Source organism: Pelodiscus sinensis, chromosome 1 (genome assembly GCF_049634645.1).
Source record: "Pelodiscus sinensis isolate JC-2024 chromosome 1, ASM4963464v1, whole genome shotgun sequence".
NCBI lineage: Eukaryota > Metazoa > Chordata > Testudines > Trionychidae > Pelodiscus > Pelodiscus sinensis.
Genome location: NC_134711.1, coordinates 318,912,425 through 318,984,513, shown reverse-complemented (window position 1 = coordinate 318,984,513; position 72,089 = coordinate 318,912,425).

Sequence of the window (72,089 nt, the reverse complement as noted above, 5' to 3'; positions counted from 1 at the left end):
AACTGAGACTAGGATAGAGGTCTTCTGACTCTCAATCCATACTGCCATAAGCACTGGAACATGTTGCCTCCCTAAAACTAAATACAGAACAGATTTATCTTCCTGATGATATTTCCTTCTACAGCACTCAGAATATATTTGCTGCAGGTTATTCGAAAGGATATACAAAAATGTGGAATCCATTCTGTGAAGAGTCTGTTCTGCTGGGATTGTATCAGTATGGCATCATGTGCTGTAACTAACAATAGGACCACACCTATTAGAGTTGCATCATATTTAACAGTATGCCTGAAATCAAGGACATTGAACATAATGAAGATGAGGTCATCTTTCAACAAGTGGGAGATGCAGAAACAAAGTCTGAGCCATCTGAATCCAGTTTGGTCTTTCTTCTCCAGCAGAGACTTGTTCTCCTGCTCCAAACAAGATGACTAGCCTGAACTGTTGGTGAAAGAGCATATGTGGGAAGAAACATTTTTGCATTAGTCTTGCTATTCAACCAATAAACCAGCATATTAGTATACATAGCAGTAAATTTTAGTCTCATGATGTTTTTATTAAAAGCTTCAGTGAATGCATTTTCTAACACTCTGATCTAAAATGCCAGCTGCTTCTTTCTGCCTTGAAACTCTTCTGTTTGATTTTTTCCCATCAACTCTATTATAGAACTATTTGTCATGTCTATTATAGTAGTGCCTAAACACCCCAGTCATGGATCAGGGCCGCATTATGCTAAGTCCTGTACAAACACAGACCATAGAGACACTCCCTGCTAACAATCTCACTGCTTTGAAATGATCTTTCTTTTTAATGTCTTAATTCTGAAAAGTTCAGTGGTATTGTGAACTAAATAACTTTAAAAAAATAAAGACTGGTGGAATGACTTTCCAGTTCTCTTGTTCTGGTTTGCAGACTCTCAAGGCCTTATCTAATGCCCATTGATCTGAATCGGAATCTTTCCATTGACTGCCACAAGCTTTGGATTAAACCTCAAGAGTTACATTTTCAGCCTAGCCTCTCCTTTGGCACGTGCTCCCTTTTCATGTACAAATGCTGTGTGTGTGTGTGTGTGTGTGTGTGTGTGTGTGTGTGTGTGTGTGTGTGTAAATGCTGTGTGTGTGTGTGTGTGTGTGTGTGTGTGTGTGTGTGTGTGTGTGTGTGTAAATCCAGCTGGTAGCCAAGCATAAAACATTACTTTTGAACTCCTGGCCCCCAAGTCTATGCAGCAAACTCACTGGGATTAAGCCAGTGTTCTAATAATGTGCATACATTTAACACCCTAAATCAGGGGTGACCTACTTTACTGACCCTCCATGCTCCATATGGTAGCGTTCAAGTTTGAGAGCGTTCATGTTTAAGACACAATCTTTACACAAGCATTTAAAAAAATTAACATCCTATTTATGGTATCATGCAAAGGCACCAATTTTCTGATTTCCCAGGGGTGCTTGACCCCAGCTCTGTCCCAAGCCCCTCTCCCACAGCACCCTTTCCCCAAAAGCCCATCCTCACCCTGCCTCTTCTCACCCCTGCTGTGCCTCTTCCTGACCTGTTCCACCCTCCCCCAGAGCACATTCTGCTGTACTCCACCTTTTTTTGCCCTCACTTCTCCCCTTCCCCCGGTTCCTCTTCCCGCTGGAGGGGGAAAGGGAAGCAGCTGATTGGTGGGGTGCCAGTAGATGCTAACTACCCACTATTTCCCCCCCCAAAAAACCCAACAAATGGTCTGGTAGCACTTTATAGACTAACAAAACATGTAGATGGTATTATGAGCTTTTGTGTACACAGCCCACTTCTTCAGATGACCGGAGTATGAGTAGGGGATATGAAAAGTCGAAAGAAAGAAAGAAAGAAAGAAAGAAAGAAAGAAAGAAAGAAAGAAAGAAAGAAAGAAAGAAAGAAAGAAAGAAAGAAAGAAAGAAAGAAAGAAAGAAAGAAAGAAAGAAAGAAAGGGGTGTGTGAGACAGAGCATCATTAAGTATCTGAAGAATGGGTACTTAAACCTAAGCAGATCAAAGTAAATAGATGCTGAGAGTCAGTGCCTATGATATCAGAGGTAATTACGGCCATATCTACAGGCCTTCCAGGTCTCCATCCTGGTCTTAAGTCTTTGGAAATCCGCTTGATATGCTGTCAAGGCAATATGGAGGAACTCAGTCAGATGCTGATTTGTAAGGACTGCTCAATGTTTTGATTTCACAGACTTCATCATGGAGCACAGCAATTCACAGCAGCGTGTTGTGCTGAACATTGAAATGAGTTACATGATACTGTTCTGCAGTTGAGGACATTTTGTTCCTGGCACCTGATTTCAAGACCTGGATTGTAGACTGTGATCACCAGCCATCTCTAAAGCCTGTTGTTCCTGGAGTTCCAACAGGTCCATTTCTACAATAGACATTTCTGTCACCGTGGGTTTGGGAATTGGACAGCTGTTGTCAATTGCACAACTATGAATGGGTTTATAAGAAAAGCAAAGTAGAGTCTAAACTTCTGCAGGACTTCAAGCCTGTCCTGAAAGGCATCAAGTAGTCCTTACAATTTACCTCTGTATTTGTTGAGTTTGTGGACTTGTTCTTTGATTTCAGGAACTGTGTTTATCCTACTCTTGAGTAGGGATGTAATAGTGTACTCAATTAACCAATTACAGGCAGTCCCCGGGTTACATGGATCCGACTTACATCGGATCCCTACTTACAAATAGGGTGAGGCAACCCCGCACTAGCTGCTTCCCCCCAGCAGACCAGGGAGACGCGAAGCTAGCGCCCCCCCCAGCAGACCGGGGAGACACGGAACGGCTTTTCTCAGCAGACACCTCAGCTTGAGAATAAAGGACTGAGGGAAGTGAGGTGTGGGAGAATAAAACTGAGCTCTGGAGAAATGTTTGGCTAGAGTTTCCCCTACAATATGTACCAGTTCCGACTTACATACAAATTCAACTTAAGAACAAACCTACAGTCCCTATCTTGTACGTAACCCGGGGACTGCCTGTAATTGATTCGCAAAAGCTTATTGGTTAATGCTAGAAACTACATGCATTCTCCCCCCCACACACCTACGTGGGGTGACAGACAGACAGTCCATGAGGGGAGCTGTTTTTTAAAATTGCTTTCCTTGCAGACCAGCTCCTGCCTGGCACCCTATTCTGCTGCCTCTGATACAGAGGCAGCAGCACGGAGCGGCAGGGGGCTCCTCAGGAGTGGGGCTGGAGTGCACTGACTGCAGCCTTACTCCCAGGGACTATAGACTAGTCGAGTAACCAATAAGAATTCATGAGGTTAATGGACTATTCAATTAACCGATACTTAACATCCCTACCCTTGAGATGAAGAAAGCGATTGAAGTCTCTTGACATGTCTCTTTGCAGAAGCTTTAACTTGTTCTGTAAGCTGAAGACTGAGTAAGATCAGAAATAATCTTATCCTTCCATTGGAGTTTCAAGCTGAGAATTTGTTGGTGTTGCATAATATTAGAGAAAAACACCAGACCCTGCATTCAATGCTTGTCTTCCAGTGGTGGATAGGCCTTTTTCTTTTCTTCAAGGAAAGCATTGGTAGGGTCCAATGGTTCCACAAATCTATTTAAGACGCTGCGAGTTGGTAACTATCTCACAATACAGTAGAAAGAGACATTATGTTGGTCTTCAAAATTCAGCTCCTTGATGATATTTTTGACCTGTCAATGAGTCTGAAACTGACTGGTTTTGTAACATTTTCATACTTGGGAAATATCTGCCTGAGAGATGTACTTGATGGATGATACAATGAACACACAGCAACTCCAGAATTTTGGGACTGATTTGCAAGAGTCTAGTAAGGTCTGAAAAGTCCAACATTTGAGCTACTTTATCTGTTGCAATATGGACAAGTTTATCCAGTGGCATTTATCAATGCTTTGTCTAGCGCATTCTTTACGTCAACAACATGGGCTGTTTCTTTTAGCCCTTCTTTCATAATTATATCTGCAGAAACATAGCAAACAATATTGCTAGTTATAGCTTATCTGGTATATCTGTGGATTAATTGAGTGATAGACTGAATGCTAGGGAATTCTTTAGACCATTTTGCATCTTGCAACTTCAGCACTGGCCTGGGAGATAGGCCTCGCCATAGTGAGGTAGAAAATTGGAATTTGCTTTATTAGTCATTGACATTTTGTGTTACTTGGTTATGAACAGTAAACATAGCCTGTATTCTGCAGAATGCAGGCAGATGGTGAGCACTAGAGGTTCACATAGCATAATGTCTGCATACAGAATGATTTAATGTCCTGATCTCATGTGCATGTGCAAACTTGTATTTCTATTGTTCCCACACTCAGAATATCAGGTTCACTCAAGAGTGAAAACTAGTTTTGAAATTCTTTCAACAAGTTGTGTAGTTTTTTTTTTCTAATTGTCGTGCTATTAATTCTAGCTTCATAGGGTGTAGGGCTGTGATTTCTCGGCAAGCCACACTTTAACTGTAAAAGAGCTGCATGTCCCTTGCGATCCGTGATTTGGTTTCTACAACCCTAAATCGCACCACCCTAAATCACACTTCTGCTGGATCTACTGATGTCAGAGCAGCAGAAAGATGCTGTTCAAGCTTGTCTTTTGCACTATTCATTCTGTTCTGATTGTAGAAAGGGCAGTTTGATAATTCTCATTCCTAACTCAAGGGGGCCCTTTCAAATTCAGATACCTCTTGTTAAAAGTTTGTTTGCAGTGTTGTCGCCCTGCTGGTCCAGGACATTAGAGAGACCAGGTAGGTGAGACAATACTTTTTATTTGACTGACTTCTGTTGATGAAAGAGACAGGCTTCGAGCATAGGCAGAGTCCTTCTTTAGGTCATGCTTGTTAAAGACACAATAAAAGAACATTAAAAAGACTATGAAGTGTGTAGACATACAAATACCAGCACCCTTTGAGATGATGTACAGTAACTGTGCAATACTTACACAGTACTGTAGACTAGAATACCTCACTGAATAACACCATGGCTGTGTCTAGACTGGCCAGTTTTTCCAGAAAATCAGCCGTTTTTCCGGAAAAACTTGCCAGCTGTCTACACTGGCCACTTGAATTTCCGCAAAAGCACTGACGATCTCATGTAAGATTGTCAGTGTTCTTGCGAAAATACTATGCTGCTCCCATTCGGGCAAAAGTCCTTTTGCGCAAAACTTTTGCACAAAAGGGCCAGTGTAGACAGCTCAGATTTGTTTTCCGCAAAAAAGCCCCGATCGCGAAAATGGCGATCGGGGCTTTTTTGCAGAAAAGCGCGTCTAGATTGGCACAGACGCTTTTCCACAAAAAGTGCTTTTCCGAAAAACTTTAACGGAAAACTTTTCCGTTAAAAGCATTTCCAAAAAATCATGCCAGTCTAAACGTAGCCCATATGACTTGTGACATATACACTAAGAGCTCCATTCAGTAGCTGTTCTTTGACTTTCCATTCTGCCCCGAAAGCAGAACCTCTTTTCTTCCTTTGAGGATTGTCTCTGCAGCTCCTAACAGGGAGGGAGCAGGTTCTTTGTGATGATAAGTCATAGATCCATTAGGGAGGTGTATTCTCAAAGGAGAAAGGAAAGTTACTGACCCTCAGCTGGAGTTTTCTAGGTCTATGCCTCTGCAGCTCCACCCTCACCCACCCTCCATCCCTGCTTCTTTAGTAGATTTTGAGCAGTGGCACAAGAGGTCTTAATGTGATGAGTGCTTTAAAAATGGTCCCCCACTCACAGCATCAAGTCATGCACTGCCAAGAATGGGGATCGGCACAGGTAACATGCTCTAAGAAGTCCAGCTACAGGGTTGGTTCCTTTCTTATTGTCTTATCAGTACAGATGGGGTGGCAGGGGAGAAGGGCTCTCCTGAGCACCAGATCTGTGACCATATGGCATCACTGTGGGTGCCTGCTGTTAGCATCTGTATTTGACTCCCACCAGGAGGAAATTAGGTTATAAGAGTCTCTGCCTTCTTACTAGGCCAGTGCTGAATCCTCCAGCTGTGGAAGGTTTCATGCCCAACATTCCCATTGATTCTGCTGTGACGAGTCTCAGAACTCAGGTCAACTGACCTAGGCTCACAGGGCTTGCTGATCCTGATTAATGTTAATGAAGTGTCTCAGAATTTGGCCCATTCTATCAGAACTATTGTATGTTTCTCCCCTGCATATGAGACAAGCAAAGTGTTTTAACAATGGCAGCTCTTTTTCCACGGCTCAGCATCTGGTATGTGATCTGTTATACCTCCAGGTCATTATGCTTGTAATGCTTATTGGAAAAATCAATCTTTAACTTTAAGACTTTGCACAGGAAATATTAAAGTAAATTAGGACCTATATTTCCATTTTCAAATTTCCTTTTAACCTCAGAATGCTTAGTTCTTTTATAAAAAAAAATACAGATTAAAAACATTGTCTCATTTTCATATCTCACCAAAAAAAGCTCTCTGGAAATATGATTCTCCTAGCCATCTCCTTTATTATCTCAAATGTGTATAAGTAGTAAAGTGGTTGTTGACATGCCTTTCAATAGTGCTACTAAAACTCCATGAAGCTTACATAGAATTTTTATAAAAATACCAACTCATTTTAAAAATATGCAATATATAATGGGGAAAGGCCAACTAATGCCTTTCTGGCCACCTACATTTCAGAAGGTATTGGCTGGTATTAAAATAATATATACATATGTATTTTAAGAAACCACACATTTTCTGGGCCAGGATTCAAAGACATATAAAATAGTTTAGTCAGTTATGACTGGATGAAAAAGTAGAGCGAAAACAGAATATTCTTGGAACATTGAATTTCCTTCCAAACCTAATATGAGTGGGGGCAATTAATTTTATTTTTTATTTTCATGAGGGAAATTTAGTGCTTATGAAATGAAGGACTCATGGCCCACTCACATCCATATGTCATTCAGGCAGCAGTCTTCTGTGGCAGCCACCAATGCCCTTCAGTGCTAAGTAGAAATACTCACTTTTATTCAAGTCCTCTGTCATTCTTCAGCACAGACTGACATTCAGTGACAAAAAAATGTGAGGATAGTATTCCCCTTTAGGATTAGGGGAAAGCCACACAAACATTTCCTGCTCTCACCTACAAGAGTCAGCCCCCATCCTTCAAAAAACCTCATTCCTCACAGCTGTATCTATCCGTCAAATCCCACATATTCATTAATGTCAATGGGAAATTCTCTCTTCTGATAAGTCTCTCCATGTCCATTCTTTACATTGCTCCTAGTTAGACTCATAGTCAATGGTCAAATTCTGCCCTGTCACACCCAGAAAACCCCTTCCATGTGAGTTGGCTTGTCGAAGGTGAGGAGTTGTTGCCAGGATGTTTTCTATCCATCGAATCCCACACCTCTAAATTGAATGCAGGTTTTATTACTAATTGTATGGTACAACCACATTCAAGACTTAAGTAATTTTACTTTTCCCAGACTCAGTTTACACTTCTGTAAAATGGGAATGGTAATTTGACAGTTCCAGTGAGGTAAGTTTAACTAATGTTTGCAAAGCACGCTGAAGCCTTGGATGAAAAGTGCTATTTAAGTGAAAGATAATAATAATTAATAATTTATTATTGCTATTAATAATAATAATCCCTCCTTTAATGTCATTAGAAGTGACATGCCCTTAACAATAATTCCATGGAGTGGGGTCCTCAAGGTCACCTGACTTATTTCTGTGTTTAAAACACATTGTGGTACCTATCTCTACCATTGCCAAAGAGGCAAGCATATGATGTTAAAATGCAGAGTTACAAAATACTAAGATTTCTTTTAAAGAGAGATTTTTTTTCTTGTATTTTGGGACCATGGTCAGAAGCAATAGTCCTACCTCTCTTTCATAACAGAATACTCAAGATGTCATAATAAATGCCCCAAAATAAAACCATACGCTACATTGAAACATGGCAACCAGTGCAGAAATCTACCAATGGGGAAGGGCTCTGTGTTGTAGGTCAGACCTGCTGATATGACTTCCTACTCACATGGTCTAATCTTTAACTTGTATCATGAAATCTATGGGGACTTGTCAGCCCTAGACAGTGAAGTTCTCTGTGGCTGTGTCTAGACTACATGCCTCTGTCGGCAGAGGCATGTAGACTTGTTTGTTCAGCAAAGGCAAATGAAGCCGCGATTTAAATGATCGCAGCTTCATTTACATTTACATGGCTGCCGTGCTGAGCCGACAAACAGCTGATCAGCTGTTTTTCGGCTCGCGCGCTAGTCTGGACGCTCCCCTGCCGACATCAAAGCCTTTTGTCGGCAGCCCCGTTATTCCTCGTGGAATGAGGTTTACCAGGGCTGCCGACAAAGGGCTTTGATGTCGACAGGGGGAACGTCCAGACTAGCGCGAGAGCTGACAAACAGCTGATCAGCTGTTTGTCGGCTCAGCGCGGCAGCCATGTAAATGTAAATGAAGCCACGATCATTTAAATCGCAGCTTCATTTGCCTTTGCTGAACAAACAAATCTACATGCCTTTGCCGACAGAGGCATGTAGTTTAGACGTACCCTGTCTGCCTACAGAAGACACGCTGACAGCATGAGCAGTAGTAACTCAAGCTTCCCCCTTACTCTCTGCCAAGACTTCTCTGCCTCTGTTTCTTAATTCTGAGCCGTAAGGCCATGGTGGTTCATTGTGTGTGCACCTGTTCAACCCAAGGCCTCTTTGCAGGAACAACCAACCAGGCTGCCAGTTTTTGAATTACAGGGGGCCTTTTTCACTGGGAATCAGTCTGAAGTCCCGCAGTTCATTTTACAGCCACCTTCAGATGTTCCGTTTTTTTGTCACTGGACTTGAGCTGTAGATCGAAGGTGATTGGCTTGCTTGCTTATTACCAGTTCTCTGAGCTCTTCTATGCTAGTCACTTTTTTGACTTAAATGTTTCTTGCTCAAATGGATGGTTCTAAGTAAAAAGTGCACAGCTCAATGAGTTGATACAAATGCTGTCCCTCACCAAAGAAGCCGACAGTTTCTCACAACAGAAATACGGTTTGTTGAGCTGCAGAGAGGAAAGTCCTGTATGATGGAGTTGCTAAGCAGGGGCCTATAATTCCCAGCAGCCCTTTCCCTCCTGCTCTTCTCTTTCCCCAGCTGGGGAAAAGGACAGGTCCTTGTGGTGGGGCTCAGTCCCCTTTGGAGCATCTTCTTGCAGTAATGCAGGATTATGCTGCTATCTTCAGCTCCTGCACTTCCTGCAGGACACCTCCCTCTGATTCCAGGTCTTCTGTAACTCAGAACTCCGGCCTCGTCACCTTAAGTTCTAACCCCTTCCAGGGCATTGTAAACAAGTCTAAATGAAACTGAATAATTACTGAAGTCATCTCTTTCCACAGACAAACACTAGCTTAGGGCTCCCTTCCCCAGGAACCTACGCTGCTCTCTGTAGGTTTCTAAGAACATAAGAATGGCTATTCTGGGTTAAATCAATGGCCCATCTAGCCCAATATCCTGTCTTCCGACAGTGGCCAATGCCTGGTGCCACAGTGGGAATGAACAGAACAGAACAGATAATCATCAAGCCTCCAACACAGTGTCTCCTCATCTATTGTCTCCTGTCCAGGGTCCATCACTTGGACCAATCCCATCCCTGTGGCCTTCCATGACTGCTGCATATTATAACCAGGTGAAAGTCTTAATGGGACTTACGGGGGAGCAGCAGCTGCTGGGCAGTGCAGGCGGGCCCCAACAAGCAATGCTAACTGAGCATTGCTGGAAACCCACAAGCTCCTATTTGTCTGAATAGAGACTGGACCTGAGTGATTGTTGGGGTCCACCAAGGCTAGGCGTATAGTACTTCCTTAGAGTCACAGTACTGGCACCTATGGAATGGGGTGCAGAATAATCCCCATAAACTTGCCATCTCACTATGTATCCAAAAAGACAAGAGGTGGAGTGTGATATTACAATCACATATAGGCTGTGTCTACACTGGGCCACTTATTCCGGAAAATCAGCCGCTTTTCCGGAATAAGCTGCGAGCTGTCTACACTGGCCCTTGAATTTCCGGAAAAGCAATGATGCTCTACTGTACAAAATCAACCGCTATTCCGGAAAAACTATTCTGCTCCCGCTCGGGCATAAGTCCTTATTCTGGAACACTGTTCCGGAAAAGAGCCATTGTAGACAGCCCAGTAGTCTTTTCCGGAAAAAAGCCCCGATCGCGAAAATGGCGATCGGGGCTCTTTTCCGGAAAAGCGCGTCTACATTGGCCACAGACGCTTTTCTGGAAAAACTGAAAACGGAATAGTATTCCGTTTTAAGCATTTCCGGAAATTCATGCCAGTGTAGACACAGCCATACAGAACTAATCTTCCTAGTGGCCTATGGCCACAATGTCTGACCTATGGCGTGGAACCAGAATATGTGATGTGACATGGGCCCTATCCACAAAGCTCAAATCTGGTTCTGAGTCTCCCCAAATTTCTCGTCTAATGTGATGAAGTAGCCAATTGCAGAGACAGAGGCCAGGTGCACAGTAACCCAGCTCTAAAGTTTCCCAGAATTTGGGGATGTTTGAATCGAGGCCTTTGGTCTGGATTAACTTCAACATGTGGCAAGTGAAACTCTCCTGACAAAGCCTGGTTGTAGGACTTGCAAGAGTACAACATTTTTGATGCAAAATACCAAATAATGGAAAGGTAAGATGTAAAAAACCCAAAAACAACAAAAGAGGGGTAGTCGTGTTAGTTTGTATCTGAAAAAAAAACAAAACAAGGAGGTCTGTGGCACATTAGGGACTAGCAGATTTATTAGAGCATAAGCTTTTGTGGGTAAAACTCACTTCATCAGATGAATTGGAGTGGCAATTACAGAGGCAGGGGTGCATATATAAGAAAAGAAGGAAGTTACTTATCAAGAGTAGGACCCGTGTTGATGAGGCCAGTTCAGTCAGGTGGCTCACTCACAGCAGTTGAGGAGGAGGTGTGAATACCAAGAGAGGGGAAATTGTCTTTGTAGTGAGATAACCAATCTAAATCCTTATTCAGTCCTAATTGGATTGTATTGAAATTGCAAATGAATTACAGCTCTGCTGTTTCCCTTTGTAATCTGGTTTTGCAGTTTTTTTATAGAAGGATGGCTACTTTTCAATCCATTACTGAGTGTACAGGTTAAAACATTCCTCTACAGGTTCATGTATGTTACCCTTCTTGCTGTCGGATTTGTGTCCATGTATCCTTTGGCACTGAGACTGGTGGAGAGGAAAGCTACATGCAAGCCATCAGATGTGAACAGTGAGGTTTTCCTGGGGAATAACCACTATCAATACAGGTTGTACCTCCCTTAACCAGGACTCAGATCCAGCAATATGTGTGGTTCAGCAGGACCAGAAATGTTCCTGGACCACAGAGCCCAGCTATAGGGAGGTTTGGCCACGGGGCAGATGCGTGGCAGGGAGGGCCAGCAACTTAGCCCGGAGCCCCATGTTTTATTTGGGGGGGGGGCAGGTGGCACAGTGAGGAATTCTGGCCCAGGGAGCCATGGCTGCTCCTCTCCTGGTCCAGCAAATCCCCGCATTCAGGACCGGTCAGGTCCCGAGGGTGCTGGACCAGGAAGGTCCAATCTGTAGTACTGGGAACTGATTAAGAAGTACCGGAGAAATTTTCTTTGAGGCCAAATCCCACTTACATTATCACACTGGCACATACGCCTACAGTGTTCAGGAGGAGAAGTGCTGGTGCTGTACTGCCCTTGTGCCATACCCAAGGAAACCAGTTGAGTGAGTCATAGGTTTTTAGGCTAAAAGCGACCTAGTAGAAGTAGATCATCTAGTCTGCTCTCCTGTATAGCACAGGCCATAGAATTTCATGCATAGAAGTTCCTCATGTACTGAACTCCATACCACCTTGATACAGATCTCAATGAGCAGAGAAGTATTGAATGAGGAAGCAACCTTTCAATGTGCTTAAATATGCAACCTTAACATAGGTTCAAACAATGTTTTAGTGGGATACTGTATCGACCTTCCCTTTGACAACACACTGTACCACAAAGTAGCACCCTATAATCCCCATATTCATGATTGGTATATGGTTGTGATATTTCACATAGAGCATGCCTTGTAAGGTACCAAATGAAAGGTACCTGCTAAAACTTATTTTTCTGTCAAAATATGGCTAAAATATGGCTATTGTTATTGTATATGGAGTTATGAGATTTTTCTATGTGGTTGTTACTGAAATATGTTGTGAGTTTGGGAGACACCCACTGCTCTCCATTGACAATAGAGGTGGTGACCCACATGTAAGTGGGTTAAGTGACCACCATGAACCATTGATCAGAAGGGGAATTGTAAACAAGAGATTTAAAATTCTGTAAGAAACAGTTGCATAAGCACCAATCAATGAGGATTACACAACTCTGTGTGGGTATGTCTAAACATCAAAGTTAATTCAAAATAACAGCCGTTATTTTGAATTAACTTTAGTAGCGTCTACACAGCCAAACCGCTATTTCAAAATAAATTTGAAATAGTGGAGCACTTATTTTGAATTTGATAAACCTCATTCTACGGGGAATAATGCCAAATTCAAAATAGCTAATTCGAAATAAGTGCTGTGTAGACACTTATTTCGAAATAGGGGGCCTCCAGCCTTCCCAGGGTGCCCTGGTGGCCACTCCAGCCTCAAACAAGAACACTCCTCTCCCTCTCCTCCCTCCCCGGAGTCCTTAAAGGGGTTGACTCTGGCCACAGTGCCTATGCCAGCTCTAAGCCTGCTGGCCCAGAGCCAGCAGTCACTGCCCCTGAACCAATGGCCCCAAAACATGAGCCAGCAAGCCACTGGCAGCCAGCCCTCTGCCACTCCCCAGGAGCAGTCTGCCAGCTCCCAGGAGCATGACAGGGCCTGGAGAAGGCTAGCACCTTCCTGGTCCAGGGTGGAGATCAGGGTGGACCCTTACTTAGGTTTGGGGGGGATGCCCCCAATGTCCATGATCTCTGCACTAGATGGAGGAATGCAGCCATCTATGGCAGGATAGCTGCCAGCCTGGCCACCAAAGGCCACATGCAAACCCAGGAGCAGGTTCGAATGAAAATCAAGTTGGTCTGGCAAGACCCCCAACCCTGAGCCCTGAGCTTCCCCTCCCCCTTCTTCCCCTTGCTTCCCCCCTTCCAGCTCCCTCCTCTCAGGTTTCCCCCTCCCCTCTCCCACCTCCTTTCCCCAGTCTCACCAGTTTCATCCCCCCCCCCCCCCGTTTTGTTAAATAAAGAGAGTTTGTGTTCATGAAAATACATGTATTTTATTTGACATCAGGAAAGGGGGCTGGGAGGGTAAGTGGAACAATGTGGGAGAGGAATGAAGCACAAGCCCCCAGTGGGGCAGACCAGGGAGGCTCTTAGTGCTCCTCAGGGTGGAAGCTCTCCCGCAGGGTCTCCTGGATACTGACAGCCCCCCCATGGACCTCCCGGATGGCAGCCTGCAGAAAGTGCAGCCAGGCTTACAGGAACGCGTTCACGAGAAATATCAGAGTGCCCAGGGGCATCTCCGGCTCCATGCTGCAGAGTGCTGTGGTGTCCCGAGTGAGGGCAACCAGAGCATGCAGAGACACAAATGCTTTGCTGTCCCTCATCGAGGTAGGCAAGCAAGCAGGGAAAGCTGAGAACCGGCTGCCCGGGGTCAGAGTCCCTTTAAGCACAAGCCTCAGCTATCTGTGTGGCTTTTGCCTGAGGCTAAACTCCTGACCTGATGCCCAACTGGACCTGGTTCCAGCCGGCCTTCAATGCAATTCAGTGTCCACTCAGTGTGGACGCGCTATTTCAAAATAGCAAAATGCTATTTCAAAATGCATTCTGTATGTAGATGTGTTATTTCGAAATAAGCTATTTCGAATTAACTATTTCAAAATAAGCTATTTCACATTAACACTGTAGTATAGACATATCCTGTCTCAGCAAGGGCCCACCAGGACATGTCCGGGCCAGGATTTTTCTTGAGACATGAACTGAGAGTATAAAATAAGGAGCAGTGGGTGTTTGGAGACCACCTCTCCTCTCCCCCACCTACCGTGAAGGCAACAAGAAAGCTAGGAAGACAAAGACTTCAAACTGAGGAGATTGGTCCTAGACTGAGAGGGAAATTCAGTTTGCATATTAAGAACTGTAACTTGCTTGTAACACCTGTTAGCATGAGAAAGGCTTATTCTGAGAGTTTGTGATTTAGAATGCGTGTTTACTTTTTATTTTCTTAGGTAATTATCTCTGACCTTTATGCCTATCACTTATAATCACTTAAAATCTATCTTTCTGTACTTAACAAACTTATTGTAATGTTTTATCTTTAACAGTGAGTTTGTCTGAAGTGCTTGGGGAATCTACTCAGATTACAAAGGCTGGTGCATGCTCTCTGTCCTTGGATGAAGCTGTCAAGTAATTAATATGCTTGCTTTGTTCAAGAAAAGGCCTTGAGCAGAGGTACATTTCTGGGATGCAAGGCTGAGGGCTAAGGTGATCAGCTGATGTCTCCCCCTGTGTAGTGTGTGTCTCTGTATGTGGGTGGCTGAATGATACCATCTGGAGGATTTTGCTGCTTATCACTAGCAAAATGTAATTTCAACAGACCCCTGTCATCTTCAGGAAGAATCAAACCCAAGACCTCTGGAGTTTAGTGCATGAGCTAAAAACCAGCTGGCTGTTAGCAAAGGCTGTAGAGCACATTCATTATTCTCTCTGTAAGTGGTCTCAGTACCACTAGACAGGACAGCGCACCACACCCAGAAAACGTGTGGGTTACAAAAGCATTGTGAGAGACATCCCAGGCTGGAGGTTTAAGGGGGGCACAGCGGTCCCACAATTCCAGGTTGCACCCCAGAGATCCTGTCACAACCTCCAAGTGTCTTCTCTTTTTCCACAAGGTATCACCTTCTTTACTCTCTAGTCTGTCTTCCAGGAATTACAATGTTTTTGTTTCCTGAACTTGGAATATTCTGGAATGAGGTTTAACAGGTAGTTTGATTTAGGGGCTTTAATTCGAAATACTGGGTCCCTGCCGCGTGTAGACGCAGACAGGTAGTCCAGACTTGTAAATTTCAAAAATGGCGACCGGCTGGGAAGATGCAAATCAAGCACAGGATATTTAAATCCCGGGCTTGATTTTCAACTTTGAATGCCTACGTTAGCCTCCCTTAGGGTATGTCTACACTACCCTCCTATTTCGAAATAAGAGGGTAATGTAGGCATACCGCAATTGCAAATGAAGCCCGGGATTTGAATTTCCTGGGCTTCATTTGCATAAGCCAGGCGCTGCCATTTTTAAATCCCGGCTGGTTCGAACCCCGTGCCACGCGGCTACACGGGGCACGAACTAGGTAGTTCGAACTAGGCTTCCTAGTTCGAACTACCATTACTCCTCGTGGAAAGAGGAGTGACCCCTTTTTGGCTTGGGATTCCCACTTTGAGAAACACTGACCTAGGCTCAGGATCAATGATGTTTACAAGAGGGACCTGAAATCTTGCTATGTTCCCAGTAAGCTGGGAAGATGCAGCTAGCAATGGGGCACAGCAGAGGGCTGTGTGGCACCAGGGAGTCACAGAGACGGAAAGAAGAGGCCGAGAGAGAGGGGGCAAAGATGAAAGTGCTCAATGAACAATGAATACCCAGGCTTCATCTCTGGCCCTGCACTTTAAACCTGCTGCCTTTGTGGCAAGGGCCATCACTCAAGAATTGGATTTTTCAGCCATTTCTGATGCACAGCATGACACAAGGTAACCAAATTGTTTTGATGGTTATACCATCCTCTTTGGAGGTGAACAGTTGCTATTATCAGTCCAGAAATGAGGAGCCCTCTACTAGCAAAGTCTTGGAAAAATCTTATAAAATATTCTCTGGAAATGGTGGAAGGTCACTTTTCCTCTCGGGATTTCACTGATGCTAACAGATCTCCCTGCATATTCTTTTGGTCTACCCTGTTTTTATCAAATAAAATGTTCTTGGTTAGTAAGCCTGAGAACACCAGTTTATGGCCATCTAAAGCAAATCCCCCCAAAGCCTCCTCTCTCTCAGTGGCCAGTGGCAGAGAAGTGCTGTAAATGAACTGATTTTACTGGTTCCACTCCATATAGCACCAGGAGAACAGCTGGAAATAATGCAGGAAAAGAAGCGAGTTCATGTTAACGTTCCACTGAAGCGTGGCATTAAGGCCCTGGAGCCTTTGACAGCTACATCATCAACTGAATCTTTACAGCTTTGTAAAAAGTGTAGTGAAATTGGAATGAAGCGATACCTCACACTCAGTGATGATATTCAGGACATTAAGCCAGTGGCAGATTAAGGCTAAATGGGCCCCAGATTGATCAAAATATTGCTACCAGAAGGAAAACTTCATGGCCTTCTAGGATTTTCTCCTTCCCGCAGGGCTCTCCAAGACCCTGCCGCATAGATTCTCAGCTTCCATTCGTAAGTCCCTAATCCAGAGTGGATGAGACCAGGCCATCAGGAAGCAATCAGCTTTATGCTACATTGTACTGCCTCCTGATTTTCTACTTGCTGCTTCATCTGGGCCCCCATCTCCCTGACCAGCATGCCTGGATCTCAAGCATCCAAAGGGCCAGCTTCACTCTGCAGAGCTTTAACAGTGCAGTGTATACCATTTTTAGTAATAATTTTGAGGCTCTGGTCCTAACTCTGTAATTATATAGGGCACAATCCTAAAAGGTGCTGTGCATCCAATGGGCATAGATGGAGTTTTGCACCTTCCGGGAAGAGGTTAAAACTTTACAAGATCAGACCAGTGCAGGACCCAATTCTCAGGGAAGCCAGCTTTAAAAAACATGCTTTGAGGTTAATGGACCTATTTGAAATCATGGGATGGTGGGCGGGCGAAGCCCGCCCACCTTCTAAAAGCCCCTCCCCAACCTTATGGGAGGGACACTGGACCCATGTTCAATTGATTTCTTGGGACAAATAATGACTAAAGGATCAAGAAGTGCGGGCTAGAGGTTCAAAATAAGGGAGCCGGATGGGGACACCGAGCAGAGAACCCCGGACAGCGCCCACTGCTCCTCAAAGCTGTCGATGGAGCCAGTGGACGCCGCCCAGAGGAACTCTGCCCGGATTCGTGACACGAGGGAGGAGCGGAAATAGGCCCCACAGTCGCAGAGAACCCCCTCGTCTAGCATCCTCCTCCTGCTGTTGTAGATGGCAACTTTCGCCAAGGCCAGGAGGAGGTTGACGAGGAGGTCTCGCGACTTTGTGGGGCCACGGATTGGGTGTGCATAAATAAAAAGGTGAGGGGAAAAGTGCAGCCAGAACCTCAATAAGAGGTTCTGGAGGAGCCGGAATAGGGGCTGCAACCTGGCGCATTCAAGGTAGGCGTGCGCCAGGTTCTCCCTCACGCCGCAAAAGGGGCAGGTGTCTGGGATAGGGGTGAACCGCGCCAAGTACACGCCCGTGCTCACGGCTCCGTGGAGGAGCCGCCAACTGATGTCCCCGACGGGCCGCGGAATTAAGGTCGAATAAACGCTGGCCCATCGGGGTTCCCCACCCTCTATAGGTCTGAGGTAGTCCCGCCACTTTGTATCGGGGCGGGACACGAGGGTGGGGAAATGCAAAGCGTGGAGCACGAGCGTGTACAGCTGTTCCCTGGGCGCGGTCCGGAAACAGACCGGCTGCAGATTTTGCAGCCGGCTGGGGGTCCAAGGGTGGGGAGGCCGGGGGGGCCCGCGGGACAGGGGCCCAATAAAGAGGGACGGAGGCTTTGCAGGAGGGGAGGGGCGGAGCGTTCTCTCTCGCAGGGCTCTCTGTAGGAGATCGCGAGCGGGCTGCGACAAAGCCGCCTTCACCTCCTGGAGTAGGCACAGGGGGGTTCGAAGGGTGGAGAGCCCCATGCGTTGAGCGAGCGCTCGGGGATCCACCCAGTCCCCCCTGTCGTAGTCCAGGAGGTCCCCGACCATGGTAGTTTCTGCCAGGATCAGCCTCCGGCGCACCGAGGGAGACTCCGCCACCTGCACGCACAAGGCTGGATTGTGGAGCAGGGGCTCCGCGAGGAGGTCTGCCCCCTCGGAGGCCACAACGGACCTGGTCGCCGAGAAGAGCTTCCAGGTCTGGAGGAGGTCCTGGTAGAATTCCGGCAGTTCTGAGAGGTCTCGCGGAAGACCCCTCGGGTGGATAAAAAAGAGCTGCCGGTCGTATCGGAGCCCTCGGAGGCGGCGGAGGAAGGCGTGCCCCAAAATGCTCCATGCCGGACTACCTGCACTAAAGAGGAGTCTCTGCAGGGCCTGGAGGCGGAAGGTCCGGAAGGAAGACCAGCCACTAAGGTTGCAGTCCCCTGCTGCCATGATCTGTCTTGGTTTTGACACAATTCCACCCCACTTCTGAAAAAAAAAGGTAATTCTTTTGTCCTGACATCTTTCATGCTTAGTCCTGAGCCCTTTGAGAATTCTCCTTTTAGAACCCAAAGCAGGTTAGCTGAACTCGAAAATTAGACACATCCCCGACTTCTGAAAAAGTGTCTGCAATGTCTCTTCTTTTTTTAAAGGGTAACCCTTCTGCCGGTAGCAGTTGGTAGCCAGAGAGGTCAGTATCTAGGGGATTCTTTCAATAATGTAACCAAATTAGTTCAATCTCCTACCCAGTAAACTGAGAACATTTCAACCTACTCACTGGGTGCCTTTAGAGGCAATTCTTCCCCTCTTGCAAGCACTGAGTTGGAGATAGAAACAGTCTGTTTAATAACAGTTATCTAGCATTAATCTAAGGAAACACACACAAACAAAGAAAACCCATAAGCAAGACATCATCCCCAGAGTCCGCAGGGCAGAGTTCTTTGCTTCAAGATCTCTAGTTCAATCCCTAACTCATATAGTGTGCCTTTCCTCTACGTCAAACATGTCACTCATGGCCCTGTCCATTCAGTGCAGATCCCGAGTTCATAGGTACATCATCATGAAATCCCCTTGTTGAGCATGGGGCAATGCTACTCACTTGCTGCTCCTGCTGGCCTACAGTCAACCTTGTGGTGGATTTGGCTCTGGGTCAAAAGTAGTGATTTCAGTTCTTGGCCCAAAGCATAGTCCAGCTGAAAGAAAGAAAGAAAGAAAGAAAGAAAGAAAGAAAGAAAGAAAGAAAGAAAGAAAGAAAGAAAGAAAGAAAGAAAGAAAGAAAGAAAGAAAGAAAGAAAGAAAGAAAGAAGAGCATATGCTGGAATATATTTAAAAGAGACTCCTTATGGAATCTGTTCTAGTTCTATCATTAGAACGCAGAGTGGTGGGGGGAAAGAGGGGAAGGGGGAATGGAGGGAGGGAGAAACAGGATGAACCAGTCTTACAACTCATGCCTGGGGGGCTTGCAGCCTGCTGATGCAGAATTCTGCCCTCCCCATGTTAACTTCACAGAGCTTTGGCAGAGGGGCCCTTGTCCATCCTAGGTTCTTTACACTGACAGTCTCTTGCCTTTTGAACTGAGTTAAACACAGCCTGACTTTTCTGCATTTCCACAGTAACTGCAAGCATTGGTGAACATATCTCATAATTTAGTGATAGAAATGTAGCCGTGTTAGTCTGGGGTAGCTGAAGCAAAATGCAGGACAAATGTCTTTAAAGTGCTACATTGTCCTGCATTTTGCTTCATAATTTAGTGTTAACACAGTTTACGACCCCCCATAACAACCAAATTGGTTTCAAAGGGCAAAACACCATTGTTACAGTTGAATAGCTAGCAGGCCTAAGCAACTGAGTGAACTGTATTTACATGAACACACCCAGGATTTCTTTCCCATTCCAGTTGGCTGTAATGGAAGCATTGATTCAGACGCTGCTGACAAAAGGGAAAAAAAAGAAGCTGTTCAGATTTAGGGTTCAAAAAAGAAGCTGTTCAAATGCCTCTTGCTTTTAATTGTTCTTAAGAACTAAGGCACAGGGTAGATTTGAAGAAAATTGGTCTAAAACCAAAAAAAGTTACTAATGGGTCTTTCCCCTGTGCTAGTTGCCTGATTCCTTGGGAGCAGCTGTAGTGGTGAAATAGTTTGCTGGCGATTTGATGGCTTAACCTTTCAAACATCTCATCTTTCATTAACAAAAAAAAGGGAGCAACTCTTGTTGACTTCAGTGGGCTTTGTGTCAGGCTCTCAGGCCCAAGTCTCTATCCATTTCCATTGTGAAGATATCCCTCAACATGTAAACTGATCCCTAGGGGCCACATTCTGGTCTCAGTTACAGAGGTGTCATTCCCATTGAAATCAGGTCTGAAGGCTGAAAGACTGGTAGTAGTCCTGCTGCCTCCTTCAAGATGCAGATTGACCTCTACCAGAGTTTCTCTGTTGCTTGTGACTGGTGTTACAGGAGTATTCTAAAATTGGAGAGGTTTGTATATATGGGAAGAGACTGAATGCCAGAAGGTGGTGTTCTGTTATGTGTAGCATAGCTCCTGGGTTTTGGTCTTGTTTCACTGCAGTGCAGTCAAGGTGTTGAGAGCTGCAAATGCACCACTTTTATGGGAAAGAAAAAAAAAGATCACTAATAAAGTTTGCAGAGGACACAGAAGCTGGGAAAGGGGTCAATACAGAGAAGAACAGGTCACTGACAAAGAGTGATCTGTATCACTCAGTAAATTAAGTGCCAGCAAATTATATGTGTTTTAATACAGCAGAATGTAAATGTACACTGCTAAGAAGAAAGAATGCAGGTCACACGTACAGGAAAGGGGGCTCTGTCCTGGAAAGAAAAACTGCTGAACATGAGCTCCCAGTGCAAGACTGTGGCCCGAAAGGCTTATGTGAGCCTTGGATGAAGAAGCAGGGCACTCCTGAGGAGGAGCAGAGATGTCATGTTAGCTCTCTATTTGGCACTGAGGTGACAGCTGCTGTGTCCAGTTCTGGGGCCAGCACTTGGAGAAGGGTGTTGGTAAATGGGAGAGAGCTCGGAGAAGAACCACAAGAATGATTAAAGGGCTAGTAATAGAACTCAGGGAGCCTGATCAGTCGGTAAGAGCAAACGGGAGAAATGCCAATGGGGTGTGGCAGAACAATCAGCTGGGGGAGGAGGAAGAGCAGCAATGCCAGCCCCATGTGGGGGGAGGAGGAAAGCTCAGGGGAGGCAGGGCAGACAGAGCTCTAAGAAGCAGCTTAGGCAGCCTTGAAGGGGGAGTGGATAGGGCGCAGGCTAGCAGTGTCACACCTTGTCCCATATTCCCTTTGAGAAATATGGTCCCCCTATCCTGTTCCGAATTCACCCCCATGCAGAGGGCCAACAGGAGATTATGCCTCACCTTAAACCCCCTGAAGGCTTTTGCCTGCTAAAAGCTTGAAGATACCAAGTTATACCCAGATAGCTAATTGCTCTGACCCTACAGGAATAAGCTCTGTGGTAGTAACATAAATGAATCCAAACCGGGTAGCGGGGGGAGGGCTTGCACCACTTTAACTACACCACTATGATTAAAGTGGTGTGATGTGTGTGCAGACAAGAACTTAAACAACACAAAATAAAGCAATTCAACTGAGAAATGCTGGTTATAATCCCCAAAGACCTTTGCCTGTTTTAACCAGCAGGAGAGGAAAACGCACCCCTATCTGCCTGTGATCCAGATTTCCCTTTCTTGTATACCCCACTGAGCTATTTGATAGGTAGCAGTTCCAGGCTGCTACTTTCCTTTGTTCTGTGTTAATAGATAATAATAATTCCTAACTTTATATCACACTTTTCACCCAGAGCTCTCAAAGCACTTTATAAAGGAGGTCAGAATCATCATTATTTAGACAGCAAACTTACCAAGGAACCTATACGAGGAACAGAACCTAGATCCTCTGAATCCTAAACTAGTTCTCTTATGGTAGATACCACTGCCTTACTATAGGTTTAAGTCTTATACTATGCACTTTACCTACCAGTTCAGAGCAATGGCTAGACTAGCTGAGGGAAATGGCACTGTTATATTTTTCTGCTTTTAATTTTTCTATCCTATTTTGAACAAAAAACTTCCTGTGAAGAGGATGAGGACAGGTCCTAGGTGGTCTATTCTCTTTGCTCATATTTGAGCATTTTATATTTCTGCACTTGTTTCCTGAATAATCAAAGAAAAAGCATTTTCTAGATATTCGAAAAAAAGTCTCTTGTTGAATAGGACAGCAGTCATGTCAATGCTGTGCTGCTCTGCTGAATTGTCTAATGTCTTTTCTGCAGTTGAAATGCTTCAGAATTTCACATTATGGCATGATTCCAGGACACGGTAACGAAGCAGAAAGTGATAAACCAAAGAAAAAGAGAGACATTCCGTGAATACAGTCTGGGTGCATGAAGACTGAAAGAGACAAGAAAAAGTTATATGAGCAAGGGAGACCAAAGCTGATAATTCAGTGCCTTAAGTTTGGGGAGAGCCAATCTGAGACATTTTAAAGGGACCTGATTTTTAGAGAGTGGGAGCTAATGGGCTTCATCCAACATTTACTGTATAAATTCATAGCTCTGTGAATTCAGCCATCCATCTGAGGAAGGCCATCTTTTCCTAACACTCTCCCCCACAAAATTTTGGGGACTATTGGACCCAACTGGTTTTCATGACTGACATCCTTCTCTAAAACCCATTTTATGGTGGGAGTAGGTCACAAAGAGCTAAGCGGTGTGATTTATGCAGAACTGAATGCCTGGGGCATCTCTGAGCTGCAATTTCCCCAGGGGAACACAAGTCTCGGGTAGTACCATCTCTCCACGAGCTGCTTAGTGCACAGATGGGGACCACACTTTGCACCAGCCATTACGAGGGTGCAAACTGTTCCCCCAGTGGTCTGAGGGTCAGTGTAGAGGGACATGCTGCGCAGCCCTCCCTGCTCTTTTTGAGGGGAGCTGTTTCTCAGAGAAAGTGAAGACAAGGCAGGCCCTGGTTACAGATACCCTTGGTATAGTTTGACCTTGAGAGGCCCATGCAATGAAGGTGAGGGGTGGGGCGAGTACTTCATGGGTTTTGTTGCACTGGTGCAATGGCAGATCAGAATCTGGGCCCCAGAAATAGGCGCAGAGATAGGAAGGAGGTGGAGAAGGAGTGCCCTGAGGCCATGAAATGGATAAACTGCACGGCAGCAATGTAGCATTGTAGGAATATTATCATACCTGGGGGGGGAAGGGGGTGGAGAGGACCAGTGGAACACAGCACACTGCTGGTGTTCTGACTGCCCTAGTATAGGGCAAGAGATAGCATGTGGGGAAGGATGTTAAAGAGTCCCAGGTTCCTCAGCGCTTGAAGTGTACAATAACTTCCTCGGAAGCTAACAAAGGCTGCTATTTCCTCTTGCTTCGTATTAACATTTCTTCCAAATTCCCCTCCCCTCCCAAAACTAAAACTCCACTCTTGGATTTTAAAAACCTCAAAAATCTTGGCTGCCATTAAAAGCTTCTTTTCCAACTTTTCTCTCTCTTTCTGTAAGCATGGACATACCTTTGACGTTTTATTAGCTGAGCTGTACTACACTGCAGAAAGTGCTGGAGGAAAATCTGAAAGCCCTTTACAGTTATCCCTAGCTGCTTTTTCAACTTCCAGTCTGCAATCTCCATCACCCCAAGCCAGAGCAGGGCTGCAGCACTGGGTCTGATTGCTGTTTTTCTGGGGAAAGGAGCGAGGCACTGGCCTATAGAAGTTTTTGAAGAGCGGAGAATTGCATATTAAGATACACCATGATCTAACTCTGTGCAGCATGTTAGCTTGACTTGGATTGACTGAAAAGATTGACACATAAGAATTTCAGGGTTTTGTAGTCAAGCTCCTGAGCAGCAACAGAACAGCAAAGTGGTGACATCTTTATGCTGGGGGAATGTAGGGAGAATTGTGATCTCCCTAGAATCAAAGAAGAAGTTACTCATACTTATTTTCAGCTTACGATTGGTATTTATTTGTGCTACCACAGTATCTAGAGGCCCTTCCTGAGTGTGGGACCAAATTGGGCTGCGTTCTGTTCATGCTCTTAGAGACAGTCTATACACCTGCCCCAGTCTAAATAAACGAGACGGACAAAAGGCGAGAGGGGAAACAGTCACAGAGAGGTGAGGTGACTTGCCTGAGGTCTCACAGCAGGTCAGTGGTGGAGCCAGCCATTGCATTTAGGGCACCAGGCTGTTTTGTTTAAACTCCAAGTGCAACCAATGTGTAACTTACCATATGCACAATCCCCTTTATAGGAGGCCTGAGCCATTGAAGTCAAGGGAAATATTCCTATTGATGCAAGCGGGCTTTGGATCAGCACCCAGGAGAGAATGAACCCTCTGGGTTCAGCTGCATAAACCTAGGGTAAAACTTTAAAAACAACAAATAGTCTGGTAGCACTTTAAAGACTAACAAAATATGTACAGGCAGTCCCCGGGTTACATGGATCCGACTTACATCGGATCCCTACTTACAAACGGGGTGAGGCAACCCCGCACTAGCTGCTTTTCCCCCCAGCAGACCAGGGAGACACGAAGCTAGTGCCCCCCCCCCCAGCAGACCAGGGAGACGCGGAGCGGCTTTTCTCAGCAGACACCTCAGCTTGAGAATAAAGGACTGAGGGAAGTGAGGTGTGGGAGAATAAAACTGAGCTCTGGAGAAATGTTTGGCTAGAGTTTCCCCTACAATATGTACCAGTTCCGACTTACATACAAATTCAACTTAAGAACAAACTTACAGTCCCTATCTTGTACGTAACCCGGGGACTGCCTGTAGATGGTATCATGAGCTTTCGTGGGCACAGCCCACTTCTTCAGATGACTGGAGTGTTGGATGTCCAGAACCAAAATAAATGAGGGAGGAAGGGGAGGGAGAGAGAAGGAAAAAAATGGGAGGAGGGGAACAGAAAGAGGCAGAGGATAGTTCAGTATCAAAGAGAAAGCCAAGTATGGATATAACTGGAAAAACTGGAAAACAACAGATAGTCTATCAGCACCTAGAACCTAGATAGTTAAAAGAGGCAGATAAGAACCATTAGTTAGCAATTAGAGAGAAACTAACTAATGGTTCTTATCTGCCTCTTTTAACTATCTAGTTTTTAGGTGCTAATAGACTATCTGTTGTTTTCCAGTTTTCCCAGTTACATACATACTTGACTTTCTCTTTGATACTTATCTACCCTCTTTCTCTTTCTGTCCCCCCCCCCCCCCCCCCCGCTCCCCCCGGTCCCTCTTCCTCCCTCATTTATTTTGGTTCTGGACATCCAACACTCCGGTCATCTGAAGAAGTGGGCTGTGTCCACGACAGCTCATGATACCATCTACACATTTTGTTAGTCTTTAAAGTGCTACCAGACTATTTGTTGTTTTTAAAGTTTTTCCTGTTACAGACTAACTCAGCTACCCCTCTGAAGCTTCTAAATCTAGGGTGTAATTCCAGTAGGTGTGCAGCACCCTCCTTCACTAGAGAGAATTGGGTGAGGTGTGATGTTTTGTTGTTATTGCTGCAGGTGGAGTTGCCTGGAGGAATGGTGTGAATACCACTGCTCAGGATTTGGAAGCTGGGTGGATGTTACTTAATCCTAACAGCATTAATAGCGAAGGGTTAGGTTGGTTTGGGGTTCTGTTTTGTTTTTTCGTTTTGTTTGTTTTTTGTTTTTCTTACGCCCAGAAGAGAAGAATCTGCTGGTGGTGGTTCCGTGTGTTCCCCATCTGGCCAACCACATCATTTAGGCTTGTCTAAAGTGAGAACTCAGAGGTGGTCAGGGCAGCATTCCAGCTGCACAGTGCTGTGGTTTGAAGCCAAGATCACTCACATGGGCATAAAGCAGGAGTAAAACACCACTGAAATTAATAACGCCATACTGAGGTAAGCCATTTTAAGAGCTTTAAAAAAACCCTCCCACTGAAGCCAATAGAAAAGACTTCTATTGACTTCCTTTCAAGTTGTGCTTAATAGTTGGATGCTCAAGCTGGAAATAAGGCCCAAATGTTCCACAGGGAGAGTCATTAACGGTTGAACTTAGGTAAGTGATAGAGTCTCCTTCACTTCAAATCAGGCCTGGAGAACTTTCTGAAAGATACGCTGTAGTTCAACTGCAAGATATTGGGGCTCAGTCCTGGAATTTCTAGGTGAAAACCTGTCTCTTGTGCTATGTGGGAGGGTCTATTGGATGCTCATAGCAGACCTTTCTGGTTTTAGAATTTAGGAGTGTCTGAGCTACAAACTTTCAATTTGATGGTTAAACCATAAACCCTTTGGGGCTGGGACTGTCTGCAGTTTGTGTCGTGGATGGGAGAAAACACATTGTCAGTTCTGGACATATAATAAGATACATTATCAGGCCCGCTGACAGGGACGACTAAGGGGGCAACTGCCCCAGTGTGTGGCAATTCAGAAGGTCCTGGGGCTCTTGACAGCAGCAGCAGCTGGAGTCCTGGGCCCTTTAAATCACCGCCGGAACCACATGTGGTGCATTCCAGGCAGTGTTGAGGGCTGCCTAGGGTAGGCGCAATGCCCCCCAGCTGGTGCTGAGACTTCCTGGAGGAAGCTAGTTCCAACTTCTGTCCAAGGCCCCATCCCTTCCAGGGGCACAGAGCCAGCTCTCCCCCCGCCTTGCCTAGGGGCCCAGCAAGGCTCTCAGCCTCACTGTACACTGTTAATAATTAATGAATACAAAATATATACTAGTTGCCTATTTGGGGGTGTTTTGAACAGTACTTGATTTTAAGCAGTTGATCGATAGCTCTGACATTGTGTTCTGGGCAGGGTGAGGATGCTTTGTCCATAAATTGTCATTCATAATGATTCCTGCCCTATGCCACTTTTTTAAAACTCTTTTTTATAGTTGCTTTAGGTTAGGTTATAGTTACAAAAGACCCACACTCTCTGCTGATGTAACTTGGAGCAGCTCTATGGGCTTCAATGGGGTTCTCCAGGTTCTTGCTTTTGGAGATACTGCAGGATGGTCTTTCCCCCAGGGTCACTATCCTGTAAGGCTAAATATCCCAAAATAGCTATCCCACTTCTTAACAGCAAGCTTGTTATTTCGGGCTCACTATTCCGACGTCCCTGTAAACCTAATTCTACAAGGAGATCAATCTAGGGAGGCTAATGAGGGCAACCGAAATTGCAAATCAAGCCCAGGATTTAAATATCCCGTGCTTGATTTGCATGTTCCCGGCCGGTTGCCATTTTAGAAATTGACTAGCCTGAAGTAACTGCCCGCATCTACACGCGGCAATGAAACAGGATTCCAATTTAAAGCCCCTAAATCGAATTAGCTGGTAAACATCATTGCAGGAGGAATACCAGCTAATTCGAGTTAGGGCTTTAAATTGGAATCCCGTTTCACTGCTGCATGTAGACGCGGGCAGTTACTTTGGGCTAGTCAATTTCTAAAATGGTGACTGGCCGGGAACAATGCAAATCAAGCGTGGGATATGTAAATCCCGGGCTTGATTTGCAATTTCGGTCGCCCTCATTAACCTCCCTAGATCGATCTAGGGGGCTAGTGTAGAAGTACCCTAAGGGATATTTCAGAATGGCACTTTATTTCGAAATTTGGTGCTGGGTAGATAGCGCCAAATGATGAAATAAGCTATTTTGAAATAGCATCGAAATAAGATACGCAATTTGCGTAGCTCAAATTGCATATCTTATTTCAAGTTACGGTGCCGTGTAGACACACCTAAGGCTGCAGAACTCTTAGGGCATGTCTACACAGCAGAGCTAAGCTTGAAATAAACTATGCAACTTGAGCTATGCTAATTGCGTAGCTTAAGTCAAAATAAATTATTTCAACTTTTGGCGCTATCTAAACAGCAGTTACTTTGAAATAGAGCACTTTTCCCGACTTCCCTTACTGCTCATACAATGAAGGTTACAAGAGTCAGAATAAGAAGTCTGTTATTTCAAATTTATTTCGCAATAACAGGTTTGCTGTGTAGACGCGCATTACGCTATTTCGGAATAACTGATGTTATTCCGAAATAACGCTGCTGTGTAGACATAGCCTTAGCTTTCACTGCTTGTCCTTCTGCTACAGCTCTTCCTCATACCCAGTAGGAGGGTAAGTCGCTTCTTCTGCACTGACTACACCACAATGAAAAGAAAATTCTCTGGGGTGGCTGAACAGAATATGTGAAGGATGCCATTCTCAGGCTGAGGCACTAGGGAGCAGATAGCCTCAAACAGCCAACCAAATTCAGGCCAAACTGCCAAGGTTTGCCAAGCATCATATTGAACTCATGTGAAACATGGCTTTGCACGCAGCCTGTGCTAAAACCAGGAAACAGCCCCGATCCCTCTTGCAACGTGTGCTGAAGACTCACCTGAAAGTTGGACGTTAGATCTGTTGTATTAATTTAAGATGGAATATATGAGTGGAAGGTGTTAACATAACCCAGTTGCAGTTCAACATTAAAAAGTTTTTAAACATGATTCAAGGTTTGGTATGCAGAAAACCACAGCCTGGTTAGTATCACCGCAAACACACCATTAAAAACCTTTTTCAGCCCTTTATTAAAGATACAGGAAAGAAGGAAAAACAGGCAAAGTGTTGGCAATGCACAGTATTGAATAAGGTTTTCATTTCAACAAGATCCCTTGTTCCCTTGCCCATCAACTATAAAGCATGTAGAGGGAGAAAGCCTTGTTTGACAATCATTAAAATCGGGGTGGGGAACCTTTTGTGGGTCAATGATCCACAGAAAAATCAGTCAGGGGACACACACAAGTGAGAAGCAAAAAAACCCCAATTGAATCCTCATTGATGTGGCCCTGACTGTGAAGGAGAAAGGCACTCCCCACATTTCCCTCACATGCTAGAGCCTAGGTTAGTAGATTTTGTGTGTGCTAGTCCCACAGAGGGACATTGGTGGCTGGCGCACTAGCACATACTCACCAATGCTGGGGAGAGAACCCTGCACTGCAGGACCAGATCCAAAGAAGCCAGGAGCCACATCTGGCCCCCAGGCCATAGGTTCCCCACCCCTGGTTTAGATGGTAATAACTATCCTTTTGGAGGGAAAGAGAGGGAGAAGGCTAGAGCTGGCATTGTTGCTAGTGGTGTTAAAGTCCTATCTTATTTCCTAGAAGCCAAAACAAAAGAAACAGACACAAAAGGGAGGGGGAAAGAATAACAAAGCCAGAAAATATATTTGATGTTAATGTTCATTTGCAACCTCTTCGTTGCAGAAAGACAAGCAGAGCCCAGAGTTTCATTAACCACTTTGAGGCCAGGCACTTGTACCAGTTCCAGGTTGTTTAGGACATTGTTTTTTTAGTTGCCTCATTCTGGTCACAGCCTTAAAGCAGTATTGCAAAATTCACAATCTTGGCTGGCTAAGCCAAAATCCTGTTAGACACAAGACAAAAGGTGAGGGATGGGAAAGGGAAGAAATAAGGTGGGGAAGGAAAAAGGAGCCCTGTGGCAGAGTGGAGGTGGGGGAGACAGTTTCATATCCTAGATGGTGTTCAGAATTTAGCTGGAGCTGGGGGTGGCAAAGGCAAGCCTGCGGACAATGCAGATAGGGGACTGTCACCCCGGCGCCCAGCAAGTCAAAAGGGCCTGAGGCTTGTGAGTGCCACCACTGCTACTACAAGTGTGGCAGTGGCTGGAGCCCCAAGCCTTCTAAATCATTGCCAGAGCACCATGTGGCATGCTCCAGGCAGCTCTGAGGGATGGGTATGAGGGCGCTGAGGGCTGGTTGTCCAAACCCCACCTCTTCCGCCCAAGACCCCACATCTTCCAGGAGCACAGAGCTCCCCTCATTCCTGCATGGCCAGAAGCCTGGCAAGTCTGTTGGTCCCACTGAGAAAAGGTGTCATCTGGATCCATCTCTTTGGGTTGGCCTGGATAGGACATTTTTCAGGATTAGAATGAAGAAGGTCTTGGGTCCAAGAGACAGTTGGAGGTGGCAGCCATGATGGTGAAGCTCACCTCAGTGCCCAATTTTTCCCCACAAAATCTTTCTTTAAGGACCTAAAAAAGGAAAGATGGATATAATAGTCTATCCTCTCATAACTGGTGTACAAAATTAAGGCTAGTTTCTAATACACCAATTTTGGCTTATTAATTTTTGTTCTCATGCTGTCCTTGTTTACGAGGCATGATCTTAATATAGTCCTTGAATTCTATCAGGAGGCAGTTTGGTTTGGACTGATTCAGTTTTTCAGGCACTTTTTTATGCCTTTCCCCATCAACACTGGTTATAGTTTATTGTGACATCTTATGAACTTACACTCACTTTTTACAGTTGAATAACCAATGAGGGTCAATGGATAGGTCCAATTACAGCAACATTTCACCCTTGAAAACATGCCATTCTTCAAACTAAAGCACTAGGCCTCATTTGGAACTTAGGCCCCAATCTCCAGTAATAATCTCAGAACACACAGCCCCGACCCCCAGGCATTGCTCAAAACATGGGTCAAGGTCTTGCCACTTGAAAATAAACCCCACTCAGAACTCAGGCTTCAGATTTTCCTCAGAATTCAGGGCCACAGACCCACTCAAAACAGGCTCTATGCGTTCTTGAAAAGATAATGGCTTTCTGTGAACCTGGCCTGAATTTCTTGACAGATTGCCAACGCTCCTGGATTGGCTGGGAGTCTACCAGAATTGGCCTCAATCTCCCGATGACTATTAAACACAATCTTGGAGATTTAATAGGCCAAAAGCATGATTGGCCTAAGACAGGCTCCCTGCCAGCCCTGGCTCCTGGAAGCTCTAGGTGCAGGGGTGACCAGGAGGTTTCCGCATGTTGTCCCGACACCCCATCCCAAGCACCAACTCCACAGTTCTCATTGGCAAGGAATGGGGAACTGTGGCCGATGGGAGCTGCAGAGGTGATGGTAGTGGAGACACCTGGCTGCCCCTGAGCCTAGGAACTGGACATGCTGGCCACTTCCGGGAGCCACCTGAGGTAAGTGTCTCCACTCCCTCCCAGACCCCAACTCCCTGCCCTAGCCTGGAACCCCCTTCCACACCCAAGCTCTGTCTCCGAGCCCACACCCATCACCCCTTCCACTCCCCAACCTCGTACCCCAGCACTAAGCCCCCTCCCATACTCTGAACTCCTCGGCCCCAGCCCCCAGCCCGGAGCTCGCACCCCCTCCCACATTCCAACCTCCTTTCCAGCCCAGTGAAAGTGAGCGAGGGCAGAGGAGAGTGAGCAATTCGGGGATGGAGCTGGCATGAGCAGGGGTGGGAACTTGAAGAGGGGGTGGGGTAGGAGGTGGGGCAAGGATCTTTGGGTTCGGGCGATGAGATAGTTGGCAACACTAAATTCTTGCTTGAAACAAAGTCTTTCCTCATTACCAACTACCTTACAAATGCCTGCACCCATTCTTGTAAAAATACTCTCCTAAATGCCCACGTGCCTGCTTCTCTCTATGCAGGTTGGATCTCCCTGGTCTGGCACTGTCAGGACCTGACTGGTCCTGAACATGAGGATTTGTCGGACCAGGGGAGATCTCCTGTCACCAGCCCCCAAGTACGTCGCCTGCTGCCAGCAGGCACCCTGCCTCCCCCACTTCCCTAACCTGGCTGAGCTGCTTGCCCATCTGTGGCCAGCTCCCTGGGCGTCATAGGCTCCATCCCTGCTTGCTGTGGGCTGTTGCGAGACTCCAGCCCAGCTCTGCACTCCCAGGGGCTGCTGCAGGGCTCTGGTCCCAGCCCTATGCTCCTGCAATTCTGGGGGGCTGCCATGGGGCTTCTGCTCCTTGCCAATATGGGCTGCCGGGGGACTCTGGCCCTGGCCCTGTGCTGCTGTGGGCTGCCAGGGGCCCCAGCTCAGCCTCACCCTCCCAGGAGGTCTGCTACAGGACTCTGGTCCCAGCCCCACTCTTCAGTGGGCTGCTCCAGGGGTCTGGCCCCACACTCCTGGGGATTTCCAGGAGAATCCAGTCCCGCACTGCCACGGGGCTCTGGTTCCAGCCCCGTGTTCCCAGGGGCTGCCACAGAGTTCTGGCCCCAAGCAGGCACAGGCTGGTGGGGGACTCCAGCCCACCCCTGTGCTGTTGTGGGCTGTGGGGGGCTACAGCCTCCATCCTGCACTGCCTCCAGCTGAGCTGGTGACCCTGTTTTCCCCAGTCCCAGCTGTCCCTTCCTGCCCTGAGGCTCCCGGGCTCTCTGGTCCAGGAGTATCCGTGGTCCTGCCAGACCAGAGAATGCCAGTGTTTGGAGAAACACTGTGAAACACAGAGCACCAGCCAAAATACCCCAACTCCAAAGCTCGACACTCCGGAATTCTGGTTGAAATCCAGAGCTGAAGTTTGCAACTTGAGCCCAATTCCAATCATGTATAAACAGGCCTGAGACAGTGACTATCCTAAGGATTTAGGCCTGGGTTTCTCATGTAAGATTACACGTTGGGAGTTGGCCAGCCCTCACTCTGCCTCATATGCCAGCACCACAGTCTCATGCCCAGCATAAGAGTGGGGAAGGGGAGGCCTGGCGTGGGACATGAACAGGGTGGAGTAGGGGTGAAGGTGGGAGTGAAGCAGAACTTAGCTATGTCCATTCCTGCACTGGTGTAATTTACGTTTACTCCATTACAAATCTGACTCAGTGAGTTGCAGCCACTATTCTCAGATGTATGGGAGAATCAGGGTATTTATCTTTGAATTAGATAGTGGGTGAACAAGGCAGCATATGCGTAGGGCCAGAACCTCAGCTGGTACGAATTGGTGGAGTTCACTGACTTCCATTTTTAAAATCAGCTGCTACATGGGTGGATTACAGCAGCAGCTCTAGATTAAGGGTGTGTGTACACCGCACCCGAAACTTGAAATATTTTGAGTCTATTTCTAAAGAGGCTATTTCGAAATTAAATAAAGTGATATTTCAAGCCTTCCCTTAGTCCTTGTGGAATGAGGTTTACAGGGATGGCGAAATAGCACGTCCACTACATTTCGAAATATTAAACACGTTCAAAAGACATGGGGTAGCTATTTCGGGTTCCTGGATTCCTTTGGTAGGTGAACCTGATGTGCTCATCTCCCTTCCCCATAGAAAGATTTAACAAATGTAGGAGGCAAGGTCACAGAGGAAAAACTATCATTAGCTGAAAAGGCTAGAAGCAAAAGAGATGTCAGTGAAACCACTGGGAGCTGGAAAGAGACTGCCTCAGGGGAGGAATATTGCAATCAATGTTGCTGCTATTTTTTTTCCACTCCTGTGCAGAATAAATTTTGTTATGTGCACCAAGACATATGTTGATATGCACCACCAATAGAAATACAAGCTGGTAGCTGTGGGCGCTCTGCTAATCAGGTGGGCAGCATTTGAATCTCTCCTGGGTGGCCGCCCATGCACTCAGCTAACAGGGATCACTGATTACAATCCCTGCTGTTGGCTTTATTTTGTAGCAGGAATGACATAGAGAGGGGGAATGAAGCAAGGATTCCAAATCTGCGGATTATACTCAATTAGGAGTCAGAGCACAATATAGCTCATTTCAGAAGGATTTCAATCACTTCAGCATCTGGTTAAATGCAGAGGACTGTTGAATAGCAAGCCTTAGAGGACCAGAAGAGGAAATATCTGCTAAATGGAAAGGTGCTGCAGACCTTACAGACTGGGAAAGAGATCTCTGACTTACTGCAGGAAAGTGCCTAAAGCCTTTAGCTCAATGTGCAGGCGCAGTTTCAAAGGGAAAAGGACACAGGGCTGGACTGCTAAAATAAGCTGCACATTAGAAGGAACTGATAAGATCTCACTGAGGGATTTCTATCCAGGGCAGGGCAGCATGTGCTGGAAAAGATATAAGAGGTGAAAAGTCAATAAATAAAAACGATCCACAAGCTTGACGATTTAAAGATAATGTGGTCTTGCTTCCCACGCCTTCCCACAGATATGTCAGTAGATTCCAGTTGTTGGTGAAAAGGGACCGATCATGCTTACCCCCCTTTATAAGAACACACATAAGAACAGCCATACTGGGTCAGACCAAAGATCCATCTAGCCCAGTATCCAGTCTGCCAACAGTGGCCAATGCCAGATGCCCCAGAGGCAATGAACAGGACAGGGAATCATCCAGTGATCCCCTCTCCTGTCATATATTCCCCTTCACAATGCTTTGGGATTCTCAGATGGAAGGGACTACCTGGCGAATGAATGTGACCAGGCACATGCACACGCCCACACCCACACCCACACCGCAGAAACAGGGGAGGCTGCCCCAAGCCACTAGTGAAAAGTTCACCGGAGGCAAAGAGCTCGTCGGGAGATGCATCCGCTGCAGCTCCCTTCTGGCAGCCCAGCTCCAGTGGATCACAAGAGGGCCATCATGTGGGCTTGATTCTCCCCCCTCTTAAAACGTGCATCCTACGTGCCAACTCTGTGATCACTCCAGGGCTGGAGCACCCATGAAAAAAATGTTGGGGGCTTAGCTCCCACTGGCAGCCCCCCATTAGCTCTATCTTAAGGAAAGGTAGAAGGGAGACCAGCACAATTGAGGTAATGGATTTCAGGAAGGCAGATTTTGATAAGCTCAGAGAACTTGTAGGTAAGGTCCCATGGGAAGCAAAGACTGAAGGGAAAAACAACTGAGGAGAGTTGGAAGTATTTCAAAGGGACGTTGTTAAGGGCCCAAAAGCAAACAATTCCGCTGTGTAGGAAAGATAGAAAATATGGCAAAAGACCAGCTTGGCTTAACAAGGAGATCGTGCATGATCTCAAAATAAAAAAGGAGTCCTATAAAAAATGGAAACTAGGACAAATAACAAAGGATGAATATAGGCAAGCAACACGGGAATGCAGGGGCAAGATTAGAAAGGCAAAGGCACAGAATGAGATCAAACTAGCTACAGGCATAAAGGGAAACAAGAAGACCTTTTATAAATACATTAGAAGCAAGAGGAAGACCAAGGACAGGGTAGGCCCACTGCTTAGTGAGGAGGGAGAAGCAGTAACAGGAAACTTGGAAATGGCGGAGATGCTCAATGACTTCTTTGTTTTGGTCTTCACCGAGAAGTCTGGAGGTGTGCCTAACGTAGTGAATACAAGCAGAGAGAGGGTAAGTTTAGAAGATAGGATACACAAAGAACAAGTTAAAAATCACTTAGGAAAGTTAGATGTCAGCAAGTCACCAGGTCCTGATGAAATGCATCTCAGGATACTCAAGGAGCTGATAGAGGAGGTATCTGAGCCTTTAGCTATGATCTTTGAAAAATCATGGCAGACAGGGGAGATTCCAGAAGACTGGAAAAGGGCAAATATTGTGCCCATCTATAAAAAGGGGAATAAGAACAACCCAGGAAACTACAGACCGGTCAGTTTAATGTCTGTCCCAGGGAAGATAATGGAGCAGGCAATTAAGGAAATCATATGCAAACACTTGGAAGGTAATAAAGTGATAGGGAATAGCCAGCATGGGTTTGTGAAGAACAAGTCATGCCAAACTAATCTGATAGCTTTCTTTGATAGGATAACGAGCCTTGTGGATAAGGGAGAAGCGGTGGATTTCATATACCTAGACTTTAGTAAGGCATTTGATACGGTCTCGCATGATATTCTTATTGATAAACTAGGCAAATATAACTTAGATAGGGCCACGATAAGGTGGGTGCATAATTGGCTGGATAACCGTAGTCAGAGAGTTGTTGTTAACGGTGCTAAATCCTGCTGGAAAAGGATAACAAGTGGAGTTCCGCAAGGGTCTGTTTTGGGACCCGTACTGTTCAATATCTTCATCAATGATGTAGATATTGGGATAGAGAGTACACTTATTAAGTTTGCAGATGATACCAAACTGGGTGGGGTTGCAACTTCTTTGGAGGATAGGGACATAATTCAAAATGACCTTAGCAAGTTAGAGAAATGGTCAGAGGTAAACAGGATGAGGTTTAATAAAGAGAAATGCAAAGTGCTCCACTTAGGAAGGAACAATCAGTTCCATACATACAAGATGGGAAGCGACTGTCTAGGAAGGAGCATGGCGGAAAGGGATCTAGGGGTCATAGTGGACCACAAGTTGAATATAAGTCAACAGTGTGATGCTGTTGCAAAAAAAGCAAATATGATTCTAGGTTGTATCAACAGGTGTGTTGTAAGCAAAACTCGTGAAGTCATTCTGCCGCTCTACTCTGCACTAGTTAGGCCTCAGCTGGAGTACTGTGTCCAGTTCTGGGCGCCACATTTCAAGAAAGATGTGGAGAAATTGGAAAGGGTACAGAGAAGAGCGACAAGAATGATTAAAGGTCTAGAGGACATGACCTATGAAGCCAGGCTTCATGAACTGGGCTTGTTTAGTTTGGAAAAAAGAAGATTAAGGGGGGACATGATAGCGGTTTTCAAATATCTAAAAGGGTGTCACAAGGAGGAAGGAGAAAATTTGCTCCTCTTGGTTTCTGAGGACAGGACAAGGAGTAATGGGCTTAAAGTGCAGCAGGGGAGGTTTAGATTGGACATTAGGAAAAAATTCCTAACTGTCAGGGTGGTCAAATATTGGAATAAATTGCCAAGGGAGGTGGTGGAATCTCCCTCTCTGGAGATATTTAAGAACAGGTTAGATAGACATCTGTCAGGGATGGTGTAGACGGAGCTTGGTCCTGCCTTGAGGGCGGGGGGCTGGACTCGATGACCTCTCGAGGTCCCTTCCAGTCCTATTATTCTATGATTCTATGATTATCGTCTCCCCTTCCCCCCAGTGCCTACTACCCCACTGTGATCAGCTGTTCTGCAACATGCAGGAGGCACTGAGGGAGGAGGGAGCAAGACTGGGAAAACTTGGGGGAGGGGCCTGAATGGGGTGGCAATAAGGGGAGAAGAGAGGGAGTGGGGCAGAGGCAGGGTAGGGGTGGGACCTTGAGGGAAGTGATGGAGTGGGGCAGGGCCTGGGGTAGAGCTAGAAGGATCGTTCCCCTCCTGCTCCCACCCCACCCCAGCCAACCATGCACATTAGAAATTTGATCCATTTGCCTTGCATATTGTCATTTAGGCTGTGTCTAGACTACATGCCTCTGTCGGCAGAGGCATGTAGATTAGACAGATCGGCAGAGGGAAATGAAGCCGCGATTAAAATAATCGCGGCTTCATTTAAATTTAAATGGCTGCCCCGCTCTGCCGATCAGCTGTTTGTCGGCAGATCGGGGCAGTCTGGACGCACCGCGTCGACAAAGAAGCCTTTCTTGATCGGCACAGGTATGCCTCGTGAAACCAGGTTTACCTGTGCCGATCAAGAAAGGCTTCTTTGTCGATGCAGCACATCCAGACTGCCCCGATCTGCTGACAAACAGCTGATCGGCAGAGTGGGGCAGCCATTTAAATTTAAATGAAGCCGTGATTATTTTAATCGTGGCTTCATTTCCCTCTGCCGATCTGTCTAATCTACATGCCTCCGTCGACGGAGGCATGTAGTTTAGACGTACCCTTACAGTGGTGCCAAGGAAGCACAAAGAGGGTGTCACATGTTAGCCTATCGGGCGGGTAGCACTTTCCATGCACTTTACAGCAGTGTAAAGGACAAGACAGGAGGGAGCAGGTCCCTGTCCATGTTAAGGGCATTTGCTACAGCACTGCAGTCTGCTGATGTATTTGGGTCCAAGACTCGAAACAAGAGGCTTCTGAATAAGTCGTGGGTTGTGGGAGAACCTGAAGGATTTGTCTGAGGCATCGGAGAAGGAGATGAAGATTGATTTGGGCACATAGAAGGGTGTGAAGAGGAGAATGACAGCATATGGAAAGTTTTGCGTTGACACATATTCACTCTTTGCTGATGTAGATAGAAAAAGGCAAAAAAGAAAAAAAATTGAAATCCATTTTATCTGGATATTTTTCTCTGCCGCTTGCAAGCCGGGAAACCCAAGGTTGTTTTACTTTTGTCAACAAATTCTCTTCCTTCTTTTACAAGCACAAAGAATGACTCGGCACTCTGAAAAAGAAAAAAGAAACCAAACCTCACTGCAGATTTTCAGGCCTTGTCTACTTTTATAAGGTTGCTAGTATAGCTATACCAGAAGAGAGATTCTGAAAATCCTTGTAGTGTAGATATAGCTTATACTGGCAAAAAAGTCCCTTTCCAGTAGAATTTACACTGGTTGCTCGAATACAATAAACTACACCAGCAAAGGTATTTTTTTTAATTGATGCAGGTGCATCTTTGCTATTTCTTTTGCCAGCATAGTTATGTTGGCCAAAATCACACCCCTAACTAACATAGCCAGGCTGGCAAAAGTTTCCTGTGTAGGCCAGGACCCGGTTTCAATGAACATTTATGATGTTTCCTCACTGCTATGCTTCTGTGTGAAAACCAGTGGGGAACAGAACTGGAAAAGGTGAGAATTTGATGAGTGTTTGAGTGGTGACAACCCAAAGCATTTGCCCAGCTTAGCAGATTCCCTTTGGAGCATCTCATAGTTCTCCAACAGTGGGAAAGAGATTTGAAGGGTCTCTTTGGGTACGTCCAGACTACATGCCTCCGTCGACGGAGGCATGTAGATTAGCCAGATAGGCAGAGGGAAATGAAGCCGCGATTAAAATAATCGCGGCTTCATTTAAATTTAAATGGCTGCCCCGCTCTGCCGATCAGCTGTTTGTCGGCAGATCGGGGCAGTCTGGACGTTCCCCTGTCGCCAGAAAACCCTTTTGTCGACCGCCCCGTTATGCCTCGTGGGATGAGGCATAACGGGGCGGTCGACAAAAGGGTTTTCTGGCGACAGGGGAACGTCCAGACTGCCCCGATCTGCCGACAAACAGCTGATCGGCAGAGCGGGGCAGCCATTTAAATTTAAATGAAGCCGCAGATCGGGACAGTCTGGACGTTCCCCTGTCGCCAGAAAACCCTTTTGTCGACCGCCCCGTTATGCCTCGTGGGATGAGGCATAACGGGGCGGTCGACAAAAGGGTTTTCTGGCGACAGGGGAACGTCCAGACTGCCCCGATCTGCCGACAAACAGCTGATCGGCAGAGCGGGGCAGCCATTTAAATTTAAATGAAGCCGCAATTATTTTAATCGCGGCTTCATTTCCCTCTGCCTATCTGGCTAATCTACATGCCTCCGTCGACGGAGGCATGTAGTCTGGACGTACCCTTTGGGTGTGTCTAGACTACAGAGTTTTGTCGACAAAAGTGGACTTTTGTCGACAAAACTATACCTGCGTCTACACTACCGCTGAGTTCTGTCGACATAACATCGACAGAACTCAGCAGTTTTGTCGATGCTGGTAAACCTCATTTTACGAGGCATAACGCCTTCTGTCGACAGAGTTCTGTCGACAGAAGGTGTTATTGCATCTAGGGTTGTGTCTAGACTACAGGGTTTTGTTGACAAAGCAGCTTGCTTTGTCAACAGAACTGAATGTAGTCTAGACGCTCTTTGTCGACAGAAGCTTTTCTGTTGACAAAACTTCTGTCGACAAAAGCCTGTAGTCTAGACGTACCCTTTGTCTCCTCCCTGCCCTTTTCTCCCTTTGTTCATAGTAGAGCTACATGTACTGCCACAGATTCATGGTCCTCTTTCATGTACTGACTGCTGATGTCATATCTTTGCCCTCATCTCCTACACAACCTCTCCTCCCCTTTGCTCTGCTCATTTTGACTGCTCCCTTTATTTCCTTTGCCCACTCGCAAAGTTGAGTTTCCTTTCATACCACACTTCCCCATGCTCAATTAACAGAAAACAAGCCTTCTTCCTTTCCTCCTTAGATCCCCTCCCAGCCCCTACAAAAAGCTACCTGTGTGATGAAGAATTCCAACTATAATAACCACAAGTTGCTCCCTTTTTGCTAATATTCCCAGGCATAGTGTTTTGCTCTGTATTTAACTCATTCAATAACCTTTTCTGTTGTCTATTTGGCAAACCCTTGCTGTTGTAAAATGCCATGATTAATTTATGGCATTATTTCCCAACTCACCATATAACTTTTGGCAGGTCAGTTAAGGCAATTTTTTTAAACTTGTTACCTTACACCAACATTTCGAGAAGTGTTTGCTAAACAAATGGGCCTCAGAAGTTGGATACTTTGAGACATGCAGTCAATGGAACTGTATGTGCTCTTCACTTAGGAGGTCTCCTTTATGGGTGCCAAACTTTAGTGTTTATACCATGTTCAACATTCTTTTCCTTCTGCCATACACAGAGTCTTCAGCTAGGGCAATATAGGCAGCTTCCCCCAGAGCCATGGGTCTTGTTGCTAACTCTACTTATGGTTACCATACATCTGGGGTTTCCTGGACATCCTCTCTTCTTTGGCTATCTGATCTGCATCTAGGTAGATTTTTGAAATATGAACAAATGTCCTTGATTTTTTCTTGCTTTTCCTTTTTCCAATACCCAGCATGCCCTAATACTGGTGTGCATGTCTTCTGGTTTGCCCCCCTTACTTCTGCTTTGCTACTGGCATGGTGCTGCCTGCAGAGCTGGGCAGCTGGAAGTAGCAGCTGCTGGCCAGGTGCCCAGCTCTGAAGGCAGTGCCACTTCCAGAAGCAGCGTGGAAACAAGAATGGTACGGTACAGTATTACTACCCTTACTTCTGCACTGCTGCTGGTGGCAGTGCTGCCTTCAGAGCTGGCAGCTGAAGTGCTATACCCAGGTCCGGATTAAGGGGCGCCAACCTACGGGGGGCACCTGATTGAAGTGGTAAGGGGCGCCCAGGGGCGCAGCACCCCTTACCATGTCAATCAGGTGCCGCACGCCCGCTGCCCGGGGCGCAAGTATGGCTCGGTCCGGCACTGGCTGTACCCACCACCCTCCAGCTCCCTAGCCTCTGGCAGTGTCCTCTGTTTGGGAACTTGAAATTTGGTAACCCTAACCCCACAGAGACATGACACAATTCACACCTTTCAGCGCTAGTGTTTCAGGATCTCTGCACACTCCAGCACAGGGAGGGTAGAACTCAGGGTGGGTAGGGGGAATGAGGGCTAGCACCTCGGCAGTGGAAATATGGGTGGGACTGTTTTTTTTTTTTCCACTCCATCTCCTTCCGCTTTCCATTCTGGGAATGAATGTTCCCTGCAAACTGGGCCACATGCACAGAAGAGGGGGTGAGAGTCGAGAATGGGACCCAGAGAGGGATAGAACAGCCACCACAGTGCCCAGGATCAGGCCTGGGCTGACAGCAGCAACCCCAGGAACCCCACCTCCCGGCCTAAAGGGGGTTCAGGGCTGGGGCAGAGGCTTGGACAGCAGGAGGAGACAAGGGGTGCAGGCTACAGCTGGGCAGTACTTATCTGAGGTGGCTTCCAGTTGGCAGCACAACAGGGCTAAGTCAGGCTCCCTGCCTGCCCTGGCTCCACACTGCTCCCAGAAGCATCCAGAACATCCCTGAGGTCCTTAGGGTGGGGAGATCAAGGGCAGGTTTGTGCAGTGCCCCTGCCTGTAGGCATCACCATCACAGCTCCCACTAGTCACAATTCCCAGCCAATGGGAGCTGTGGAGTCAGCTTTCAGGGTGGGGTCAGAGAGAAGAGACCCTCCACCCTTCCACGGAGGCTGCGAGAACGTGCCAGACACTTCCAGGAGCTGTCTGGGGCCAGGGCAGGCAGGGAGCTGGAGCCTACCTTAACCCCACTGTGCCACCGGACTTTTAGAGACCCAAAATCTCCCAGTTTGGTTTCAGTGGCCTCTGGGAGATAGAGCCTGATTCCAAGAGATTCCTGGCAAAACCAGGAGTGTTGGCAGCCCTGTTGACACCACAGAACAAACAGACAGAGGTGCTGGGGGAAGCTGCAGGCCAAGAAACTGGCCACTCTAGGGGAGAACAGGAGGTGAAGTCCTCTGCAATGCTGCATCCAGGTGTGAGGGGCACCCTCCTAGAGGCAAGAATGTACCTACAGAGGGAATTAAAGAGCAACTAACACTTTGTAATGCAAATGATCTTTATTTTAGATATACTAATTGCTACATAATCAGTTATCCCAACATATTTCCATTTGATATATAACTTCACTTACCTCTGTACTGCAGCTGTTTCAGGAGTGGGATGCAATAGTTATTTTAATTGTGCACAGCAACACGACACAAAGAGTTTAGGACAGGAAGTGAAGAAGAATTCCATATCCTGTTGAATCTTTAACTAAAAGGATTTGGTTCCTAAATAAATTCGATAGTGTATATTTACTGTAGTTCTTTTCTCTGTGAAACCAGGACATTTCTGGGCCATGAAAGGCTCATGAAAATAGGATTGTTCCTCAGGGATTACTTTCCTGCTCCCTGTTCCCCACCTGAAGTCATAATTTTCTGTTTGTGATATTACAAATGGTTGCTGTGGAAATAATTATGATGTCCACATGTACAGGATTATGACTTCAGATTACCAGCAGGAGTAGATGAACTCCTGAAGAAACAAAGAGAATATTTTCTTTCAAATTTCATTAACAACGAATAAGAGAAAAATCTACAAGAGAGAACACATGCAGCAGAGGATACGTACAGACTTATTTCTGAACGGAATGGGATTTTTTAAGGTGTGATCTGTTTTTTTAACAACGGTCATTTCTGAAGAGTCTATTCACTTTTCATCTAAACATGAAGATATTATGAATTTATGGAGCCTACACCAGAGTTCTGAGGCAAAAGCACTTTCAATCTCATCAATCTATCTTTAGTTCTCCTGTGTGAAACATGGCCGGGTGGGTTCAAGGAGGTTCATGAAACATTTTTCACTCTATTGTGACTTTGTGACTGGAGTTTCAAGTTCAGATGAACACACAGCCCCAAACCCACAGAAAAACTCAGCCAAAGCCACAAAGTTTTCCTTGGTTTCAGCTAGAAATAATACAAACCCTACTGTATTTCACATAGTTTCCACCTAAAATTAGGCACCACTCCAGATTGACTTGAAACTCAGCCTTGGACTCTTTCAGTTGTTAGGGCTCGAGTCACCAACCCTTAGTGCTGGGCCTACCTGAAATTCTGGGCCCTGTCCATTCAAAACTCAGCACTGTCACCCTTGAGATTTTTTCCCAGGCCCATCTGAAATTCAATCCTGAGCTGGCCTGAAATTCAGCCCCAGCCTGCTAAAAACTCAGACTGGCTCACTGTCAGGTTTGTAACCAGGCCCTTAATGGAATGAGAGGTTAATATCTGGGTTCTTTATTTTCCCCTGGTTGTCCCCAATTTGCAAGACTGAATCTCGTCCACTTCAATAATTGTTTCCAGATTCTCCAAAGTGCCCCTTAATTTATTTTCTTAAAAGGGACAACCTGGGAGAAACTTTTACTAAAATGGTGGACCTTTTTATTCTCCCTGTGTGATTTTTTAAAAAATGCTTTTATTTTTTTTTATTAAGGTCACCAGACATTATCCTGGTGTAGCTGGGACACACCTGTCTAAATGCCACAGCATGTGTTTGCCCTGGGGACCAATGGGGCAGCAGAATAGGAAGGGGAAATATTTTAAGCAGGCACAGTCTAACTATTTTTAGGGTATGCTCAGGTTTTGCTAAAAAGAGGTATGTGTGGTAGTTTTTGCATTATAGAGATGTGTGTCTGATTTTTTTTTAACTGAAGCTGAAACCAGACTTCCTCTTTGATTTCTTATTTCTATTAAGGTGGACTGTGGTAACGCCTAAGCCCCATGGTGCAAATGACTTAGAGTGAACAGTTCCCCGTGCCTCCATGGAGCCCTGATGGGGCAGGAATGGGCCCACAGAGTTCCTTGCTTCAGCTCTTCAATCAGGATTGGAACCTCATTGTGCTAGCGCAGTAATTCGTGACCCCCAGGGCTGGGAAAATTGTTTGAGCAAAAGAAAAAAAACACCCTGGAACATTTTGTTGCAGTCCCTTTAATTTCAAGCTCCCGCATGTCAGGCACCAAGCCGGGAAAACAAAATGACGGCCGGCCCGGCACTGGAATCCCCCAGGAAGTCAGCTGTGACCCCCAAGGGGCTTGCGACCCATGGGTTGTACTCCACAGTGCTAGAGCACTGACATGTGATCATTTCTCATAAGCAGCAGCATTGTGCTTATCCATGCGATTCAGAAATTGACAACTGTCAACAACAACAAAAAATAAAAGAAACCAGCTTAGTTTTAAAGAAATGCGTAGAGCAATGCACCACAGAAATGTGCAAATGAACAACATAAATACAAAAAGGAAATTAGGGTATGTCTACACTACCCCGCTAGTTCGAACTAGCGGGGTAATGTAGGCATACCGCACTTACAAATGAAGCCCGGGATTTGAATTTCCCGGGCTTCATTTGCATAAGCGGGGCTCCGCCATTTTTAAATCCCCGCTCGTTCGAACCCTGTGCCACGCGGCTACACGCGGCACGAACTAGGTAGTTCGAACTAGGCTTCCTAGTTCGAACTACCGTTACTCCTCATTCCACGACTAAGGGTAGACATACCCTTAGAGCTTGAGGGTCTGAATTACCATTGTCTGGCATCTTTCATGGCTGATTTGGCCATGTGTTCACCCAATTTGTGCATTGTAAATGGGATAGGACATCCTAAAATCCAGGGAGTTCTCCATAAGAGGCCAGCGTGTATGTTCTCCCTGTGTGCCATCCCAGTGCTGTGCAGATAGCTGGCACAGCAGACATCCAGCAAATGGCCTAATGACCACAAGATCCATTAAGGGACAAAGGCATCAGGCCAGGTTTATTTCAATGCAGCACAGTAATAGCATCTGTCAGACTCTATGAGGATACATGAATGCCTGTGACAATGGACGCCACTGAGTGAATGACGGGATCTTCCATTCCCTGGTTGGCTGGATCAAGATGCTCTTTCAGAGATTCCTCTTTGTACCTTGATACAATCACGCTACATACTGCCCTTCGGGCATAATTACTGCCCTATGATATGGCTAGTTATCACCCATCTCCTTGTACATTTTGGTTTGATTAAAACATCTCCAGGCATCACACTGTTATCCTGACTTTATCTTTTAGGAGAGGTCAGTGTGGTCCTGTTATCCCTGTGAAATACTTTTGCACCATCCTTCATATTTGGATGTTCTGGTACCACTTTTCTGAGGTGTGTTTGCATGAATACTCTCTGTGCCTAGCACTTCTTAGGAACATGTGTTTCTTTGTTTTGGCCAGACTCTGCGAACTTGCAAGCAAGCAGAGCCTGGTGTTTGCTCACAGCCTGACTTTTGCTAACTTTGCTTTATATGAGCAAATTTTCTCTTCATGCTAAGTAAATTGAGATCTTTGAATCAGTTACTATCCGGCATGTTTTTTAATCCTTTAATCAGTCTTAGGGCTTTTCTCTGAACTCTCTCCAGGATTTCAGTATCTCTCTTGAGCGGTGGGAACCAGAACTAAATGCCATATTCCTGCAGCAGTCACACCAGTACCAAGTACAGGGATAAACTAGCTACAAGCATAAAAGGAAACAAAAAGACATTCTATAAATATATTAGAAGCAAGAGGAAGACCAAGGACAGAGTAGGCCCACTGCTCAATGAGGAGGGAGAAACAGTAACAGGAAACTTGGAAATGGCAGAGATGCTTAATGACTTCTTTGTTTCGGTCTTCACCAAGAAGTCTGATGAAGGAATACCTAACATAGTGAATGCTAGTGGGAAGGGAGTAGGTTTAGAGGAGAAAATAAAAAAAGAACAAGTTAACAATCACTTAGAAAAGTTAGATGTCTGCAAGTCACCAGGGCCTGATGAAATGCATCCTAGAATAATCAAGGAGTTGATAGAGGAGGTATCTGAGCCTTTACCTATCATCTTTGGAAAATCGTGGAAAATAGGAGAGATTCCAGAAGACTAAGAAAGGGCAAATATAGTGTCCATATAAAAAGGGAAATAAGAAAAACCCAGGAAACTACAGACCAGTCAATTTAACTTCTGTGCCAGAAAAGATAATGGAGCAAGTAATTACAGAAATCATCTGCAAACACCTGCAAGATAATAAGGTGATAGGGAACAGCTAGCATGGATTTGTAAAGAACAAATCATGTTAAACCAATCTGATAGCTTTCTTTGATAGTATAACGAGTATTGTGGATAAGAGAGAAGCAGTGGATGTGGTATACATAGACTTTAGTAAGGCATTTGATATGATCTCGCATGATATTCTTATCAATCAACTAGGCAAATACAACTTAGAAGGGGCTACTATAAAGGTGGGTGCATAACTGACTGGATAACCGATCTGAGGGTATGTCTACACTACCCCGCTAGTTCGAACTAGCGGGGTAATGTAGGCATACCGCACTTGCAAATGAAGCCCGGGATTTGAATTTCCCGGGCTTCATTTGCATAAGCGGGGAGCCGCCATTTTTAAAACCCCGCTGGTTCGAACCCCGTGCAGCGCGGCTACACGGGGCATGAACTAGGTAGTTCGAACTAGGCTTCCTAGTTTGAACTACCGTTACTCCTCGTGAAATGAGGAGTAACAGTAGTTCGAACTAGGAAGCCTAGTTCGAACTACCTAGTTCGTGCCCCGTGTAGCCACGCTGCACGGGGTTCGAACCAGCGGGGTTTTAAAAATGGCGGCTCCCCGCTTATGCAAATGAAGCCCGGGAAATTCAAATCCCGGGCTTCATTTGCAAGTGCAGTATGCCTACATTACCGTCCTAGTTCGAACTAGGAGGGTAGTGTAGACATACCTTCAGAGAGTATTTATTAATGGTTCACAATCTTGCTGGAATGGTACAACAAGTGGGGTTCCGCAGGGGTCTGTTTTGGGACCAGCTCTGTTCAGTATCTTCATTAACGATTTAGATATTGGCATAGAGAGTACGCTTATTAAGTTTGCAAAGGATACCAAGCTGGGAAGGGTTGCAACTGCTTTCAAGGATAGGGTCATAATTCAAAATGATCTGGACAATTTGGAGAAATGGTCTGAGGTAAACAGGATGAAGTTTAATAAAGACAAATGCAAAGTGCTCTACTTAGGAAGGAACAATCAGTTTCACACATACAGAATGGGAAGCAACAGTCTAGGAAGGAATACGGCAGAAAAGGATCTAGGGGTTATAGTGGACCACAAGCTAAATGAGTCAACAGTGTGACTCTGTTGCAAAAAAAGAAAACATGATTCTAGGATACATTAACAGGTGTGTTGTGAGCAAGACATGAGAAGTCATTCTGCCGCTCTACTCTGCGCTGATTAGGCCTCAGTTGGAGTATTGTGTCCAGTTCTGGGCACCACATTTCAAGAAAGATGTGGAGAAATTGGAGAAGGTCCAGAGAAGAGCAACAAGAATGACTAAAGGTCTAGAGAACATGATCTGTGAAAGAAGACTGAAAGAATTGGGCTTGTTTAGTTGGAAAAGAGAAGATTGAGAGGGGACATGATAGTGGCTTTTAGGTATCTAAAAGGGTGTTGCCAGGGCCAGCCTGAGGTATTCTGGTGTCCCGGGCACGGCCGTGTGGCGCCGCCCCCGGGTGCACGGTGCATGCGCAGCCTGGCTACAGCCTCTGGTGCTCAGCCCAGGGCACGCCCCTAGGGCGCACGGCACAAGCGTGGCCCAGTCTGGCCCGGCTGTTGCTGGTGGCATGCGTGCCGGGCTTGTAAGGCCCCGCAGTCGTGGGGGAAAGGGCGCTGCTGGCCGGCGCCAAGGGGATGCGGGCAGGCCGGCACTGCGGGAGCTGGGCGTGCAGCGCCTGATGGCAGCTGTAAGGGACACTGTGCACCCCTTACAGCTGCCATCAGGCACCCCCCATTGGTTGGTGCCCTGGGCAGCTGCCCGGCTCGCCTATGCCTCCGTCCGGCCCTGGGTGTTGCAAGGAAGAGGGAGAAAAATTGTTCTCCTTGGCCTCTGAGGAAAAAACAAGAAGGCTCAAACTGCAGCAAGGGAGGTTTAGGTTGGACATTAGGAAAAACTTCCTAACTGTCAGGGTGGTTAAACACTGGAATAAGTTGCCGAGGGAAGTTGTGGAATCTCCATCTCTGGAAATATTTAAGAGCAGGTTAGATAAATGTCTATCAGGGATGGTCTAGACAGTACTGGGTCCTGCCATGAAAGCAGGGGACTGGACTTGATATCCTCTCAAGGTCCCTTCCAGTCCTAGTAGTCTATGATTCTATGATTAAAGGAGTGATTTGGTCCCAGTCTCCCAAGTATCGACATGGGGACCAAATGTTTAATAATGTGCTTTTCTACCTAGCAGAGAAAGATCTACCATGATCCTGAGGCTGCAAGCTGAAGCAGGACAAATGCATACTGGAAATAAGGATATATTTTTAGGGTAATTCACCATTGGAACAATTTACCAAGGATTGAGGTGGAGTCTCCATCACAGACAATTTTTAAACAAGTTTGGATGTTTTCCTAGTAAGAACATAACAACCGCTACACTGGGTCAGACCAATGGTCCATCTAGCCCCGTGTCTTGTCTGCTGACAGCGGGCAATACTAGGTGCCCCAGAGGGAATGAACAGAGCAGGTAACCATCAAGTAATCCATCCCCCGTCACCAGATCTCCTCTACGAATTATCTGGGGGGGAAGTTCTCTGGCCTGTATTATACAGGGGGTCAGACCAGGTGATCTTCTGGCCTTGGAATCTACAACAAAGGTCAGTAGGTTAGGGCTGCCCCTGGGGGATGCTGGGCACACGACACCCCCAGCCCTCTGCCCCAGGCCCTGTCCTTGAGCCGCCTCTTCCAGCCCTGCTTTGCCCCCACCCATACTCCCACCCTACCCTTTCCCCATGTCCCAGCCTTGCTCCACCTCTTCCCAACCCTGCTCCACCTTCCTCCTACCCCTATTGCATGCCTCTTCTTACACCCCCTCCCCCAAGTGATGTGACCCGTCACCCAGGGTATTACTGGGGGGCTTGGCACTGGCAGCAGGGGTTGGGGCCCCCCCACACTTACCCTGGTGGGGGAAGCCAAGGGACCTGGCTCCAGCCCTCTGAGCTTCCCTGGCTCCCAGCCGTGTTGCTCAGGGGAACGCCGCAGGCTGGGGCTGGTTTGCTCTGCTTCCCAAGGCTCCCACCACCACTGGTGAGTGTGGGGGCAGGCCCAACCCCTGCGGCTAGCACCAGGCCCCTGGCAATACCCCCAGGCTGCCCAGGGCCGTGCGGGGCCTCTCCAGGGGTTACCTGAAACCATCCTACAGACATGATAGCTCTGCTTCTAGTCCCTTCTCCCCCTGGGAAGGCTGAGCTGGAGAGCTACAGGCTTCTCCACAGGCGTAACACAGTCGTACAAAGCAGTGCCACAGCCAATCTACAGCCTGAAGGGGAGGACTGATCCCTCTCGCTGCTCTACAGCCCAGTTCATTGAGCTGGGTGCTGGGGCCAGTTGATTTGGCCCTTCCCGAATACTAATCATTTCTATTTTTTCCAAATGAGGGAGTGGCAAGTCTTTTGCACTCCCCCCATGCTGGCTTTCCTTTTGCCATAGAATCCTAGCAGAATCATCAGCTAAACCCATTTTCTGCTGCTTCCCACATGTGCCAGAGGGGCCATTTGCACAGGTTTCCTCCTCTGCAATACAGTGAACTAACGCTGCAGATCAATTATGCATGTTGCTGGAAACTGAACATGGCTCATTAACGAATCATGTTGGCATGGAGAAGTCTGGAGATAGCAAATGCAGCTTAGACCCGTCAAACGGAAACAGGAAACAATATCATACACTAGAGGAATTCTCCTGACACCCTGGCTCTTCTCTGATTCCCCTTCCCCCATTTGCTTCCTCACGTCAGAGCAAGCGCTCCAAAATTATTGCTCTACTCTGGTGGGTCTGTGTCCTGTCTTTAGCTCAGACTGAAATACAACCTTCTGGCAGGCTGCAACAGGCCAGTTTTGTGCAGAGCAGACTGAGATTTTCAATTATTCTGCTGAAAGCCCCGGCATGGACAAGCGGAATGGCAAAGTGGCTCCTTCATGAGAGGAGGGGAGGTGTGATGCGCAGAAGGAAATAAGCGGGCTGTGCAGAGATAAACGTGTTTCTCCCAAACGGGGTGGTTTTGGGGTCTCCATTAGGTGGAGGAGATAAGGTGCAGCTGTATGACATAGGGGCAGTGTAGGGGAGCATGGGTGGGAAGATGTCCATCTTCAGGTTTTGATTATGGTCCAACCCAACAGTTCTCACAGCCTGGGCCTGAGTTCAGCTTAAACCTTGGACAACCAGGCTCAAGTTACAGGTGCCCCACCCAAGCATTAAGCTCTTAGACTTTGCAGGGGCTCATGCTTTGGTCTCCCCACTAGGGATGACAGGACTCAAGCTGGCTCAGGCTTCGGTCCCCCTCCTGGGGCTGTGTAGTAATTTTTGTTGTCAGAAGAGGATCACGGTACAATGCAGTCTGAGAAGCTCTCACCTTTCAGATGAGAACTTCCTAACTCAGAAATTGTTGCAGCCGACATGTGGAAATTCTTTATTAGACCATGTCCTACTGGAGAAAGAGGAACTGACCACAGAACGAAAAATTAATGGGAGCTTAGGCACAAGTGATTATAACTGGATCATATTTCTAATGTGCAAGCAGAATAAAATCCAGACCAGTAATATATATACACTTGGTGCTTTGATAAAGCCAATTTCACAAAACTGAAAGGAATTCTGAGCCAGAACTGGGAGGCACTGAACTGAATTCTGAGCTGGGAGGAAGAATTAAGCACAAAAATGTGAATGATAATTGGGAATCATTTAAGAACCCCTTACCAGATGCTCCAAAAGACACAATCGAGAAAGAAGGCAGTGCTGGTTAAAAACCTGACCTGGTTTAGAAGGGAAGTCAAGGCAGCTATAAAAATTAAATGGAAGAAGGGGAAGGTAATAGTAATGAATATAAATCAGAAGCTAGGCATCATAGAACATTAACAAGGGAAGCAAAAGGACACCGAAGGTGTGTCTAGGGTTTTTCCGAAAAAAGTAGCCTTTTTTTGAAAACACTTCCCTTGCATCTAGACTGCTGCCGCATTCTTTTGAAAGTAAATCAGAAGAACACAGCAGTTTTTTGACTGAGAAAAACCTTGTTTTATGAGGAAGAACGCCTTTTTTCAAAAATGCTCTTTCGAAAAAAGGCGCTATGTAATGCAAACTGTGCTTTTTCAAAAGAGAGCATCCAGATTGCCTGGGTGCTCTCTTTCGAAATAGCAGTTCACTTTTTCGAAAGTACTGGTTATAGTCTAGACACTCTTTTTCGAAAGAGGCTTGCAGTCTAGATGTAGCCCGAGAGAAATCTTTAGTCAACAGTGTTAAGGACAATAAGAAGGAGTTTTTAAACTGTATTAGGAACAAAACAATCCCTGGCAATAGTATTGGTTCATTATTGAGTGGAAATGGTAGAATTATCAATAATAATGCAGAAAAGGCCAAAGTGTTTAATAAATATTTCTGTTTTGTACTTGGGGGGGAAACAGGTGATTTTGTCTCTTCATATGATGATTGTAAATGTAGTAAGATGAGGGCTTGGACCATAAGCCTACATATCACAGGCCTGGAGCGAGACCTGAAGCCTAGACAGCAATGATAAAAAGCAAAGTGAAGCTGTAAGCAATAAGCAAGCCCCTGCTCATGGAAGTTGACAGGAACAGGGCAGAAACACTCCTACCTAAGAGGTACTGGGCACTGACTGCAAACACATCCCAGAACGGTCATAACAGAACAGCTCATAAAGTAACATCATGGTACCAACACACTCCCCACAGATAACAGGTACATACTGACAACCCTGGCTTAGGACAGGGTCTAAACTAACAGCATGATAGATAAAACAAAAGACAGGACTATGTAGCACTTTAAAGACTAACAAGATGGTTTATTAGGTGATGAGCTTTCATGGGCCAGACCCACTTCCTCAGATCAATATGTGGAAGAAAATCTGCACAACCATATATACCAAAGTGATACAATAAAAAAAAATGAACACGTGAAATTGACAAATCAATTTAGAACAGAGTGGTGGTGAGGGGGGAAGGTTAGTGTCTGTGAAGTAATGACATAGGGGTGATAATTGGGGAAGATATCTTTGTAATGGGTGAGATAATTAAAGTCTTTGTTTAAACCCATACATAAAGTGTCAAATTTAAGCATGAATGACAATTCTGAAGCTTCTCGTTGAAGTCTGGAGTTAAAGTCTCTTTGTAGCAATATGCATGTTTTAAGGTCATTAAGGGAATGGTCAGTCTGGCTGAAATGGCAAGCAACAACTTTCTCTCTGTGAGAGAGTCTTATGTCTGTTTTGTGGGCATTGATTCTTTGACGAAGTGTCTGAGACGTTTGTCCAATGTACATAGCAGACGGACGCTTTAGGCACATGATGGCATAAATTATATTTCTGGATGAACAGGAATATGTGTTCTTGATCTTGTAATAGGCATGGTTAGGTCCAATAATGGTGTTAGCAGAGTAAATTTGTGGACAAAGCTGGCACCGGAGTTTGTTGCAAGGGAGAGTTCCAGGGTTGGTATTAGTGTGGTATGTCCTGTGGTTGTTGGTAAGACTCATCCTGAGGTTAGGTGGTTGTCTATCGGAGACTATAGGTCTGTCTCCCAGAGCCTCTCAGAGTGTAGTATCCTGTTCCAGTATAGGTTGTAGTTTATTAAAGTCTTTAATAAAGTAGTCTTTAAAGTGCTACATAGTTCTGTCTTTTGTTTCAGCTAGACCAGACTAACACGGCTGCATCTCTATCACTATTCAGCATGATAGATAGTGTTTGAACCCCCATGTATGAGATAATGGGAGGTAACCAAGCAACAGGAAGTGGCAACCTAATACATCAGAAGTAATGTGTAACTTGTTTGTACCTGTGTATAAAAATATACTCCAAAAAGTGGTCTCTGTCCGACTGAGGGGGCAGTGGCGAATCCCATGTCACTGACTATGTTGTGTCCATTGTAGCAAGCTGTGATGGATAGGAGGAGAGCTGGCCAGCACTTAGTGACTAAGGGGTTAAATTCAGGAAGCTAGCAAGGGTGTTGACAGGGGGCCAGAAGAACCAATGGGGAGCTCATTGAACCATTAATGTGGATTTTCAATGAGTCTAGGAGCACTGAGGAAGTTCCATAAGATGGGAAAAATGCTTCAAAATGCTAATGCTAATTGTGTCAATTTTTAAAAAGATAAAATATGAGAATCTAGGTAATTATAGGCCTGTCAGACTCAGTGATATGAACCTCCCTGAATTCTGGGCTCTGAATTCATTAGAACCTGGAGCCACGCTACCCTGGCTTTTATCAAGTCAGAACCCAGTGGTCATCCAAACCAGAGCAAAAACCAAACTACCCTCCTGCCTATCTATGTTTTGGGCTATAAACCAGGGGTGGGCAATAATTTTTGATGGGAAGGGAGGCCTTCCAAGAATTTGATAAGTGGTAAAGGGTCGTGCTTTTCCATGATATTAATGGAAGAGGTGCAGGATCTGGGGTGGAGGTTGGGTGCAGAAGAGAGGTTGGGGTGAAGGATTAGGGTGCAGAAGAGGGTGTGAGATCTGGGAGGGACTTTGGCTAAAGGAAGGAGGTTGAGATTGGGGACAGGGGACTGGAGTGCAGGACAGGGTGCAGGTGTTTGATTTGTGATCTAGGGCAGGAAGGGTTAGTGACCTAGGGGTCACTAGAGGATTGGGGTGTAGGGTCTGGGAAGAGGTATGGGTGCAAGATCGGGGTGCAAGGTTGGGGCTACATGGGCAGCCAGGATGGGGGGGCAGAAGGTTTGGGTTACATGGGGTAAGGATTCAAAGGGGGAAGCAGAGGGTTGGGAAGAGAGAGGGGCTGGGGTTCCAAACGCAGGTTCTGACTGGGAGATGCTTACTGGGCAGCTCCTGGCCAGCAGCCCAGCAGGTTCCTCACTCAGGCTCCCTGCCTTCCAAGCCCCCACCGGTTGTTCAGAAAAGCCAGCTACAGGGGCCATGTGTACTTATCTGAACTCTGTGAGCCCAAGGGGAGGGATACCTAGCACACTGCCTGTTCTTGAAATAGGGGGGCTGAGGCATTGCGCTGGGGGCGGGAACACTGCATGAAACCTCTCTCCTGGGGCTTGCAGCATTCACAGACACACATGGCCCTGCAGCCAGAGTGCGAGGGCAGGGCAGGCAGAGCACCTTGCTGCAGCTCCTGCTGGGCTGTGGTCCAGAGATGCTTTGTGGGCTGCATTCTGCCCACGGGCCATATTTTGCCCACACCTACTATAAATGAAAATCTGGTCTGAAAATGCAACTGCTGATTCTGATTTGCTGAAAGATGGAGGCTGGAATGTCAAGTTAAAGCAAGGGATTTTGTTTCCAACCTCTGCCCGCAGACTGCTGACATGGAAACAATACACAGGACAGACACATTTATATCATTAAGCGTGCTGAGTGAAAGCTGCTGGCTGGCTTGCTGTGCTGTGTATCATGTTGGTATTAGCAAGCCATCTCTGCTTGCCTGCTTTCTGGCTCACTTGACGCCAAATTGAAAAGTTTATTGTACTGCCACTTAAGAGAGTTACTCATGAAAAAAATATCGGCCAATTTGTTTATGCATTTAAATCATGTTGTTTATGTGATTTTGGTAAGCAGGAACTGGCCAACTCTTTGAGGGATTCTTAAGAGAAACAGAATGCTATTTTGAGCACACTCCCTGACATGGAGCAGAACTCCTGGCACATACAAATGTACATTCACAGAGCACCTGTGGATGCACACACCGGCCCCTGGCTTTCACAGTGCACAGCTATAGCTGGTACCCAAATATAATTGGTGGGAGAATGTCCAATGAGTCTGTGTTTAGGGGCAGCTCAGAGAAACACAAATTTACCAGTACGCTCCCGCAGCTTGTGTCACACCAGGGACATAAAGCCACCAATATTATGGCTTTGCTGAGTTATTTGCTATGCCATAAAAGGGTACCTTTCATCCAGAGTGTACAAACAATCCTGTCCAATTTCTATCCACAGCTTATTATTTATTTGTATTGCAGTAGTGCTTAGGAGCCCCAGCCATGGACAGGGACCACATAGTGCTAGGTGCTGTACAAACACAGAACGAAGAAGTGGTCTTTGCCCCAAGGAGCTTTCAATCTCAGTATAAGACAAGAGACAACAGTAAGGCCAAATCTGCACTAAGGGAGAAATTCGATCTAAGATACGTAACTCCAGCAACGTGAATAGTGTAGAGGACGATGGGAGAAACTTTCCCATCTACTTCCTTTACTCCTCCTGACCTACTGCAGTACCAGAGTCAACAGGGCACGATCAGTGGTCAATTTAGTGGGTCCTTACTAGACCCACAAATTGAACCCTAGGATACTGATCACCACAGGGTTAATCTCCCAGTAAGTGAGGACAAGCCTTTAGATACAGACAAACAGAAAAGAGAGTACAAGGAAACAGTGAGACAATATGTGTCTGTGTGATCAGTTTAGCAGGAACTAGCTGAACTTCTTAAGTCAGTAACATTGGAATAGGAAGCAACAGGCTTTCTCTTGAGTTTCTCTGCTTCCAGTCTCAGACAATAAGAAGGATTATACAACGTGGAATGCTCAAAAGGAATTAACACCCAAAACAGAAGTTAAGAGCCTACCTCTTTTTGAGCATTCCTCTTACAGGCCCTGTCACTCAGCCCTTATTCAGGTAAAGTTTCCACTGAAATCCTAGGCTTTGTCTACACTATAAAGTTTTGTTTGCAAAAACTGCCTTTGGGCTACAAAACAGTAAGAGCATACACACTGCAATGCGACTTTTCTCCAGAAAAGCACCCACTTTCAGGAACAAAAAAAAATCCACCCCTACGAGAGACATTTTTCTTTTCCCCTCCCTTTATTGTTGACAGAGAGCCAGTGTAGACCATGCTGTTTGTTTTGTCACAGAAGTCACACAACTGGCTTCTGCCAGTAACCCACAATGCTTGTCCTGATGGCTCTGCTCAGTGTTTCGATCTCTGCTGCCCTGTGGAGTTGCTCCCCCGTACTTTGCTGCCTTTATCAGAAAGAGGCAGCAAGTGGAGGGGAAAAAAGGCGGTACATCAAAGCGGCAGTGCTGCGTGCAGCCTAAGGACAGACCCCAGGCTCCACATGGTGCTGCTGCTTTGAAACGCCTCCTCAGGAGCCCGACATCAGGCTCCCGAGGAGGCATTTCAAAGCGGCAGCACTGCACGGAGCCCGGGAACTCCCCAGCTGATCCCCAGCTCCATGCGGCACTGCCACTTTGAAATGCCAGGAGGAGCCTGATGCCAGGCTCTACAGCATTTCAAAGCGGCAGCAACGCACGGAGCCCAGGCTCCACGTGGTGCTTTCCCCTTCAAAGTGTAGCAACAGCCTTAGGGCTGTTTCTACACTTGAAAGGTGGAGATGCCCTATCGACTAGTTGAAAAGTTGGTGCAAAATGCATCGATTATTTGATTAGTCAATTACTCGCAATTTAACATCCCTTGGGTGAACTCCTCTGGCAATTTTTGTTTTGGAGACTTCTGGGTGTCAACATAAGTTTTGTTGATGAAACTTTGTAGTTTAGATGTACTTTTAGGGGTAAACCCTGTATATGATGGAAATCACTTCAAGCTGGGGGTATGGCAGCACCCCAGCACCTATGCTGGCCCATGTCCACTGACTCAGGCTTGTGGGGCTCAGGCTATGTTTAATTGCTACATTGATTGGGCTCTGGGAGGTTCAGGCTGCCAATTAACTAAATGGAGAGTGTGTGAATCAGAAGCCCTGCAAACCCATAGACCATGTGTAACTGGGTGCAGCATTTTCTGTGTAAGCTCCTAGCAGGAATACAGCTGATCTCCCATTGCTTATCTTCAACAGTATTGCTGACTGTCCTAGTCCCCAGTCCTGTGAGCTGCTCAGAGCCCACAATTCCCATTGATTTCACCATGCTTGAGAATCACGTCCTTATTTGGAGAATCTACTGAACAGAGGGTGCCAAACCCCAGGCCTAGGATGTTGTCAGTCACCTAGGGGTACATCTACACAGAGGAGTTATTTTGAAATAACTCCTCTGTTATTCCAAAATAATATTATAGGCTGTCTACACAAAAAGCCCGTTATTTCAAAATAAATTCAAAATAACGGGCCTCTCACTCTGACTTCCTGAAAACCTCATTGTACGAGGATTAACGAAGTCAGTGGAATCGCGATTTATTTTGAAATAAGTGCTGTGTAGATAGCGCCAAATTTCGAAACAAGCTGTTTTGAAACAAGCTATGCAATTTGCATAGCTCAAATTGCGTAGCTTATTTTGAGGTAGCTGTGTAGACGTACCCCTAGAGATTGGGCACATGGACAATATGAAAAGAATGAGAACACCCGCAAAATGCTTGCACTGATGAGGGACCAGAAAAAGGGGAACCACTTCCTGAGATGATACCTTCGAAAAAAAGGAGGAAGAATCAGCCCTATAGTCTCAACTCAGGCCTGTCACTGTTCTGTTCTCCATTAGTGGAGGAGAACGAGTTCAAGCAAGGAGGACCCAGAAAGCAGGGCTGGTTAGAGCACGGGAGCTGGACTTAGGTCTGTGTTCTGTTCCCAGCTCTTCTACTGTCTACTCTCTGAGTAAGGCACTTAGTTCCTCCATTCCCTTCATAGAACAGCCATAATAATACTTCCTTGTCTCACACATGGGGCTCTGAAGATAAACTTAAATTGGTGTGATGTTTAGATTCCACAATAGGGGACAGATTATAGAAGAACCTACACCAACCGATCCACCTTAATCCTGGGGGAGACAACAAATATTTCACCGACTATCTTTTATACATAAACGTGTAGGGTTAATACTTAAGCTGAGCCTGCATTTTCCCAGCCAGCTGATCCATGTTGGGAGGGATATAATGTACAGGCATTTCCCACAGCAGAAGGATTACTAGTCAGTGACATATTTCTCTGCCCGGTGTCAAATTCTCAGGAATGTACGTCTTAGTAAAAAGAGTGGCATCCATCAAGGAGGATAGAGATGGAAGGAGTTGGCCAGGTGTCTGGCAGAATGAAAGACATTGCTCTATAGATGGGAAGGCGATAGTCACTGCCTCTCGTTACAAATGGAATCCTTTCACAGTGCTGCTTTGGGGACACAGACTCCTGTGAGGTTTGAATGATGTTCTGGAGCTTCTCCCATGCACACAAAAGTCTGAGGTATTTTCCAGCTGGCTGTTGTAATCCTTTTATTTCTTTAAAGTTTTGTTGCCTGGTCTTTCTCCCATTGAAGCCAAGGGCAAAATTCCCATTGTACTCAATAGGGCTGGATTAAGCTGTTGATCCCTGCCTCCCTGTCACTAAAGACTTGACTTGCTTGTGCTAAGTGATGTTAGGATGATTAACACTCTGGAAGAGAAGGTTACTCACACTGTGCAGTAACTGAGGTTCTTTGAGGTGTGCATCTCTGTAGATGCTCCGCTTCAGGTCTTCATGCCGGTACCATCAAGTGCAAATTTTCCATAGCAGTGTCTGGTTAGGATGTGCATGTGCACTAGCAGTCTTGTGGTGCTGCTGGTGCCTCATCTAGTACACGCATGGCCCAACCCCTTCAAATTCTTCTCTACTGTGGAGTGTTCAGCCCGTACTCCAAAGCAGTGGTGGAGCACCCACGGTGGCACACATCTCAAAGCACCTCATTTACTGCACAAGGTAAGTAACCCTCTTGTATTCTTCGAGTGACGTCCCTGTGGGTGTTCCACTGCAGGTGAATGTGGAACAGTGCTGCCATGAGGATGATAGGGACTTCACAGTTGAGTTGGTTGCTGAGGCTAAAACAGCAATGCCTAGTCTTGAGTCTAAGCTTGAACCAGGCGTGATTGCATCCTTACTTGTGAATTTGTGCTCTGAGGCCCAGGTGGCCAACCTGCAGCTGTCTAGGATGGGCGCATTGTGTAGGCATGTTATGGAGGTAGATAAGACCCTTGTCCAGTGGGTTTTGATGCCTGGAGGGGGTTCTGTGTTGTGTACTGAATGGCGTGTGTGGATATAGATGGACATCCACTTTAATAATCTTGGAATAGAGATGGCAGAACACTTCGATCATTCTGTTGTTGACACAAATAGTCAAGATGATTTTCAGAAGGGCTTTGTTCCAGCCAGGTAAAATGCGTAGGCATGGTGCACAGCCAATGTGTTCAGGGCTGCTTCTTGAGCAATCGTATGTGGTTTTGAAGTAAATGTAGGTCAGTGAATTGGTTGGTCGAAGTGGAATGAAGATGATATTTGGGGCATAAATTTAAGATGTGTTTTAAATGTTACTTTATCCTTGCGGATTATGATGTAGGAGGGGCGAGCATGAGAGCACCTATTTTGCTGACTCTTTCTCTCATCCTGCTCATGCCCAGAACATTGTCACTTCTCGTTTACTGATGTTACAAGCAGATCTACGTGTGTGGGGATTCCCCCACGTGAATATGTGTTGTGTTGCTGCGTTGTTCATTTCCCACTCGTGCTCTCGGAAAAAATGTCATCTTAACGTGCCTGCCATCACGCTCAGTCAGGGAGGCCAACAGCTTCTGCAGGCCCCTGAGCAAGGTGTGAAGGGATCCTGGCCCCATTCCCTGGAAGAGGTGGGGCTTCACACAGAAGAGGTCAGGCTGGAGCATGGAACACACGCTCCCAGCCCTCGGAGTCACACAGAGCTCATGGTGTGGTGCTTTGGCAGCAATTTAAAGGGACCCCGGACTCCTGGCTGCTATTGCTCTTACAAGCCCTTTTGAATTGCCAGTCTCTGGAGCAACTGCCCCTTTGCACCTCTTCCCCGCCTCCCCACCCGCCGCCCCGGTCAACGGGCCTGTGCTCAATTGACCTGGGAGGTATGCTGCTGCAATGGCAATTGTGACACTGTATGGAATATGGGAGACTGTTGATATTATACTGTTGATATTAATATTATAAAAGTGCAATGAATCTTACCAGCTATACTGGGTAAGATAGCATTGGCAAAGTTACTCTTTACTAAAGATGGCCATCTTGTATATATGTTTGTACCACCTTTGACAGCCGATCAAGGGACAACTGCAGTACAAAGAACTCATGGAAAGGGTCAGGGGCTAAGCCTTACGACTCAGCAAGGGACATGCCAATGGACAGAACTTGAAGGGTTCCAGGCCATGTGCTGGCCAGGCAGCTTGTGTTTGAAACAGAAGAAATACAAGTTTGTTGGCAAAAGACTATAAAAGGCAGATGCATCTTCTCCATTTTGTCTTCAGTTCTGCTTCTTGTCTTCCTTCCTGCTTCTTACCTCTGGAGTAACTTTTCTACAAGCTGAAGCTCTGAACAAAGTTCTGAGTGACCCATCGAAACTGTGGGTGTGTTCCAGAAGGGCTTTTGAGCCAAAAACCTCACCAAGACTGCTAAGAACCAGATACATGGACTTTAAATCTCTGTATGTATGTGCAGACCCTTGCCAATCTGCGGATATCCATTTTATATCTGTGGGTATCTGCGGTTCATTTTTGCAGATATGGATGTGGATACAAATGTTGTATCTAGAACTTTGCAAATTTGTGGATATCCACTTTGTATCCATGAGTATCTGCGGATGTGTATGCAGCTATGGATAACCGCAGATCGTTTTTGCAGATGCAGATACCAATGTTGTATCTGCACAGGACTCTGTGTATGTGACTGATTTACATTTAAGAGCTCTCTTGTTCTTTCTTTTTTCCTTTACAATAATTCTTTCATGAAGGACACTAAAGGATTGGTTGGCAGTGTGGTATTTTTGCTATGATCCAACCTAATATTGACTTGGAGACATGGCTGACCCTTTAGGATCAGAAGAACATTTTGTATAGTGAGTAGAGTTTTAAAATAACTTCTCACTATGCTGGACCTATGTGCTGGCTAGGAGCCAGGAAACTGGAATGCAATGAGGGCTCTGTGAGATTCCCCTTTTTTCCTTCTGATTCTTGATAACCAGAGTGGGGATCATTCAGAAGCACAATTTGTTACTGTTAGGGAGTTTAACTTCAGTGTTGCCCATCCATCTTACGAAGCCTGCATTTCCAGTAAGGGCTGACCCAGACACCAAGTCTCCCAGTGATACTGTATTTTATGCACCAGTTCCATAGTTTTAAGGCTGCTGTGCCTAAGGTGTGGGAATGTGCTCCACCCTCTCGATTTAGATAGCAGATACAAGCACCATGCTCCATCATGTCCCTTACCATTTTGCCTTCTATAACAGGGAAGAAATGTAGGCACATGTTACAGACCATGCATAATTTGAGCAGGTTGATGTGTAAATAGGTTTCCATGGGGGACCACTTGCCTTGGACTGTATGTTGGTTTAGACAGGCTCCCCATCCAATCAGTGCGGCATCTGTTGTGATTTTTATGGATGGCGGATCCTGTTGAAACGGGGGTGCCTGAGCAAATGTTTATTGGATTTGTCCACCATCATAACGACTGTAGAACCTCTGGGGTTGGCGTGAGTCTTTTGTTTAGGCTGAGCGCTCACAGAATATATACCGAGCTCAACCATCCTTGACGGCAGCACATGTGTAGTCTGGCACGTTTTATAACAAAAGTGGTGGATGCCAGATGTCCCAAGAGTTGCAGGCAGGTGCATACAGACACCCATGGGCTGTCTGAGACCACCAATATGCGGAAGGTCATTGCTGTGAATCAGTGCAGCGGCAGGGATGCTTTGGCCTCCAACTGAGTCCAGGTGCACTCCCATAAGGCCAATTGTTGTAATGGAGTGAGGGTAGATTTCTTCTCCGTGATTTGTAGCCCTGGCGAGTGAGAGAGAGAAATTGTTTGTTGAGTAATGCATACTGTTTCTGGCAGGGCAGGGCTTTTTAGCAGGCAATTATCTAAGTATGGGAATATCAATATTCCCTGTCTGCGCAAATGAGCAGCTACCACTGCTAGGGTTTTGGTAAAGACTCATGGTGCCCATAGACGGTGAGTTCTATGGGTCTATGGTGTCCGGACACTAGGAATATTCCAGGTCTGGGGGCCCTGCTCTACCAAAATGTGGGGGTGCGTCTCTCCCCATCCCCACCTGCTGCCCCCATGTGCTGCCCTCTGATGTGTCCCTCATCCCAGACTGCTGCCCCCAGATGATTTAAAATGGCCTGGGGGGACCCCACCACCACCACAGTGACTTCCGGCCCACACACTCTGCATGGCTGCCAGCTCCTCCCTGTGACTCCCAGGGAGGGGGTTGTCTCTGCACACTGCCCCTTCCCCAAGCGCCCCTGCAGCCCTGGGAAACTGTGGGGGCAGTGCCTATAGGCTGCAATGTGCAGAGACCCTCCCCCAGTGCCTCCACCTAGATGCCTTAGGCAAGCATTGCACCCCTCATTCTTCCCCCCACGCCCCCTTGTGCACCCCACTCCCTCTCAGAGCCTGCATCCTCACCCCATCCCTCCTGTCCCCAAACTCTCCCTGCACTCTGCCTCCCCTCACTTCTCCAGCCCCCATCTCCTCCCAGAGCCTGTACTCCCATCCCCTATCCCAGCCTAGAGCCTGCATCCTGCACCCAAACTCTGTCCCAGAGCATATACCTCTGATTCCTGTCCACCCCCAAATTCCCTCCTAGAGCCAAAACCCTTCACTCCTCCTGCAGCCAGACTCCCTCCTAGAGCCTGCCCCCCAATCCTCTGCCCCAGCCCAGAGCTTGCCCCCAGCACTCAAACTCCGTCTCAGAGCCTGCATCCCTCCCCCACCCAAATTCTTTCCCAAGTGTAGGCAGGTGTGGGGGAGGGAGTTTGGGTGTGTGGGGAAGGAGTGAAGGCGCTGTACATTCTGGGCACCCCCAACATTTCTGCAAACCTACCTCCCCTGATGGTCCAAATGGCAGCATTCTGTACTGGAAGTGATCTTGTCTCCCTGTGAATCACAGGAATTATCTGTGAGCAAGATGCCCAGTAATGTGAAAATATGCATTTGATAGGTCAAGAGCTGAGAACAAGTCCCACCAGGCAAAGATGGTATATTCATCTCTTGGCTTCAGTTCACATGTAAATTAAGCATTGGAAGCCAAGACACTGGAAACTGGGTTTGCATATGAAGTCAGCAATGCCAGGGAATAAATCACAGGGAACCATCCTGACTCTGGGGACCAACAATGGATTTGGGGGGAATAAATGGAGGAGGCAAAAGGATATTTCTTATCCTTCACCTGAAGAAATAAGTGGGCAATGTGATGCCATTCATGAAAAAGGGGTGTAACTTTCCTGTTTCCATTATGCTTACTATTGCTTACATCTTAGCCTTTGACTCTTTTCCCTCTAAATATATCTCAGGGCTGTGACTGTTGCGTAGGAGCTCAACCTCAGCTGACTCAAAGAAGTTGGGATATACTCTGTCCCCTGGGGGATGACAAACCTGGCATTCCTATGAGAAGCCAGTGACAGGGGCTGGATATCAGAGGGAAACCTGGGAGGTGGGGGACACACACTGTTAACCGCAAAGCAAAGGAAGGGCTCGCTCTGCCCAGCAGAAAGTAGTTGGGTGCTTAGCAAAATGGTTCTGTCAGAAAGCTGATACCCAGATAAGCACCAGCAAGTCTCTCTCCCACAGAAGGGGCAGAAGCAGGGTGACTCACAGTCCTGGGCATGCCAAGAAAGCCTAGACTAGGGCATTGCTCTGTTTTTAAATGCACCAAGCAATGAGTCTTCCAGTATTTCCTTTGGAAGATTATGCCATCGGCAAGCGTATGTCACTGCGGTTTGCAATAACTCCCAAGAAAGCCAATGACATTACTGTGCCATTCAAAGCTCTGGCTGATCATAAATGAAAATATGACAGGACCTCCTACCAGTTTGTGGGGATCCCCTCCAGACACCTCATCAAATTCTATACACCGCTGCTTATTGCTGGGGAAGGATGTGATAGGAGCCCCATTGCTACATGCATATTAAACTAGACTAGAGAAACCACTGGACAAAATACTCTAGGGAACAATAACAAGTAAAAGAGGGGATTATGGATCTCTCCTAACCCCGATTCAGTCAATGGAAAGACTCCCAGTGATTTGAACAGGAGCAGGAGCAGGCCCAAAGGGATCTATTGTTAAGCACTATTATACATGAGTTAGCAACAACAACATACGTGTCAATGTATAAGTGAGTGTATAACCCCTGCCCAAATAATGTATAACCTACAGGCTATTGATATACAAGATGAGACACAGAGGGAGGCCCAGAGGGGGTATAATTTTAGGATTATGGAGAATTAGATGAGGGAGTAGGGATAGCAGGTAAATCCATGTGAATGGATGAGGTCATCTAGGGATAGGGTATGTTGGAGGAATGGGTGGAGGAACTGCTTGGAGCAAATAACCTAAAATAACAAAGGTATTTACCTCTTGATATTTTGCTTATATGTTTATCTGTTTAATAGTTGCCTGCCTGCTTTTTGTGGCAGGGATGTTCTTACTTTATATGTCTACGGAGGGCCGAGCCCATAGGACACAGTAGGGCACTATCATAGTGATGATGATAAAGGTGGAGAGAGAGATGATGGTAAACTCTTTGGGACAGAGAATGTCTTCTGTACAGCACCCAGCACAGCGACATCTTGATTTGGGCCTCTGTGGATATTTTAATTTTAGTGCCAAGCAATTAGTGGGTTCGGCCACTTTTAGAGATTGAGGTCAGGTCCTCAGCTGGTATAAAACAGTGTAGATCCATTGATTTAAATGGAGTTATGGCGGTTTCCACCTGATGAGGATAGGAGCTCATGGGGGGTATGTCTACACTACCACCCTAGTTCGAACTAGGGTGGTTAATGTAGTCATACGAACTTGCAAATTAAGCCTGGGATTTGAATTTCCCGGGCTTCATTTGCATGTTGCCGGGCGCCACCATTTTTAAATGTCCGCTAGTGCGGACTCCGTTCCCGCGGCTACACGCGGCACAAACTAGATAGTTCGCACTAGGCTTCCTATTCCGAATTATCTGTATGCATTGTGGAATGAGGTGTACAGATAGTTCGGAATAGGAAGCCTATTCCGAACTATCTAGTTCGTGCCGCGTGTAGCCGCGGGCACGGAGTCCGCACTAGCGGACATTTAAAAATGGTGGCACCCAGCAACATGCAAATGAAGCCCGGGAAATTCAAATCCCGGGCTTCATTTGCAAGTTCGTATGACTACATTAACCACCCTAGTTTGAACTAGGGTGGTAGCATAGACATACCCGGGGTGATTAATCATAGTTGCTGCAGCCCTGAGTATGTTGTGCGTGTGAATCCCGTGACCCAGTATGTTTGAACGGCATGCATTTGAACTAAAATAACCTATGGAAAAACTCTATTTCTGTCCTGAGTTAAAAGAACGACAGGTGATTTAGGGCCTGATCTGTCTCCCAATGATGTCTAAGGTAAAACTTACATTTTCTGCAATGGGAGCTGAATTGAGCCCTGAAGTCTGCAACAGGCACGTATCTCCCAATCACAAACTCTTTCAGAAAAGCTCCCCTTTCCCTTGTTTTTCCCTTCCCATGCACTCATGAGAAAAGCAGCCCCTATCCAAGTGCGTTTGAAACTGACTCCCCTTTCATGCACTCACTAAACTATGTAACATGTATACAATCCAGCCGGCGCTGTCTCACAACTCCAGGCAATTCTGAAAGAAAGGGAGATAGCATCGGTATCACAAGCCCAGTCTCACATCATCTGCTTTCATGCTCCAACTACTTTAGTGTTTATAGCTCAAGTATCCCGACCACTGCAGTTCAGCTTGCAACTGGATTTCAAGTCTGTAGGCTGCAAGAAGAGATATAATGGGCCATTCAGTTAGAATAAGGAGAAATAAAAATAACTCTTACATTCAAAAGCACGAGCCTTAGCTAGCCTCAGGAAGCAGCTCCGGGAAGAGAGTACTGTCCTAATGCCCTGCCTGAAGTGCTTCCGGGGGGCTTTCAATGCGATTCAGCATCCAATCAGTGTGGACGCTCTATTTCAAAATAGCTCAGTGCTATTTCGATGGACATTTGTAGTGTAGACACACTATTTCGAAATAGGCATGCAGTGTAGACGTGCCCTAAGGTGGCTTTATAATTGAGGGAAAAGTCTTTGTATTGACTAGCTAATAGTAAATAAAAAGCCCTGCCAGTACAGGATACAGCATCTTTAACCCAAGGATTTCCAGACAGAATAAATACACATTAACCCACTTTGCCCCGAGAGATTATTATTATCTAGGTGGAAAGGTTTATATCTATTTTGCCATTGGGTAGGTAGAGACACAAAGGGCTGCACCAGCACCATGCAATCCCTCCTGGATAAAGGAATAGTAGTCCAGCTCCAGGAGCAGAGCAAGGTCTGTACTGTGACTGAGATTTGGTCCCTCTTTCCCCCTTCTCCAATGTGGAAGAACATTCATGGGTGCAGCTTTCTTACCCTCTTTGCCAATTCACTTGCACTGGTTAGTGCATTTGGAAGGAGCAAAGCTAATGCACCATCCAGTAACAACCCAGCTCGGATTGGGGTGAATAGCAACTTGGGTACTCTCCCTCCTCCATTGCTGCTCGCAATACAGGTCACACAAGCATGAAATGGGGCTCCTTATACCCTGTTACCCCATGCACAAGTGAACATTTAAGGTCATGATGTGTAATAAAGTGAAGTGACTAGAATCATAGAATAATCATAGAATCATAGAATCATAGGACTGGAAGGGACCTCAAGAGGTCATCGAGTCCAGCCCCCCGCCCTCAAGGCAGGACCAAGCTCCGTCTACACCATCCCTGACAGATTTCTATCCAACCTGTTCTTAAATATCTCCAGAGAGGGAGATTCCACCACCTCCCTTGGCAATTTATTCCAATATTTGACCACCCTGACAGTTAGGAATTTTTTCCTAATATCCAATCTAAACCTCCCCTGCTGCACTTTAAGCCCATTACTCCTTGTCCTGTCCTCAGAAACCAAGTTCATGAGTCAGATTTAGAGCCAGAAATAGAACCTAGAGCAGTGGTCCCCAACACGGTGCCCGTGGGCGCCATGGCGCCCGCCGGGGTATTTATGTGCGCCCGCCGAGTGACCAGGGCCAGCCCAAGCCATTCTTGCGCCCCGGGCTCCGGGTGTGTGGCGCATGCGCGGCCCCTGCCCCAGGCGCACAGTGCTGGACGCGCGGTGTGTGCACGGCCCTGCCCCGGATGCGCAGCAGCCCCAAAAGGTTGGGGACCACTGACCTAGAGACTCTGCTCTCCATTCTGAGCTGTATCTCTTAGACTGATAACCTTCTACATCTCCAGGGGAGGAAGGAAGTAAACTACTACATAATGTCCTTATGCTGGGCTGTGCTCTCTCCTTCTGATCCAAACCACACTGGGGGCAAGAGAAAAAACTCCATTCACACTGTAACCTTGGGGGGAGGGAGGGCAGATTTACCATCCTTAAAATTATCAACATGATTCCATAAACCAAAATGTTCTTCTGCTAGGTAAGATGATTAAAAATACATTTTGCATCAGGATGTCTCATTTCTGCAGCTCTCCTAATTTCACAGCAGGCAAAATTACGGATGTGAGGGCAAGTTGCTAGATGTCTTTCCAGGTAACATTTCTTATGTTCTTTGTCAGGACTTTGATCAAGTGCCAGACAGATAACATGCTGTACCCCAAAATGGCTCAGAACACAATTTATCTTGCATGACAGTTGGGATTGAGGTGTGGTTTGTTTGCAGAACCATTTGCAAAGAGTTTAAATGGCTGGAACGTTAAAACTTGTTTTTAGGGAGTTCTTTTATTTTTAATGAAACCCAGCTTTGTCATTTACGTAATGACTGGAGCCAACAGAAATGTGTAGGTGTTTTGGGATTCTCTGCAGGGTACAGCCTGGGGCCTATAAACTGCTATTAATATTTTTTTAAAACCAGAAATAAAATAAGCACAGATTTATGAACAACTGACTCTGGACTCAGATTCTTCGTTTAGTTTAGATCACTTTCTGGAAAAATGCATCTTAAAGCTCGAACCTGCAAGAGATTCATATTCCCTCTGGATCAGGCACAGCATGAGATACACAACACTCCCTGAACAATGGGGTACAAAAGCTCTTCAGGTCAAGGGCTTTTTATTTCTGAGGACATGCTCATTGTTAGACAAATTATTTTAAAAAGCTGGTGAAGTTACACGTGGATGGATTTGACTCCAGGTTTCCTGGTAAAATACTAATCCACCACAAATGTATAAAGACTAAGAAAAAGATTCAGCTGGTATGTGAATATACATATGTGTAATAACAATGCAACAAAGAAATGCCACAACAGACCGTATTCCCTAAAACCGTGTGCTTGCATCACCACATAGTAGTGATTCAAATGTCACTTAGCTGATTAGCAAAGCACCCACAGCTAAGTTTCATGTTTCTACTAGCAGTGCATATTTGCACCTGCCTCCGTGCACATAAAAATTTATTCTGCACATGGATGGAAAAAATTTGCATGTGAATGAAAAAGATTAGAGGGAACATTGATGACAGGATATCATTGAGTTGTTCAAAGTGGAGTTTCCTTAATCAGTACTGACAGGCCACACCACTAAGAAAAGTAAGGCTAGTTTATGGGAATAGGACCGCTAGGAAAGAAATGGAAAATAACAAGGACTGAATGTAACAGATCTGGTACTCAATGTGTTGTAAAAGTGGTAGTTAAAGTATACTAGGTATGACTGGAAGATCTGTACCTTGCCAAGGAATTTTGTCATTTAATCATACTGCAGATAAATGGCTTTTAAGCGATTTGGTTTTGAATGTCTAGAATTGAGAATTAATCTGAACAGAACCAAATTTTATAGGAGACACCAGGACCAGGTTTGTTTTTCAATAGCTTTTCCAGGAATCTCAGCTGCAGATTTCACAAGACAAACTGAAGACAGACTAGCTTGGGAATTCTGAAAATAGCTCTACAGACCCTTAAGTCAGGCACTGCTAAGAAAGTGCAGATGGAATTACCTAAAATAGGTACAAGGCTTCAATAATAAACTCTTTAAAAAAAAAGAGTTCCCAAATAAAGCTAGGCAAAATGTGTTGACCAAATCTTGGTTTTGCAAGAAATGTTTTATCTGGACAGCTTTGAAGTGAAGTTTATTGACATTTGAATTCAAAATTTGGAATTTTCAGTTAAGTTTGCAGAGCATTTTACCAAGTCATTGCCATCTGTACGTTAACTCGTTTTCTGTGACAGTGTGCACATTTAATTGTGTACGCATCGGCCACAATCAGAGTTTTGCTTTTGCTTTTATGACAGCGGGTGGTTGGCTCGTTTGAGTCAGTGCCTTATTGCTTTCAGGATTTAGTGATATTTGCATGTTGATTTTTGTTTAACGCCTGTGTGCTTGTGTGACGGGGGAGAAAGGACATAAACTACTACATTCACAAAGACAGAGTGGGGGCAGTCACACAAGTTTGAGAATCACTACGGAGCACTAATCCAACATCTAATTGATTAATGCAGACTGGAAGCACTGCTATTATGGAGTGCTGCAGCAGCAGTTTTGCTGCGGTTCAGCAATGCATTCCACCTGTAAGCTCTGCATAACACACCTTGGCCTAAGGTTTGTTTAGCAATTCAGACTACAGGTTGAACCTGATCAGGTCTGATGTCCATTTATCATGGGTATGGCCAAGTTTCCTGCAGTCCCCTAAAGTTCGTTTACAGCCACTAGACCTGGTGTCAGTGTTCTGTGTTGTTAAATGGTGCTCTAATTTACCCCTAAATGTCTTTTAAGAGCCCAGTAAGCAGTGGAAGTGTTGGTGATGCTGCTAGAAAATATTGACTTCCTGTGGTTCAGAAAATTCTCTGGTTTGGCACTGGTCAGGTCCTGAGAGATTCAGCCTGTAATCAAAGGTAGTGCAAGGGAATGGGAATTAGCCCTACTAAACCTGTAATCTCCCAAGAAGAGATGCTGCACCTTCCTCCTTTAGGGGTCTACAGGTAAAATTTTTGTATGTGCCTAAGAGACTTAGGTCTGTAACCTGGGTTCCTAATTCACTAGGGCAATTCTGATCATTTTGCACCTGTTTCCTTCCCAAAAAGAGTGAACTGGCTATTATTTAATACCCAGAGGTCTCAATCAATGAAGCTCCATTGTGATAACTCATACAAAGCCATTCTTTCCACCCTGAAGAGCTCATGGCCTGATGAAGCAGATACCACAGGAACCTCACTTGAAGCTTTGCTCTCAGCTGGCACCTATCAGGAATAAGGGCTCACAGAGTGCAGCTAAACCTGGGGCTTGCAGCTGATTGCAGCAGAATCACCTGATTGGCCAGGCCATACAATGGGCTGAAGAAATCAACATGCACGCTCTTAAGCCCAGCAGCAGCATTAAGCTAAAAGCTGCTCAAAACATTCACACACAGCTACATTAGCTCCTGGGCCTGCTTGTGCCTAGCCCTGGGCCTGTCATGCCTCACTTCAGGTGACCTGGTTCTGACCTCAGCTCCCATCCTAGCCTCTGGCCCAGGAGTGGGCAAATACCAGCCTGATGGCTGGATCAGGTTCCCCAGGGTTAGCCCCTGGTGGGCCGCTGCTGCTATATTTATCTGCACCTCCGATTGGCTGTGAATTTTCCCTCACAGCCAATGGGAGCTGTGGGAAGTGGTGTCCCAGTCCACGCTGCTTCCCACAGCTCCCATTGGCCAAGAATGGTGATCGGTGGCCAATGGGAGCTGCACACATCCATACCTGTGGAGGCGCAGGTAAATATAGCAGTAGTGTCTCACCAGGGGCTAATGAACCCTAATGAACTGCCACCATTTTATTGCCCATCCCTGTTCTGGCCTCTGACTCTGGTTCTGACTTGGGCTCTTGCTCCAGCCACTAGGCCTTGTCTCTGACAGCACCAAAGATGACTATTTATATGCATCAGTGTGGACTGGTCATTGGGAAACAAACATCCCAATAGAAATTCATTCCGATGCAATTTTTCAGTGCACTTCCTTTGCAACTGCTGGTGCCAAATGTGTTTTGTACAATGCTGTCTTCTTCTCCAGCCCAATTCTCCTGAGAATGGCAACCTCCGTGAGAGGAGAAGGAAGCAAATGGTGAACTGGAGCCAATGGGAGCCGAAAGGCTCCTTGGCCATGGAGCCGGTAAATAAACTCACCGGAGCAGCCAGTTAGCAGGTTTCTCAGAGCAGTTTCACAGACCTCGTTGAGAAACACTGCTTTAGAGTGTCACTACTATACCTACACCATATCAAACTCCTTGAGAAGGGTCACGAGACAGAAGAAAGATGTGCCCGAACTAAACACCAGTATGTGAATATCTCCCACCACATTTGGGGGAAGTTTGAGGTGAGACCCACGGACAGATCCACTTTATAGCTCTCCCCACCTTTGTAATGGGCCACACCGAGCCCTCTGCTATAAATCTTTCAAGATGTAGGGAAGTTTGGATCCTGGACCAAACGTGAGCCCAATGCTAATACAAAACCTTTCACCGCTAGTTCAAACTCAGCTCAGGCTGAGAGTGACTGAAAGCTGAGCTGTTTCATTTCATAGTCCAACATTTGTCAGGGATGGTCTAGATCGGGGTGGGGAACCTTTATTGGGTTGGAGGCCGCTGACCCACAGAAAAATCAGTCAAGGGCTGCACACAAGTGAGAAACAAAAAGAACCACTCCTCACCAGCATGGGCTTCCCAATGCTGGGTGGGGGGAGGCCCAAACCTCAGGGGCCAGATCCAGACAAGCAGAGGACTGCATTCATCCCCTGAGCCTTAGGTTCCCCACCCCGGTCTAGATAGTGCATGGCTCTCCCATGAGTGCAGGGGACTGGACTTGATGACCTCTCAAGGTTCCTTCCAGGTCTATGGTTCTATGGTCACAGTGTAGCATGGGAGATATGAATCATGATCTCAGTCTCTTTCCCAGTGCGTAATCATGCAACATCACACCACCCCTTGTAGGCAGGCTCATGATGGCATATGTCACATGAGTAGATGTGCAAGCGAATGAGTTCTGATGGTGTGGCTGATGTGGTTAGGTCCTATGATGGTGCTGCTTGAGTAGCTGTGTGGAAACAGTTGGCAACACACTCTGTTGCAGAGACTGGTTCCTAGATGAGTGTTTCTGCAGTGTGGTATGTAGTTGCTGGTGAGTATTTGCTTCAGGTTGGGTGGCTGTCTGTAAGTGGGATCTGACATACCTCCCACAACCTATCTTGGAAAACAATCCCTCATTCTCACTGACCTTGGGTAATGAGACAGAAGAAAGGGATGGACCCGAACCAGTATCTGGAAGATATGCCTCAAATAAATCTGTTAGTCTTTAAGGACTTGTCTATACTTACCCGGAGATTGATGCTCCTGAGATCCGTCTTCTGTGGTTTGATTTAGCAGGTCTAGTAAGGACCTGCTAAATTGACCGCGGATGGTGCCCCCATTGACCCCAGTACTCCACAGAGTCGGGAGGAGTAAGGGAAGTTGATGGGAGAGTCAGCCTCCTGCTGCAGAAATTTGGCTTAAAATATCTTCACTCAAGCTGGAGTTGCAACTTTTAAATCGACTTTTTCCGTAAGACCAAGCCGAA